Source organism: Limanda limanda, chromosome 18 (genome assembly GCF_963576545.1).
Source record: "Limanda limanda chromosome 18, fLimLim1.1, whole genome shotgun sequence".
NCBI lineage: Eukaryota > Metazoa > Chordata > Actinopteri > Pleuronectiformes > Pleuronectidae > Limanda > Limanda limanda.
This window is the reverse complement of record NC_083653.1, coordinates 6,169,114-6,238,708: the sequence shown is the minus strand read 5'-3', so window position 1 is coordinate 6,238,708 and position 69,595 is coordinate 6,169,114. Positions and strand designations below refer to the sequence as shown.

At 44.3% G+C, this 69,595-nt stretch overlaps 6 protein-coding genes across 7 annotated transcripts; 5 read left to right on the top strand and 1 right to left on the bottom strand.

Annotated features, from left to right (window-relative positions):
- Window positions 1-5,299: 5,299 nt before the first annotated feature.
- On the bottom strand, window positions 5,300-12,066 carry prep (prolyl endopeptidase). The gene is made up of 14 exons (XM_061091610.1): window positions 11,926-12,066; window positions 11,468-11,542; window positions 11,003-11,136; window positions 9,716-9,846; window positions 9,339-9,548; window positions 9,049-9,170; window positions 8,855-8,960; window positions 8,429-8,620; window positions 8,131-8,328; window positions 7,848-7,951; window positions 7,052-7,283; window positions 6,570-6,701; window positions 6,316-6,472; window positions 5,300-5,958 (listed from the first exon to the last, which is right to left on the bottom strand). The coding sequence occupies exons 1-14, from the start codon at window positions 12,061-12,063 to the stop codon at window positions 5,664-5,666; spliced, it is 2,226 nt and encodes a 741-aa protein (XP_060947593.1). The 5' UTR covers window positions 12,064-12,066; the 3' UTR covers window positions 5,300-5,663.
- A 13,806-nt stretch (window positions 12,067-25,872) lies between these two features.
- Window positions 25,873-34,274, top strand: LOC133024605 (PR domain zinc finger protein 1-like). The gene is made up of 7 exons (XM_061091757.1): window positions 25,873-25,899; window positions 27,354-27,620; window positions 28,902-29,021; window positions 30,024-30,276; window positions 31,999-32,960; window positions 33,066-33,194; window positions 33,471-34,274. The coding sequence occupies exons 1-7, from the start codon at window positions 25,873-25,875 to the stop codon at window positions 34,026-34,028; spliced, it is 2,316 nt and encodes a 771-aa protein (XP_060947740.1). The 3' UTR covers window positions 34,029-34,274.
- A 1,783-nt stretch (window positions 34,275-36,057) lies between these two features.
- xkr5a (XK related 5a) lies at window positions 36,058-42,604 on the top strand. Its single transcript, XM_061091684.1, has 7 exons — window positions 36,058-36,244; window positions 37,237-37,420; window positions 37,675-37,859; window positions 38,225-38,437; window positions 39,254-39,423; window positions 39,578-39,689; window positions 40,483-42,604. Exons 1-7 carry the CDS (start codon window positions 36,112-36,114, stop codon window positions 41,427-41,429), a joined length of 1,944 nt encoding a protein of 647 aa, XP_060947667.1. The 5' UTR covers window positions 36,058-36,111; the 3' UTR covers window positions 41,430-42,604.
- Window positions 42,605-47,213: 4,609 nt separating this feature from the next.
- On the top strand, window positions 47,214-51,197 carry paplnb (papilin b, proteoglycan-like sulfated glycoprotein). Its single transcript, XM_061092013.1, has 12 exons — window positions 47,214-47,270; window positions 47,641-47,750; window positions 47,916-47,976; window positions 48,087-48,189; window positions 48,310-48,440; window positions 48,635-48,952; window positions 49,092-49,268; window positions 49,362-49,512; window positions 49,588-49,671; window positions 50,178-50,334; window positions 50,422-50,500; window positions 50,712-51,197. The coding sequence occupies exons 1-12, from the start codon at window positions 47,214-47,216 to the stop codon at window positions 51,000-51,002; spliced, it is 1,719 nt and encodes a 572-aa protein (XP_060947996.1). The 3' UTR covers window positions 51,003-51,197.
- Window positions 51,198-51,697: 500 nt separating this feature from the next.
- Window positions 51,698-54,507, top strand: erh (ERH mRNA splicing and mitosis factor). The gene is made up of 4 exons (XM_061091256.1): window positions 51,698-51,805; window positions 52,231-52,318; window positions 53,134-53,254; window positions 53,360-54,507. The coding sequence occupies exons 1-4, from the start codon at window positions 51,803-51,805 to the stop codon at window positions 53,460-53,462; spliced, it is 315 nt and encodes a 104-aa protein (XP_060947239.1). The 5' UTR covers window positions 51,698-51,802; the 3' UTR covers window positions 53,463-54,507.
- A 302-nt stretch (window positions 54,508-54,809) lies between these two features.
- On the top strand, window positions 54,810-65,300 carry smek1 (SMEK homolog 1, suppressor of mek1 (Dictyostelium)). Of its 2 annotated transcripts, none has more exons than XM_061091182.1 (15): window positions 54,810-55,901; window positions 56,084-56,139; window positions 56,235-56,333; window positions 56,473-57,090; window positions 58,621-58,698; window positions 58,791-58,907; window positions 60,652-60,768; window positions 60,920-61,051; window positions 61,318-61,420; window positions 61,516-61,674; window positions 61,773-61,942; window positions 62,634-62,773; window positions 63,405-63,595; window positions 63,809-64,023; window positions 64,116-65,300. In XM_061091182.1, exons 1-15 carry the CDS (start codon window positions 55,760-55,762, stop codon window positions 64,242-64,244), a joined length of 2,466 nt encoding a protein of 821 aa, XP_060947165.1. In that variant the 5' UTR covers window positions 54,810-55,759; the 3' UTR covers window positions 64,245-65,300. The 2 variants fall into 2 exon arrangements, with proteins under 2 accessions (XP_060947165.1, XP_060947164.1); XM_061091181.1 differs by having other exon boundaries at window positions 62,631-62,773.
- Window positions 65,301-69,595: the final 4,295 nt, after the last annotated feature.

Here is a 69,595-nt window from a genome sequence, read left to right as displayed (position 1 = left end):
TCAACACTTCTTCATCTCAATCTCTCAGATTCACTCACTCCCACTTCAGCTTCACTCGGACAACAACAACAACCACGACGACGATCACTGAAGTGAGTGAATGTTCTACTAAACCACGTGTTCCTCTCTCTGTCCTTAAATTCCTCTGTGTGCTCCGACGGGAGTAAACAGCCTGCAAATATGTGAATGAACGTATCGGTGACGTCACAGAGAGGGAGCGAGGGGAGGGAGGATGGAGAAGAAGAAGCGCCTGCAGCCGGTGCGCACAAACAAATGCGCACAAATATCTGTATTTCAGCGCTTTATTAGATTTGTTTCGTTTTCCTGGGATTCCTCAGGTCAGTGTGTTTCCTGGTGTTTCCCCCCCCAAGCTTCATCGGACCTGTTCGAAGTTGAAACGACGCCTGAACGAAGCTTCGGACCCGATGAGGGATCCGGTTCTCTAACGAAAGATCTCATCAATAATCCTGTAATATCCGTGCAACAGCTCTGGCATCGATCCTGGAGGAGCTCGGTCACATTTGATTAACAGGTGGTTTTCATTCCGGTGCCTTTATTATAAGGTCTTGAAGTTTGCACATGATAAAACCCACCCCTGTTAAATAATAGGTTTATTAAAGGCGCATTAATGGATCCATAACTTCAGTGAGTGTCTGTGGCACCAGAACCGAATCAATCACTTTGTCCACATCTGCATTCGGATCAATGGAAGCAAGATTGTGCAGATGCGCTTCATCCTGCAGCTAAATCACCACAAAGTGAAAAAGTAAAGACGAATAAACCACGACAGGAGCGTTTCTGCTGAGAGTTAAACAAGCAAGAGACTCACCTGTAGGATCGGACATCCTCCCTGGTTCCCCCCGTGGATGATGCGATGGTCCCGGTGGAGCAGCTCGCTCTCTCTCTCTCTCTCCCCTCTCTCTCTCTCTCTGCGTCCCGCTGCTGGAGTGAATGAGGAGAGGAGGTGTCGCCTCGCAGGAGCCGGAGCCTTCACACCGACCTGGGGCTCGAGTTACATGTTCAGGCTGCGAGACTTGTGAACCTGCGTGGACCGCGCTGGAATCAAAGAGAGACTTTCCATCGATGAATATTTTATGGTGAAGCTGCAACAGAAGCTGCAGCCGAAGTGGAGGAGGAAGAGGAGGTGGAGGAGGAGGAGGAAGAGGAGGAGGAGGCAGATTCAAAGCGTCTGCACAGAAGTGAGCCTGCAGAGATGAGGAGCATTTTAAGAGCCGCTCCTGCAGCTCTGAGGTCAGTCCACTGGTCCTGAGGTCGACCCACTGGTCCTGAGGTCAGCCCACTGGTCCTGATGTCAGCCCACTGGTCCTGAGCTCGACCCACTGGTCCTGAGGTCAGTCCACTGGTCCTGAGGTCAGCCCACTGGTCCTGATGTCAGCCCACTGGTCCTGAGCTCGACCCACTGGTCCTGAGGTCAGCCCACTGGTCCTGAGGTCAGCCCATTGGTCCTGAGGTCAGCCCACTGGTCCTGAGCTCAACCCACTGGTCCTGATCTCAGCCCACTGGTCCTGATCTCAGCCCACTGGTCCTGATTGCAGTCCACTGGTCCTGAGCTCAGCCCACTGGTCCTGAGCTCGACCCACTGGTCCTGAGGTCAGTCCACTGGTCCTGAGCTCGACCCACTGGTCCTGATCTCAGCCCACTGGTCCTGAGCTCGGCCCACTGGTCCTGAGCTCCACCCACTGGTCCTGATCTCAGCCCACTGGTCCTGAGCTCGACCCACTGGTCCTGGGGTGAGGAGATGGTTAAAGCTGTGGTTTCAGTTTCCCTCTGCTTGTGCCTGAGCTTATCACTGCTCTTCAAACTCTCGGCCCACTGGTCCTGAGGTCAGCCCACTGGTCCTGAGGTCAGCCCACTGGTCCTGAGCTCGACCCACTGGTCCTGAGGTGGCCCACTGGTCCTGAGCTCGACCCACTAGTCCTGATCTCAGCCCACTGGTCCTGATCTCAGCCCACTGGTCCTGAGCTCAGTCCACTGGTCCTGAGCTCCACCCACTGGTCCTGAGCTCGACCCACTGGTCCTGATTTCAGTCCACTGGTCCTGAGCTCAGCCCACTGGTCCTGAGCTCGACCCACTGGTCCTGAGGTCAGTCCACTGGTCCTGAGCTCGACCCACTGGTCCTGATCTCAGCCCACTGGTCCTGAGCTCGACCCACTGGGGTGAGGAGATGGTTAAAGCTGTGGTTTCAGTTTCCCTCTGCTTGTGCCTGAGCTTATCACTGCTCTTCAAACCATGTGGCACCCCCCCCACACCCCCTGCAGGCTCCCAGCCATCCCCCCACCTCTGTCCCTTGTTGATAAAGATCAATACTCCACATCCCCCCCACCCAGCACCCTGTGAACCTCCATTCAAAACCACAGTTACTACACTTTCCCTTTCATTTCCAAAACAAGTATGAAACCTTCTTTCCTTTCTTCAATCTTAATGTTGGTAGTTATCCTCTTCGTCAAACCTTCCTCACTGATCTGGCATCTGCTCCTCATGCACTCACTTCTCCTGCAGTGACCACAACTGACCCTGGATCAGCTGATATAGGAGCTCAGGGTATAGAATTTAAAACGCTGCAGTCATGAAGTCCCTTCAGCTCGGAGCAGAGCCAACATGGCGGCACCGGGGCCCAGGTCACGCCTCTGCTTCCGGGAAAGACAAGCGATCCCACACAGAGGCGGCAAAGTCCTGGTTTGTGTGGTTCAGTGTAAACGTGAGTGATTATTGGACAATATTACAGGGTCTTTGTCTTAAAGGGACCAATCACATGCAGAGACCCTGCAGCCCTGGATGGGTTTTAGGCCTCAAGCAGAAACAGAAAAGTTTAAGAAAGACTTTTATAAAGAATCTGAAACTGACGCAGTAGATCTGTTCTCTAAATGCAATTCACAACACAAATGAATAACCTTTGTACTCAAGAGGAGAATAAAACTAGCTGTAATAATAATAATGTTAACCAGAAGAAGAACAACAATAATATTAATAATAATAAAGATAACAAATTTGTCATAGGGATTGAAATATTTCATTTATTTAGGAGTAAGTAATAAGAGTAAATATTCTGGCCTCATGTGAGTGGTTTTACATGTTGCTTCTTTAAAACAGAATTTTATTACTTTAAAGAAAAGTTGGATATATAATTGAATATTTACTCTTCTCATCTCATCTGGTTAAAAACTTCCTCCACAGAAAACTAATCAATTAACTAAAAATTATTAAAACTGCGACGTGTTGTTGTGAAATATTTATTCGTTGCTCATCCGCTGAGGAATATAGTCCCTCATATAGTCCCTCCGCAGTTTCCGGTCGGCGCATTAATATTTCAGCACGGCCACAGGTGGGTGCTCATTGGATATTTTTGAGCGTCTTCAAACGTGTCAGCCAATCAGAAGCCAGGAGCATTAAAACTTAGTAACGTGTAGAAAACAGAAGATGAAGATGTCTGAATCCAAATCTCACGTCTAAACAAATATAAATAATATTAAATATTATAATTTAGAATCTCTAACGGTAAGTAATTGAAACAGTCTATAATCTAAAATATAAAACAATTAATAGATATATAACAACATATCAAATCTAATTTATAACAAAACAGTCATTTATAATCGATCATTTATAATCTATAACACATAACAGATAATCTATAATAAACAAGAGGACGTCAGGGCCAGATAAGATGAAATGTTTTAATATAAATATATATTTGGTTTATAATTTGGAGGAGATCATCAGGCTCAGACTCATCAGGCTCTCTGGGCCTGCTGCAGTGTCACAGGGCTGCACAGCGCCGCCTGGTGGTTCACTAGACTATCATGCACGCTTGAACTAAGGCCTATGTTTGATAAATTATTTATGTTTGTACCAAATGAGTAAATTTGCCCTTTTCTGGTCAAAATTAAACTGTGCAAGGGATTTAATTGATATAATTTATGTGTTTTATGTGTGTGTTTCTGACCATCTCCTGCTCTATGTTCATTTTGTGTAGGACTGAATTGAGAGAGATCTAGTTTCCTCGTTTAAATGATAAATTCATTACTGTCATGATTCGTATCTTGTTTTACAATGTTTTATTTATTATTTGAATGAATGGGAAGTTTGTTTTATATCATCACAAAGTTCATATTCAAACTAATGAAGTGAGGCTTTGACCACAACAATAATTCTAAAGTTCTTTTGCTCAGAGCTTTTGTTTCGTTAAATCATAAAAAAGCCTCTAAAACAAAATCAAATAATTTCCTTCATTTAACTCAGATTGATTTATCCTACTAAACGTTTAAAGCTTGTCTGTTGAGCTGTGATGTAAAGGCCGAACTGTTATTCGTTATATTGCAAATTTTTTCCATGCAGAAATTGTTTCCTTTTTCAAATACTCATTCATGCAGGAAGATAAAACAGGAAGTTGTTTAAAAAAAAACTAAAGCACTTTTCATTTATTCCTTTGTGAATTTATATCATAAGTTAAATATAATTTGTCACAGAAGTGGTTAAATAGAGGAAATAATTTTTTAAAAGGAATTTCTCTTAAGTCCCTGAAGTATTTCCTCTATGAACAGGAGAGTGGAGCATCAGTGAGGTTCTTCAGTACAAAACATGTATGTTGAGTAACCCACATGGGGCCCATTGTCAGACCACCCTCACTTTCTGCTCCTGCTGCACGTGTTGCTGTGTCACAGCGACTGCCCCCTGGTGGACGACTGGACACCTACACGCTCACAAAACCCCCAGCAGCTACACATGATCCTGCTGTCACCTCCTTTTCTCAAAACACAACTCGGGGCAGATTAGAAAATAAGTAAAACTCTTATTTCTCAATTTGCTACTAAACAAAAAAAAATAGTAGTTTATCTCTAGATAAATATTGATGACCATGACTTTATAGGTCAGCTCTTCGTAATGTATGTAAATGACAAAAAACTACAACTACTGTCTCGATCAGTGTAGTTTTTCTAAAAAATAATAAACGGACAGGAACAAATTCACTGTTTAAAAAGATGATTTATTGTAGTTGTGGCATTGTGTCCTGTTCCCTTTCGAAGGTAAACAATCAGCACATGTCAAGAGGTAGAAATCAACATCAGTCTGAAAGAAATGTAGGGACTGACATTTGAACGTCATCTCACGCTCACACACACACACACACACACACACACACACACACACACACACACACACACACACACACACACACACACACACACACACACACACACACACACACACACACACACACACACACACACACACACACACACACACACACACACACACACACACACACACACACACACACACACACACACACACACAAATACTGTCAGCTACGGCAGTTTTCTCATTTTCTCACATCCCCCATCCTTTCCAAAAATAAATAATACGCATAATGTTGGAGCGGAAACGATCAAAGTCAAATAAACTTTTGCCACTTAAACCTCAGGACTGTAACGGCTGATTGGCTGATTGCTGTAACTGTGAAGGTGAGCCTCCGTTTAAACACTGACAATGTAGACGCTTGGTTTAAAAAGGACTACACTCATGGCCCGGACTACAGATATGGTGAATAGTGATGGCTGGGTAAACATAAGCAAGTGCTGCTGTAAAGTTGTAAAGAATGTGAACAGTATTCCAAAAGATGATTTTGAGTACCAAAGAACTCGTTATTTGACCCAGGAGATCTTGAGACAGCGAGCGATGAAGGCGTAGGTGTCCGCCACCTCCTGGATGACCTTGCTGGTGGGTTTGCCGGCGCCGTGGCCCGACTTTGTGTCCACGAGGATGAACAGGGGGTTCGTCTGCTTGGAGCTGCGGCCGACGATGTGCTGCAGGGTGGCGATGTATTTCAGAGAGTGGAGGGGCACCACGCGGTCGTCGTGGTCACCGGTGAGCAGGAGCACTGCTGGGTACTGGACCCCGTTGCCTTCTGGGATGCGGATGTTATGGAGCGGGGAGTATCTGCGGAAGAGAAGGAGTGGAATGTAAGAGAAGATGAACACTGGCTATGTTTAAAAAATAATGTAAATGTAAGTTTTATTCTGTAAAAAGAAGACTTTTCAGATCAGCACCTATCGGCCAATTCTCAACTTTCTCAAGGGAATAATTTAAAATGAAAAAAAATCGGGCATGTTAAGAGGACGGATAGTTATGAGGGTGCAGTTTCAATTCAGTACAGATCCAAAATAAAAATCTGGATCTAGTGAATTTACATATGGTTTCATAAGAGGACTGTTCTGGTAAAAACTTTAAATTAGACATTAAAAGATGAAATGCTTATTCCAGTATTTGACTTCACCTCGTTCTGGGAGCACTTACTTCATGAGGCAATCAAACTGCTTTTTGTCTTCTGAGCAGCCGAAGTCTGTGGTCCAGGCGTGACCGATGGTGAACTTGTGGAACTTCAGCATGTCCATGACGCCGACCTGAGCCACGGCGCAGCCGAACAGCTCCGGCCGCTGGTTCACGCAGGCGGCTGAGAGAGAGGAAGCAGTCAGACACGTCATCGACTGATCACTGTGCAGCTCAAACTCGTGTTAACGTTGATCTTCAGCCGGCGGCAGCATACGTACCAACGAGCAGACCTCCATTGGAGCCTCCGTTTATAGTGAGTTTGGACGAGGAGGTGTATCCCTCCTTCACGAGATACTCCGCTGCACACTGGAAATCTGTGAAGCAGTTCTGCTTGTTGGCCAGCATGCCAGCTACAAGAGAAGAACATAGGGTGGAAGCATGTAAATGAGGTTTGTGCTGCAAGGATGGATGAGCCTGACCTGACAAATAACACTGCTGGACATTTTTTATTTTGAAAACTCTGGGAGTATTATCATCCTCGACTATCAGGGGAGAAGTGGCGGCAAAACGTTTTTAACACTTCCCTGTCGTCTGTGGCCCAGGAAAAGAAATCTATTGTCGTACTGTTCATTGTTGTTTCTCTATTTTACAGAACCTGCTGCAGAGAAGACAATCTACTTCCTTTTAACTCAAGGGCACAAACCTGGACATGAATGGTCACAGGATCCGTAATATCAGCGTGTCACATGTTCAGCCTCACCTTTGTGCCAGGTCTCCCCGTACTCTCCTCCTCCTCTGATGTTGGCGACGGCGAGGACTCCCCCAAGATGTCTGACGAAGATGAGGCGGGAGACGCTGAAGCTCGGTGTGATGGAGATGTTGAATCCCCCGTAGCCGTACAGGAAGCCTGGATGGGAGCCGTCCAGCTTGATGCCCTTCTTGTGCACGATGAACATGGGGATTTGAGTGCCGTCCTTGGAGGGATAGAAGATCTGGAAGAAAAACATGGACAAAGACAGGCTGTCAGGAACCGTTCAAGGACAACAAAGCTTTATCTTGGATCTTCTTCTGTCCTTGAGTCAGACGAGAGGAGTAGAAAGGAGGCACAATAACAGCCTGTCCTCAGTGCCTCTCTTTATTCACATTTACAATGTTATTCACTGTCCTCAGCAGGGATCAAACAACGATTCGGATTCTGAGAAACTGTATTATAGGCTAAACTGCTTTCATTAGAATAATAAAAAATATTAAAGATCTGTTTGGAAGTTGAGAAATATGACATTAGGCAGTTTGAAAACGTCTCCTGTCCAGACTGAGAGGGATTTGTTCTGGTCCAGCACACGTGTCAGCTGCGGGTTTTTCTCCTGACAACTCAATTAATACATCGAGTCAATACTTCATAAAAACCGGGTCGAGGTCGGCTGTCGTGAAACAACTCGATGAAAACACGTTTCCTTTTAATGTCTCAGGGACCACTTTAGTTATTAGGAACACAAAAAGAAAAAAGAATTGCCTGCCAGAAATAAAATGTTGAATTAAGACAATTCTCCAGTCACCTGGGTGGTCTGGTAGTCGGAGGTGTTGAAGCCTTTGACGGTGACCTCTCTGAAGACGTGGGGCTGCAGCGGCTCCTGGGTCAGGTCGCAGTGGTAAATGATGGCTGGGTGGAAAAAAGGGAAAAGCATCACTTACTTTGTTCAAGACAATATGTGACCCAGAAATCAAACCACACGATCGCTACTGCAAAATCAAATAAGTCCCACTCAATCGGTACAATCCAGTTTACATTTTATCGGCTTTATCATCACTCTGTCTCTGAAAACGTGTGGATAGCGTTACCTGGAGAGAGGAAGGACGTGAAGTAGTAGAAGATCTCAGAGTCTCTCTTCCGTCCGGTGAAGCCCACCACAGAGCCCACGTCCAGGGGGAAGGTCCTAAGCTCCTCCCCCGAGCTCAGCTGGTACATTTTCAACACGTTCTTCACGTCGTGGAGGAAACACACAAACAGGAAGCTCGAGTACGTGCAGGTGGCGAACACTGTGGGAGACACGTGGCAAAGGGAAGACGATGAGTAAGAAGTTAAGAAATCAGATGATGTTTTAGTGATACAGTTAATGTGAGTATGGCAGCTACTGACCGATAACGTCCTTGTCGTGCTGAGGGATGAGCTCCTTCCAGCTGCTCTGGGCAGGCAAGGCAAAGTCGATGTTGATGAGGCGATAGCGTGGAGCTTCCAGGTTCGTCTTGAATGTGAACAGCGTGCCCTCGTTGGTCACATACTCGTACTCGGCGTCAAAGTTGTCGATCAGCTTCACCCACGGCAAAAGTCCTGGAACATAAGGAGTGTTTTAATCCTATGAAGAAGGCAAATCAATACTGAAGCAACCCTGGTTCAGATTCTAAATGAGTCAAATCAAGGCTGAAAATGTGATATTTGAATAAATAAGAAGGTGCTGAACAGGCACAATAAACACAAACCAAAGCTATATTTGTGGTTTAGTTGTCACTGTTTCAATTCAGGGTAAAATAAAATTATATTGATAAACATTTGGGCATAACATACCTGTAATACCCTGAGGAGTGGTCTTCAGATCACAGTACCACAGTCTGTTGACTGGATCACAACCTTCCCTGATGGACAGCAGCAAATATCGCCCGTCATCTGATACCTGCAGTGCACAGTGTCGTACATCAATGAACAACACAACCTCTTTGGTCTTTTATTTTCTCAGAAGCGAGATAACCTTCCGGTCGTACCTCAGCTCCACTCATCCACTTGGGGTTGTCGGGGAACTCTGCACACAGCACGTCCTCGGACTGCGGGGTCCCCAGCACGTGGAAGTACAGCTTCTGGTGCAGGTTGGTGGAGGTTTCAGTGCCTAACAGAGACAACAGGGTTTAGATTCATCACTGCCCCCCAGTGGTGACAGGAAAATACATGATGAGAGTAGAGAGGAGAAGCAAAGAGAGAGGGTGTGCACTGCAGAAAGATCAGTGATAAAACACAGCTGTGTGAGGGCAGAGGGAAAGTTATATCTTGATCTCACCATCACTCTTGCCCTTTTGTTCGGGGTAGGAGTTGTAGAAAAGACCCTTCCCATCATGGGTCCAGGACATGCAGCTGAACTTGACTCGCTCCAGGCGGTCCTCCAGAGGCTTGGCACCTTCAACCCCTAGGAACTGGATCTCCACCCAGTCGGACCCGCTGGCACTGGTGCCGTACGCCAAGTACTCCCCATCCTCGGAGAATGCATAGCCTCAAAGGAGGAGAGACATAGATAGAATATCAGATAACAGCAACGTTAAATTATGTATTTGGTCAGTGTGGACACTATAAATAGCAACGTATTTTTGGACATCACAGAATCTATTTTTATACCAGATCAATAACATCATCACACAAAAGTTAATTTTCTTCTCTTACCTCGCAGGGCAACTGTCCCATCATCAGAAAAAGTGTTTGGATCCAGGAAGACTGTGGGCTCGGCTTCCAGACTCTCCTGCAAGTACATCACACTCTGGTTCTGGAGGCCGGTGTTGTAGAAGTGAAAGTACCTGAGCAGAGGAGGAGGAATCCATCCAGGTGAAAAAGGAGGTTTCACTATTATACAATATAGAGGCTTATTGTGTTAATAGTGGTGGGGGAAAATCGATTCTGTTCAGTATCGTGATATTTTGCGCCCGCGATACTATCAATACTGTAGCACAAAGTATTGCAATTTTTTTTTTTTAAATTTTTTTAATACTTTATTTACAATTAAAATATGTAACAGCCCCTGGCTGGCAAAGCATGACGAGGAGAGTTTCAGAGTTAAAAGATACCTAGTGTGTATGCGGAAAGGATGTTTTCCACTGCAGGAGATATAGTAACGGCCCAGAGGAGCACTTTAACATCTGAGCATGTTGACCAACTCCTTTTTCTGAACAAAATGCCAATATTCCCAAATGAATTTAACATTTTAGGTCATGACCTTGCAGCCAACTGGACTGGACTCTAGTAGTACAAATTTGTTTATTTTTCTCAATTTGATTGAAGCTCTAGGTTACTCTTATTTATGTGATTATTCTCAGGTTTATGTTACTCTATTATGTCTGCTTTATGTTACTGTATTGTATTTAAATAATTGTAAGTTACGTGCTGGGAGCTCAGTGTTCATGTGAGAGGTCTCCTATTCAGAAAATAATTACAAAGGTCCTGTTTCCTGAATGTTCAAGGACAAAGTTTTTGCACTTCAGTTAATATGTAGAAGACAATGTTGTTCACAGAATTAAATGTGACATTTGAAGTGAGTTGAGCAGTCTTATTTTCCTAATTTTGTGTAATGCCATTGAATAATATGGGGGACATGAATCGCAATATATCGCAGAATCGAATCGAATACTTGCAGTATCGCAATATATCGCAGAATCGCAATACTATTGATTCGTGGCCCAAATATCGCAATACTATTGAATCGTCACATTTTTGCCAATTCCCACCCCTATGTGTTAAGTGAGTTGTTTTGTGATTATGTTGAGCTTCTCCATCGTAGTGGCTGATATTGTCTATCATTATTGCCTTAAAGGGATTTGTGTGTCTGACATATGTTCCTATGGCACATGATGAAAATCTGAAAGCACCAAATAACAAATATGGTTCTTGTGACATGCCATCACTGCCAAGTTCATGAAAGCAACCCTAAGTAAACCTGCAGTTCTTCCATCAGCTCACCTGCTCCCCCTCTTGAAGGGACAGCTGTACTTTGGGTAGTCGTACAGCTCCGTCATGCGCTCCTTGAACAGGTCCCGGACCTCGCTCTGCTCCAGGAACGGCAACGTCAACTGGTTCTGAGAACCGACAAAGGCCTGGAGGAGGAAGAGGAAACCAGTACGTAGATGTTTTACATCTCTGTGATCAAATCTACTGATATATGACATTTTCAGGGGACCAACCAGGGGGTTTAAACAGGTTTTTAGTAAACCAGCTTCTCGGAAACAGGCTGATCAACAAAACATAAAACGTACAGAGCCTCATGCTCTATGAATGACAGCATAATCTGGAAACATGGCAACACATGGTATAGACAGTACAACACCAACAAAACAAGGCTATAATCACACAGCTGTCTTTTGAGGACGTAATGTGCCAATCTGGCTTCATGTCATTATGACCTGTGTGACTTCTCTGCTCATCTACCTGCGTCTTCTCGCTGTCCGGGTCCTCCAGCCAGCTGTATGGATCTGGCATCTTGCTGCCATGGTAGTCATCCACCTGAGGAGGATGACAGATGTTAGAAGCATGCAGCAGCTGGGTGTGGCATCCAAAACAGCCCAGACAGCCTGGAGCTCCCGAGCTAGCACGTCCAGGACAGCTGTTAGCCTGGACGTAGCACCGACCATGCTAGCTAATGTGTGTCATGTTGGTTTAGAATTTAAAACAAAAAAAACTAGCATAAAAAGGCGTCACATTCATTTGTCAACACAGTCATGGCTGTGCTGCAGGAGCCGGCTAAGCTAACTAGCATGCTAACAAAGCAGACGGCTCGCTCCAGCTGAATGAATGAGCGTGATGATTAAGCATCCCCGGCTGGTTAGCTAGCACGCTAGGCTAACCGGCTAGCACGCTAGGCTAACCGGCTAACCAGGTGTACTTACCACTGCCTGGTCGCGGTACGCCTGCGGGTACTGGAAGGACATGCTGGGAACCAGTGTGCGGGGAGTGCGGGACAAGAAGCGTGGCCTCAGGGAACGAGAGAGAGATTTGACAAGAACTCTGTTGATCCAACAAAACATCAACTCAGGGCACCGAGCAGGAAGTGACGTCAGCACGCACAGTCAACGAGGGAAGACAAGGAGAGCGACGCCGGGAAAAGTGGGCACAGCGCCACCTGCTGTGGACAAGCCAGAATAGGAGAGTTCATTAATCAGAATCAAAATCAGAATCAGAAGTAGGTCTACTACACCCACCTGGAATTTGTTCTGGTTGTTGGTGCATACAATGTACAATAAAACATAAAAACACATTAAATACAACACACATGAGAAAAAAATAAAAATATATAAAAGTTAAAGATATAAAAAGTAAAGTAAAGTGAAATGCAAAAAAGGAGAGCAATGCCAATTTGCAATTAAGCTGTAATGAATTCAGATTTAGTTTAATCATCGTGTTCAATGTTTAAATTAAATGACACAAAAATGAATCATCCCATTTTTATGTGAAACTGTTATAAAGCAAATTAAGACAATAAATTTGATCACATGCAGCTGATCTATCTTTAACAGGTTTTAATTCTACTGAGCAATATTAATTTTCTATTTGTGCAATTTTAATTTATGTGATTTGTGCATTTTTGTCCATAATGAGATTTTACATCACACTTTTTTGAACATGTGCATTTGTAAAGTTTGGTAATTTCCTTTTTTGTTTTTCTTAAATACAAAAAACATAAATATATTGCTTGTGTGGAAGGATATTACCCTTTTAGTGTGTGTGTGTGTTTGTGTGTGTGTGTGTGTGTGTGTGTGTGTGTGTGTGTGTGTGTTTGTGTGTGTGCAAGTTGAGCAACAGTAAGACAGCAATTTCTCTTCAGGGATTTCAACTTTTTTTCTGATTCCACCGAATCTAAAACAAAACTCAAGAAGGAAATACCAAAGCGGAAAATAACTTGTTTTTGTTCTACAGTCCAAAGTTCCTTTGTATCTAATGTCACTATTGAGGTTGAGCCTAGAAGATAAAGAACATAAAGTATATGACACTATGGCCCTATTATTTCAAAAACCAAAAGTCTAGACTTGGTGTAGACAGTGAAGTTGTAAAAGGTGACGTGTGCCCCTCCAGGTAAAGGTTATCTGAGTCCACTGGAAATCTCCATCAGCGTTCTTATCTGCGTGGCAGCAAAGGAGAGAGGTCAACCCTTCACTCCTCTTTCTTTCTGCTCATCATCCTCCTCTTCTTCCGTCCTCTGTTTACTTCAATCAATCAAACCTGACTCCACCGTCATTACCGCCGGCACCTCCTCTTACACAATGAGTGATAGTCGAGGATAAAGGGCGCGGAGGTAGCACGTATATCTGAGGGATCAACCGAAGTGAATGATTTATATTTTTTGCATAGATTTTGGATTAATCTCTATTTTGATTAAATTTTCTCTCAGTCTGCCGATAGAGAAACCTGTAACCTGCTCAAATCAATTGCAGGGTTATGAACAGAGTCGGTCCTGTTGCATGTGTTGAGTTTTTTCTCCAGTGACGCGACACTGTGGCTGCGTGTCATCCTGCAGCTATGCAGATAAGAGCCTTGGGACAGGTTTAATTACACAGCAGCGTTTGTTCCATTCGAAAAGGAAACGCATTGTTTGGATACCACGGCTGATCAGACAGTCAGATGTCTCGGAAGAGTTGTAACTTTCATATTCGCCTCTCCGAAGCGTGTCAGAGCTGTCATGCAAATCAGCCCTCGGATTTTTAAGAGAGGAGACGGCTCTTCGTGTGGTGGCGTCCTGGTGTGGACGCAGGTGTAGTAAAAGCAAGAAATGCTTCACCTATGTTGAAATCAGTGTAATCGTGGGTGGGTTGCTGATCTCAGGCCTCCTCTGATAGACCCTTGGTATCGGAAATGTTTGTAGGTGGATGTTTTGGGTCAAAGGATAATCCCGGCCTCCTCCTCCTCCCCCTCACTCCATTCTTCTTCTCTTCCTCACGTTGGAGTCAAGAATACCCCTCATACGCTGAGGGGATCTCTTCCTGTTTGCCTATGTCAGGCTCAGATGTGGGTCACACAACTATTGTCCTATGGGATGGAAAAACACTGACAGTCTGTAGGAACGTGTTTGCGCTTGTGTTGAAATATGGACTTTAATGCTCGGAGTGAGTGGGTGGGTTCAATGCATTTGTAGAGAATGGCCGAGTGTCCATAGACCACCTCCTCCTCCTGTTTTCCCCCATTGTCCGCAGTCAGCAGTGATCCGTCCCCCCCCACAGTCGGAAGCACCTGTCGCTGCGGACAAAGACGGATGACCACCTGCTGTGTTTCACTACGCAGGGTTAGCACGAGGTTAACTCGTTCATAAATCTCCACGCCCTTCACTCCCAGTCGCTCCTTCAGTGAGAGAGAGGTGTTCATTTTGTTTTCCTCCACCTCCTTGTGAAATAATAAAACTGAAAGGAAGCAGTGATCATATCAATCAACAGAGATCATTAAACACAACTTAAAAATTCACAGGACTGGATGAACCAGTTTAACATAACAGGATGTGACAATAAGCGCTGTGGGCCAACCAAGGACTTATTTAAAACACTGCTTAAGTGTAATCCCTCTTTAAAAACTGACGCACTTTCACGTGTGTTGTGTAATAGAATTCAGAAACAATAAGAAACAGTAAGTTGACACCTTGTTCAAATATTTATTAAGAGTTTTCAACAGTTTTGAGGTTTTGAAATACCTTCTCGACTTGTTTTATTATACAGATTTCCAATAACCTGTGAGTTGTGAGTTGACGGTTCAAGCCTTTTTCAAAATGTAGATTCTACAATAATATGTTATTTATTTAATATCGTACGCTATGGCCACTTCTGTCAGCTCTGTTCACGTCCATGTCTCTTGATGAGCCAAAATGTCGCCTGGACCTAAAACAACTGTTGTGTTGCTCTTTGTGTTTTGTGTTGACAAATGTTTGACTCATGTGATAAGAGTCTTGACCCCCATGTCTGCACCAGAAGCCCCCAGAATATTTGCCGTTGCTCCCAGAGGCTAATTCTTTGAAGATGCTCTTAGGGGAATTTACTTCTCCTGAAGTCGGGCATCACCGTGAGGTTCTGTGTTCCAACTCCAGTTTGATCTTTGTGTCTGGAGTTTGCATGTTGTCCCTGTGTCTGCGTGGGTTTCCTCCAGGTACTCTGGCCCCACAGTCCACACACATGCAGTTCAGGATTCATTGAAGAGCTTGAGCATGAATCATTGTTTGTCTTTTGCCGCTGTGATAGGCTGGCGACCAGTCCAGGGTGTAGCCCGCCTCCATGGCCCATTGTAAACTGAGATTAGATCCAGCCGAGATACAGAGAGGATAATGAATGGATAGATGTTCCTAAGAGCCACCGTGAGGTTGATTGTTATTTAAAACTGTTGGATTCCCATAAAAGAAACATTTGTTCATGAGTAATACTATCATTGGACAGGAACACACAGTTTTTTTCCGAGTTACATTCAGCAGAATGGATTATATGGCATTTATTTCATCACTAAGGGAAGCCCATTGTCATTTTGTGATATCCTCAGCAAAAAAAATCCACTGCAACAGTCGTGTCACAGGCCTTCAACTTAATAATAGTTCTCTTAAGGGATCCCTGCGCACCGATACAATACAAAAGCAATAATAAGGACGCTTTTAAATACAGAGATCACAGGGGACAGCTTCCTGCCTCTTTCTCTCATTCAGCTGTCATTAGCCAGGGCCGGAATAACAGTCCCTGCTCTGTCCCGTGTGTGATGTGGTGGAGGGTCAGTCCAACCTGTCCCCTCAGATGTCCTCAGACAGCAGGATGTTATTGAGGATCCAGTCAAAGGGAAATTACAGCTCACGCGGAAGACGGACGTGATTGAAAGCGCAAATTATAGGAAATGCTAAATGCGTTTGTCATCGTCCACGTACAGTGTGTTGGCTGAAGGTGAAGCTGGTTCTTTTGTTCGAGGCCGGGGCCATTTCCACAGAGTTTCTCTGGATTAAGGAAAGACATGGTGACTAATATCGTGTGTTGATAATCGACGAAAGAGCGATCATTACTTTTTATCCGAGCAGTGGAAACAAGTCGGGCTTCGTCCACCGGTGACCTCACCGCTGTCTGTTTTTAGGATGATGCCACGTCCCAAAAACCAGATTCTGTCAGTATCTATTCAGACCGTCGTGATCTCTTTCAGCAGAAAACTAAACGGATAATGAAACCCACAATGAGACCGAGTCAACCAGCCTGACGAGAAGCAAAGTTTCTCATTGTTTGTACTGATCATGTTGAAAAGGGAAAGAGAGCACTCACGTTACCCATGAGCCAACTTGGTGAAAGAGAAGATTGCTTGTGCATGCATTGTGTCATATTTACACTGACAGTAAACCACTGGTGTAAGTCATTTCAGTGAAAACACAAAGCTGACAGCGTTGTCGGAACACAGATCTTCGTCTCTCCGTCTCCTTGTCAGACTTGTCACATTTCTAGACAGAGACACTTTCCTCGCAGACATCTGGACGAACTTTCTTGTCTTCATCAGCCGGGAGAACAAAGCTGGGATCTAAGGGACACTTTGGCTCCAGGAGAGGGTTTGTAATCAACGAGGTAAAGTCCGCACTGACGGACTGAGACACAGGCTCCAAACAACACAAAGTCCCCCCCCTTGTCATTACACAAACACACAGCACCAGTGTGCGTCCGTCATCTCTGCTACATCTCATCCTTCTCCGGGCTTTGTCTTTGAACCTCACCTGCTTTGTTTTCTGGGTTTGTCGAAAAAGAAAAGAAGAAAGAAGGAGGGAGGGTGGGGGGGAGAGAGAGAGAAAATGAACGTATCGCTTGCGTGCAGACGGATATTACCCTTTTAAAAGCAAAACAAATATGTGTGTGTGCGTGCCCTGTAATTTTGCTGTTGACATGTGCACTTACAGTGGGGATCTGGGACCCTTGTAATGACTGGGGCAGGTAACACTGGAGACAGGTGGAGGATAGTGCTGTCTGACTGCTCCTAAAAGACAGTATGTGTGTGTGTGTGTGTGTGTGTGTGTGTGTCCGTGTGTGTGTTTACGTGAGTGTCAGCACAGACACAGAGATGTGCAGACAGACACAGTGGCACCTGGTGATGTCACCGGCGTTGTCACCGAGCGGCAATAAACTTCCCCTTTTATAATGGACACCATTCCTGTGCAGATAACTCACAGCCTTTAAACGGTACCAGTCTTTTTTTTGTGCGACTAACGCTGTCATCAACACACAATGCACGACATGACGTACGTAACTGGAAAATAGTTTGACATTTCATTTGAAACATGACATCTGTAAGAGCACCACAGGAACTTGCAGAAAGTTGGTATGACTCTTTATCTGATCTGTAAATAGGCAGCTACAGACAGGAGGACACTAGAATAAGTTAGAAAGGCTCTGTCCAAAGGTTAAAACACAGCAGAGTAATGTCCAGAAAATGCCCAAAGCGAGCCCATGAGAGAATACAGCAGGAAAATATCTAATAATATCTCAGGATGACAAAGAGGAGCCGGACACGTAAGACGCAGACCGAGATGTCAACGTGGAAAGACAAAGTGATTCCAGAGCTTTAGACGATAAGGACCAACGCTTGTGTTGATGTGCTAGTGTCTGACCCAGAAAATATCCTGCTCTGTTCTTCACATGTCAAAGGAAACTATCTTCCTTTACATGCTCCGTTAAACAGGTTTCACTTGATTTCTTTGTATGATAAAAGGTTTATTTAAATGAGGAAAAAAGGCTATTTTTACCCACTTGGCTGTAAATAATTAAACAACTGTCAAGGTGAGATCCGGGTCAATATCGATCTCTGCAGCGTCAAGAGATGAGCGACACTGACACAAGAGGAGGAGGAACACGATAATGTAAACGAATGAATACGCATGCAAAGGGATGAGAGTTAGTTCTTCCTGTTAGTCTTTATTTGGGATGATAGGAAGGATGTGTGTGTCTCTGTGTGTGTGTGTGTGTGTGTGTGTGTGTGTGTGTGTGTGTGTGTGTGTGTGTGTGAGAGTTGGAGTGTGACAACATGGATCAGGTTCACCTCTGTTTGTTCTTTGGCCGTCCAGAAATATGGCAGGAATCTGAGAGCAGCAAGATACCAGAGGCTCCTGACAGACACACACACACACACACACACACACACACACACACACACACACACACACACACACACACACACACACACACACACACATACACACGCACATACACACGCACAAAAAACATTAAGCTCAACAGGACCATTTTCTTCAGCTGGATAAAACCTCTATAAAACAGCAGGATGTTGAAAGTAGTCTGTGTTTGTGTGTGTGTGTGTGTGTGTGTGTGTGTGTGTGTGTGTGTGTGTTTGTGTGTGTGTGTGAGTGTGTGTGTGAGTGCATCCTTCCCGGATGACGTGTTGCCCTGTTGATCATCATCTCAGTCTGCCTTAGTAATCAGGGGGGGAGACAAAACAATGTGAGGAGCTGTTTGATACAGTCAGGTGGCTCCTGGGGGCCTATTACATTAACATGTCAGTAAACCCTGATGAACAGTTACACGTATTCATACATTTGATATAAATTATAAATAAAGTTAGCATTTTCAGCAGTGTGGGGTCTGTCCAGTAAAATAGAGAATAAAAAAAGGAATTAAAGTATTAATAATGTGTTGAGTCAGATAATCAGGGTTGAAAGGACTGTGGGAAAAGGGAAACACTTGAGAACTGCTTGAGATCAAATACCCGGAAAAGGATTTTTACTGTATCATGAAATCCGTGGTCAACCACAGTCAGCTGAGTTCCCGGAGCAGGACAGAGCGTTCACAGCTCTGCAGGTCGTGTAGTTCTCATGTTTGTGAGTCTGAGTTCAATTGTGTGTCTGCATAGATGTTGTATTTGCAAATATTTTAATAGCCAACCTGCATTCTGGGCATATCAGCTACAATCTGTAGTGACAGAAACCAAACAGACTTTGACAACAGGTTTTAAATCAGGGGTTGTGGTTGACACGTGGTTCACAAACATTACATTTGAATTCAGGATGTGTTTTGGATTCAGAGAAAACTTTGGAACTGATCCCAGCTCAACCAGTGGCAGCTCTTTGTGCCACACATGACTGAAACCAGTAGTGTACTGTCACTGTACTTCACATCCCTGTAAAAACAAGAACAAGTTGAGAGAATTGCCGTAACATTTTAGGTTTAGTGATTTAACCTCTAGTTTAAATTTTGAGTTAACCCAATATAGAAATGTTTCACTCCTCTTAGCATTAATAACGATGTTGTTAAGTCTAAATCTTCATATTGGGAAAGGTCAAAATCGTTGACCAGGAGTCAGGGGACAGGCGACAGAAGATCAAACACACACACACACACACACACACACACACACACACACACACACACACACACACACACACACACACACACACACACACACACTGTGGGTCAGCTGAGTACAGTGGGAGTATTTGATCATCATCTCTGTGGGTGGTTTTTCCTGGATTGGAGCAGACATCTGTTGTGAAGCGCAGCAGCATTCCTCTCAGCCCTGAAACCATGATAATTGCCCTCGGCCTGTCAACGGGGGATCATCCATGAGCGGGGGGGGGGGGGTAGATGGTTGGTGGACAAGGTGGGTGGTGACATTTATTCACATTCACACCTGAAATGGAAAAGAGGAGGGAGAGGGCCAGACGGAGAAAGGCACGTGTTTTTCTTCTGTCGGGTCGGTGAAGAACACGTGACCTTGGTCGAACTGTCAAAGTTCAGATTAAACACGTGTGTGTGTGTGTGTGTGTGTGTGTGTGTGTGTGTGTGTGTGTGTGTGTGTGTGTGTGTGTGTGTGTGTGTGTGTGTGTGTGTGTGTGTGTGTGTTTACTTGAGCGATTTCTCCGACCCGAGCCGAATAGAGTGCAGGGCAGAGGAAATCACTTTAAGTAACATGAAATGGACAGGGAGGCTGACATGGTTGACAAGGCGCATGGCGGCGCATGGCGGTGGCGGCGGGGGGGAAAGTGAGCGTGACATGGGTGGGACATAGGCGTCTGCGACAACAAGCTACCTGCGACAACAAGCTGCGAAATGTTCCTTCTCGAGTCGGCCATTAAACCTAAAGGACGGCAGAGGCGGAGGCTGAACCGGGGGTCATAAAATGAGCCGCTCTCTGCCGTAGACCAGCGTCCTGGCTCTCGGGGGGGTGACAGGGAAGGAGTGGTCACCTTCAGACCGACCGCGAGAAATGACCCCGGGCAGGTGGAGGCTCCAGCATGAAATTACAGAGGTAGAGCTGCTGTATGTCACTTACAGACGTCTCAAAGGGGCTTTTTGTACGAGCGGCTCTCGGCGCTACGGCCATTAACTGCTCTCTAGGAACCCTACTGTAAATAATAATATATCCTCGTCGTTCTTTCCCCTAAAAGTTACTGTGAAAAGGTCAGTCTCACTCTGCTGTGATTTTCTTTAGGGTTATCAATGTGTGAGAACGTATGATCGATGCCTGATCGATGCTATAAGTGCAATATTCATCAAGGTACTTTATAGCACTGTTTGTGGGAATGTGAGGAGATTCAAACATTTTGGAGCTCGGTGTTACAATTAGGGTTGCAAAATTCCGGGAATTTTCAAAGTTGGAAACTTTCCATGGGAATTAACGGGAATTAACGGGAATTAACGGGAATATACGGGAATTAACGGGAATTAACGGGAATTAACAGGAATTAACTGGAAATGTTGTGGGTAATTTATACTAACTGTATTTACCTTGTCATATACAGACATAAATATAAACATTTTGTTGTGTCATAGGCTGATTTGAGCCCTGAGGAAACTTTGGGCACTTGACTATATGCTTCTGCATCGTTGTGTCATTCTTAACATAGGTCTTTGCACAGTATTTGCAAATGTACACAGCCTTTCTTTCTACATTGGATGAGGTGAAATGTCTCCACACATGAGATAGTGCACGTGGCATTGTTCTGTAGAATAAGATGAGAAAAAAGTTTGTAAAAAAACACTAATGCAATGCCAGAGATATAAATAGTTAGCCAAACAATTGGAATCATCTGTAAACATATTTTACAATTGATGGATAAATGAATGGAAATAGGCTAGATGAACAGATGAACAATCCTCAATCAGCATGCTAATATATTTTCCCCAGTAATATCATCGAAACTTACCTGACTAGTCCTGCACACTACAGCAGGCCTCAATAGCCCTGCTGTAGAGTGAAGGATGCTGGGAGTTATCTGTGCATGTGATGGAAGAATGCACAGTGGAGGGTTGAAACTCAACGTGCAGCGTGTGATGCATTCCATACATCTTTAAAATAGAGTTTTGAATGATGTTTTTATTGCTCAGCCTTTAATTTGCATAGTTTTGTTTTTTTCAAAATTCCCGAGCTTAATATTCCCGTGGCAAGTTTCCGGAAAGTTTCCAGAAATTTACCGGAAACTTTCCGCCCCTTTGCAAGCCTAGTTACAATATATCTCTCAAATTACCTCCTCTCCAGTACCTCTAAATCCTAAGCTATGTATATTAAGCATCTATCCCGACAATTGCTCTCTGTCTAATAGAGAAAGAAAAATGGTTGATCTGTGTCTTCTACAGACCAGGCGCTCAATAGCTCTGACTTGGAGGAATGTTCGTTGCCCCTCTCTAGGCCACTGGTTAAAAAACTTAACGTCGAGTTTGGTTCTGGAGAAGTTAACATATGTAGTTAGGAAGAAAGCTTCTCAATTTTACAGTATCTGGGAGATGTTTTTGGACTTTGTTAAGAATGGTGACATTGAAGAGGCATTGGAAATGTGAAGTGACTAATCTGGTTTGAGGAATGTGTGCTGTGCTATGTTTCTTGTTAGTGACTGTAATCTAGTTTACATATTCAATTTTGTTTTAATTTAGTTTAAACAAATTAGTAGTTTCATTGTAATGTTTTGTATTTGAATTTATGTTGGAATCATATCTTAGCAATTTCTGTGACTTTTGTAATATTTATTTCCATTTATGCTGCCATATGTTCAGGTTGGGGAAGGGTCTTGTATGTATGTAAATTGATGTAAATGTATAAAACTATATAAAACCAATAAAGATATGTTTAAAAAAAAAAAAAAAATGTGTGAGAACGTTTTTTTCCTATAGAAGCTGTTCACTGTGAGGATTAAAGTCACCAGAGGATAGTGTGTCTGGACAGTCGTTCAGTGATGTGAGCTGCACAGGAAATTCAAATTCACCTCCTTTACTCTGTATCGGAGAAATATTAAAGGTAGATATCACAAAACCAGAACTAGAATCTGGATACCAGTGAGGAGGAAACCTGCAGTGAGACCAAGCAGCGTTTGACAAAATAAAATCTAAAGAATTCCACAGCAAATCAAGAAAACACATTTTGTTAATATGTTTGGTCCTTTGCCATGTTTGACATTGTGATTTTAGAATGTGTTGTTTTCTTGTTTACTGGTGTGGTTTTGATTGGTGGTGTTTTCTTATTTTGCACCGTTGATGACATTTGCAGCTCAAGTCTGCAGAGTCTCGCCGACACGCCTGCCCAGCCAATCGTGAGTCCGTCTCAGCCGTCAATCATGACACCTCACTTATATGATAACAACTACCTCAAATGTTTCAGAAGCACGACTTCAGAAGATCCAAGCCTGCCGCAGTCAGCCAGTGATCCTGTTTTTCTTGTCCAACATACAAACATGCAAATCACACTTCTTTTGGGCCTTTTCGTGTTTTCCATAAAACCTCCCTGCTCATCATCTGTCATCTTGAGAATGTTGTGCCAAATATCCTTCAGGCCAATTAACCACAGAGACACGAGAGAGATCATGTTGTCATTATGGGAATTACTCACAGTGCGTGTTGGATGTGGGGATAAGAAGGTTCTGATAGAGAGGCAGCGGAGAGGAAGAGCAGGAGGAGGAGGAGAAAGAGAATGAACGCTGAATGGAAGGTGATGAATGAAATGACTGAAGGCGAAGGGAGGGAGAGAGAGAGAGAGAGAGAGAGGTGGATTTTAAATTACACGGTGGCTCATGTCAGCAGCCGTAATGAGTAGCTTGGTCAGGTGTGGTGAGTGGGACAGGAAGCATGAGGGGAGGACAAAGCGGACGGAGAGCCTCCGAGGAACGGGTTGGACTCGACAGTGCAATATGAATTTCACCAAAGTGGAGAAAGTGAACGAGGACGCCGAGCGCACCTCTGAGCTGAAATCAGTTTGGCACGAGACGCTCACAAAGGGCTGTTGTTCCCAGTGTGTCGCGTGTCAAGCGTGTGGAAGGCAGGCCTGTGAATTCAGACGACTCTTAAGCCGGCTGGCAGCCTGTCAAGTCAAATATTCCCTTCAGCGAAAAGAACAAGAGGGAGCTGGGCTGCAGATAAACACACTGCATGACACGAGCATCCACACCAGCTGGATCTCATCCCCACTGTGTGGTACATACGTCTCCATGAGGAGAGAAACACAGGATGAAACCGTCCCGGCTGCTCCAGGAAACACATCTTCACGACGACTGCGTTCATTCCTCTGCTGACAGATCACTGTATACATCTGAGTTTGACTGAAACTTCAGGTTTTACATGGTGCAGCTTCACGTTTTAATGTAGAATCATTTCTGAAAAGGCAATTGAACCGAGTACACAGCAAAATCTGTGGTGTTGTTTTTTCAGTGTTAATATTTTTGAGTTGGTGGGTGTTGATTTTGGAGTTGTTTTAACACCACTAGTGTAAAAAAAGCTCTGCCATCGTTGTCAATCAAGCGAGTTAAATGTTAACTCCTGTGACTGAGTTAGATTCACTTCAGGTGGAGTTGATCATAAAATATGGGAGGAGCTTCACCACAAATCTCTGCACCCAATGAACCATAACAAAATCCCTCGGCTCTCTTTATCAAGGCAGGTGTGAGACTGACACTCAGTCTCATTTTAGTGTTAAAAATACACTTTAATGAGTCATAAAATAACACTATGTATGTTGAAAATTAACTCTCATAGTGAAATGAAATAACATGATTTTAGTGTTAAAAATACACTTTAATGTGTCATAAAATAACACTATGTATGTTACAAATTAACACTCACGGTGAAAGGGAATAACACAATTTAGAGTTAAAGGTGCACTTATGTGGTGTCATAAAATAACACCAATGGTGTCAAATATTTATCACTGTTAAAGAGTTAAAATATTAATATATAAAAAATATAATATTAAATAGACTCATAGGATTAAATAGACTCATAAAAAGTGTTAAATTTAACACTCTGCGAGTTGAATTAACACTCCCGATTTTGCTGTGTAGAAAAACTTGTCCGTAGATGAGGTTTTGTCCTTATTTTCTATAAAATTTTAAACTGTAATGCTATGAAAAGAACGCCTCGACCATGGCCCAACAGTCCCCATCAATCACATCGAGTATGTATCTCTGCATTGGTGGCACTTACTGGTTTCTAGACCTTTTTGTTACCACAGCTGCTGAAAAGCCTGCACCCATTTGAAACCACTAAATGAGCTGGATTCAGATTCTTAGCACGCGCACACTAATCGATAACAACCCTTATACATTTGTCTGAATTCTTTCAGCGAGATTCACACATATGTCTCTGGAAAGGGTTATTGCAAAATCCTTCAAACTGACAAACACAGGTGAAAACATAACATCCCCTGGTGGAGGTGATCAGAGCTTGTTTCCGTGTTCGAACGCTGCCACCACTGATCAATGAACCGTGAAAAATGAATTGGCCGCTGCTTTTATAATAGATAAATTGTATTTTTTACACAGAAGGACAAATATTTGAGAGTTCCAGTTCGAATACGTTGTTTTTCTGGACCTTTTATGGTAGTAAATTATTATTATAATTAAATTATTTTAGTGGGTATTTAGTCTAATGGTGTTTTTTTAATATTTAGTAATTACTTATGACACTTCTCCTCACCCTGATGGCCATACTTTAGTTGCAGTTCAATTTTCCACCAGAGAAGTCTGCACTGCTGAGATATTAAAGTTGGTTTTCTGCAGTTGTCTTTTCTTCTCTTTCCTTCCCAAAGCTCAGACCCGAGTGTCGACACTAATGAACAACGTGGAAATATCTCAGTCTGCATATGCTGCAGCGATGACAAGTCAGATATTAAGTTTCTTCATATTCAAGAGGTGTCTCTACTCCGGGCTGTAACCGTCACTTTTTAAGCTGCAGAACACACAGGACACGGCCGTTATATTAATGAATGAGCTTTTATTTAATCCCAAAAGCAAACACACAATTTAACATTTTTCCAACTCACACATGCACATGTGCAAAAACAACCCAAAAAATAAATAAATAAAAGTGATCTCATCTCCTCGGGGTCGTTTCCTTGATTTCCAAACACAACACAGGTATGCCCTCCTCTCACCTGAGCACGGCGACTGTCAGAAAATGAAGATGCATTTGTCTGATCCGGACATAGCTGTGTGACAGCCAGTGCACACCCCCCCCCATCCTCGAAGAAAGCCTCACACCCTGGGGCAAGACAGTGACACACACACACACACATAAAAAAAACACTCTCCAAGGAGGAGTCATGGGGCAAAGGGGAGGAGGGGAGGTGGGGGGGGAGGGAGCATGAGAGGAAAAGGGAGTGTATCTCTCTCTCTCTCTTTTCTCTGAAACACACTCACCTTCCCTCCTCCCCTGTGTTAGGGGCAAGAGCAAGAGTCACACGCTCACACACACTCACACAGGTACACAGGATACTGAGGTTGAGTGAGAGACTGAGAGATAGACAGGGACCAGAGAGAGAGAGAGAGAGAGAGAGAGAGAGAGAGAGAGAGAGAGAGAGAGCAGCAACTGGTGGCTCACACACAACCTCCAGGCTTCCAAGGAGGACACGCACATCCAACCCATATGTGTGGCTCCTCTCAAGGCTTCACAGTAAGTGTGCAACTTCTTTCTAAATTCATCTCGCTCACTCGGGCCAGAGATTGTTTTTTATTATTCTAGATTCTATGGATTCTTTCATTTATCTTCAATCACTCGAGCTTTTCTTAATCTGTCCTGGTGAAATGTAAAAGTCAAACCGAGTGATTTCTGGAGTCAACCTGTGACATGTTGCCCTCTCACCCGCAGCTGTGCAGCCGTTTGAGTCATGTCTTGATTTTCAGAACATATTTCTTGCTGTGTCACCGGTTCAGTAGTTTCGGAGTGAGTTGTCACACTTGTGAAAGTCACTGCTTGTCAGCTGTGGTGTAAAATTAAGGAGAAACCACGTCGTCCATGAATCTCATCTCTCTGCACTTTCACAAGAAGCTGCTTTAGCACATGAGACACCTCTTTCCGTATAGATATAATAATACTGCATTACCGTGTGACTTATAGATGTTTTTTTGATTTACTCAAATTCCAAAAGAATTCTAAACTGGGGTGAGAGTTTCACCAAATTGTGCTGGACTTCAGTTGTCGAGTTCTTTGGTCAATTTCCATGAGGTAATGTCAGTCAACGTGTGTGCTTGACAGATATTACCATACACAGGACTTATCTTCCACTATCTCAGAGGCAAACTGATGAGGCTTCTAAAGGAAGACGTTCTCCAAAAAAGAGCCATTTCTGAGCATTGTCTTTTAATCACACGCCATCTATCTTCCTCTCTTTTCTCGCTTCACTTTGTCATCGCGTCGTTCTATCAGCCGCGGGCCACTGATTTTATCAAGAGCGAGTTACAAGAACGACATCAGTCTTCCTGAGGAGGGGTGAGTCAATAAGCAACAGGCGTGAAGACAGAGAGAGAGAGAGAGAGAGAGAGAGAGAGAGAGAGAGAGAGAGAGAGAGAGAGAGAGAGAACAACACTTTGGACCTGGCTGCGGACCAAGTCACAGTCAGTCAGAGGAAGTCTGGTCGATTCACCGGCAGTGCTGGTTTCCTTGTGAAAGTGGTCCTGCTCCGGGGGGGCCTGACATGCACAGGAACCTCCCTCGTAGCCCAGGGGTTGTGATGTGGACGGTCACAGGATGTGTGGGACGGCCGAGGGGGGGCAAGGGGGCAGCGAGCACGAAGGTCCCACTTTGAAGTTTGTTTGTCTGCTCGGAGCGATTGATGGGAAAGTTACATTCTGCGCCAATTCTCCTCCTCAACATCTCAGACTGGCCTCTTCCTCCTCTGTGTCACACCTCACTCTCCGCCATCTAATTTTAGCTCCATTCAGAACTCCACTTCCCTTCGTCTGTTGTTTGTATTGTCTGTGTGTTTGTCCCTTGAATTGAGACATAAAAGCAAAAGGTATCAGGAATGGGTCGGTCTTTCTTGAGGCCGGAATCATGTGTTTTTCCAGACATATGGGATAACGGAGACTTATTTAATGTCATCTTTAACGTGTGAATCTTTCCTCTAGGCCTCCTCCTCCTCCTCCGCTCAGTGCACCACAGCCATGTTGACCCCAGAAAGGTCACTGCAAAGCGCCGGGGTCTCCGCCACCGCGATGCCAGAGACACAGGATGTGGACATGACCTCCTGGAGCGAGGCGGACTTTGAGGAGAAGTGCACTTACATGGTGAAGGACCAGCCTCTGGAGCAAGCGTCCTCCGACCACGGCAGGACGCGAGCCGAGCGATCCCTCCCCAGGAACCTGGCCCTGAAGCGCGGCCACAACTCAGCAGAGGTATGCAGCACAGCAGACGCCTCTATCAGTGCGGTTGTAGTGATTCAAATTGAGGAGGAGGGGGTTTTTGTTTTAAGCCACGGGAGAAAAAAACGATCAAACCAATTCCTTGTATGTCCGGGCGATGTGTAAGTATGCACTTTAGCTGCTTTATGTTTTGTTATTGCCGACTCCTTGCGTCACTCCGGCTTCCTTCCATGCTCTCATCCATCCTCCGGCAGGAAGTACTTGACATGTTGTTGTCTAATTTCAGCCTTTCCTCTCTGTTATGTATATGTTGAGGCGAAGACGGGGAGACAAAGCCCCTCCAGCACGATGCCTGAGGTGCCTGTATGATTAGTAGCTACCTTTTAAATTCTCAGCCCCTTTTGTCCCCGGCACACAATTACACCATAAAGCACAGCTCAGGTGCTGGAAACGCTCTCCCACATTAAGTGCGTGGCCGTTACAGTGGAGGACGGTTTATGTTTAACTGGATTGACGACGGATAAGAACACTGAGAGGAAACAGTCTCCCTATGTGTAATTAGGGCCGAGTCTCCGTGGACGACACACGGAAGTCAGCCCGGGCGTCTGCGGCGGAATACCTGTGCTACCACTTGACCTCTCAAAGAACAGGATACGCTACTGTAACCTCCGACACCGGGGCACCTCCAATGGAGCCGTCAGACAAGCGGCGTAAACTGGAGATAAAGTCAGCACGTAACAGTTGATCCTGCTCCACACACACTGCGGCAGCATTGTGACGAAAGACAGATGAAAGAGAGAATGCTTTCCCAATTGCTTGAGGGGGATTGGAGCACAGAGCTCAAGGTGCAGTCCACTGGTGGGGGGTGTGCCCGTGACACCTTATCCCCTCTTCCCCACCCTGGAGGCCTGAGACCGGGGGCGGGGGGGGGGGAGAGTTTCACACCTGAAGGTAGCAGAGCAGGAGTACTGGTGAAATTTTAATACGGTAGAGAAACCAAAGATAACTCGGGTGATTGGCTTATGAAATATTCAGCGTGTGAACGAAGGGACACGTTCTGTCACACCCCGGCAAACGTCTCCGTGGAAGTAGTGTCATGATGGTCACTATTCAATAATAAGAGCTAATTGCTTGATTGCTTAGTTCCTCAGGGGGTAATTCCCCAGGGGCAACAGGCTTGTGGATAGAGGATCGGATGAGGAGGAGTTTATCCCCGAGAATCTCATCCCTCTAATTTAGTTTCTCAACTCAGGCCCTCCAATTTGTGACCTGCTCTGTGGTATTGACGACTCCGTGTCCTTTTTTGTCCAGCAGGTGCTCGGGGTGAGCGGCAAGGAGCTGATTCCTAAGGGGACGCGTTTCGGCCCCTTGGTGGGGGAGAGCTACACCAGCGACATACTGCTGACGGGCGCCGACAGGAAGTACTTCTGGAGGGTGAGTGACTTGTGCACGAGAGTCTCCGGATTGCATGTGAAGTTCTTCGGTTCGTGTTTCAAAAACTGTTCACATCCTGTATCTCCGTCTGGAGGAGCTGCTGTGGCTGTGGTGTGGCTCTAGTTGAGCCGCTGTGGTCAATGTCTGACTAACCTGCGAAGGGATGGAGATGCTCGTGTGTCGTCAAATGTCACTCAAATCAAATGGGTCCCTACAAGTGCATGCAAGGAACTTGGTTAGCCGGCTGTGTGCATGGCTGCCTGAGGTCACACGCACACACACGCGCACAGCTGTTTGGTTTCAGTGACGCAGCGCTTCTCCTCCGTCTGCGCTTCACTCGGCAGCGGTGGCGCTGCCAGTAAACACGGCGTGCACACATGTCCTCACTCCGCCAGACTCGCAAAACTCTCACACTGACTAAGCAAGGAAGTGGCTTCGAGCCTGAGAAGTGTGTTGTTACAAATCGGCAGCATCAGGACGCCTTCCATTACACACAGGCGTCTGTGTAATTCTACAGTTCAGAGTCAGCAGACTAGACATCGTGCAACCCCCCCCCCCCGACCAATCAGCCATAACACAGACAATCTGGTAAGGAAGTCAGGCATGACTCAGGCGACGGCACAGCTTCAAAGATTAGAAAGTATGAGGAGTAGTTTTAAAGACATAAGAAGGAGGGGGGGAGGGGACACTATAAATTGACTTTTTAAAAGGTCAGCAATCACCCAGATGCAGTAATCGCTAGTGGGCGAGATAGTGAAGACATTACTGCCATCCAGTCATACAGCGAAACTCGTATTTACCGCTGCTTTCAGAACTCTGAATGACTTGTGTACCACAAAGTCAGACAACACCTGTTTCGGCTGAAAGGAGACACAGGGCTTCCCATCAAGGTCTCAGGAAACCCGTGACATCATGGTTTACTCAATGCACGCCACACCGCCGATTCCTCGTTGTCGACTGAATCATCTCTCACCTCGTTATCTCTGTTCCCTCGCTCCGCAGGTGTTCTCGGAGGGGCGCTTGCACCACATCCTGGACGGCCTGAACGAGGAGCGCAGCAACTGGATGCGCTACGTCAACCCGGCCTGCAGCGCACAGGAGCAGAACCTGGTGGCGTGCCAGAGCGGTTTGGACATCTACTTCTACACCATCAAACCTCTTCAGCAGGGCCAGGAGCTGCTGGTGTGGTACTGCCCGGAGTTTGCCCAGCGCTGCAACTACCCTCCCCTGGGCCAGCTGCCCATGGACAACAATGGTGAGTCTACTTCAAAAGCTAGGGTTGGTAATCCTGGGAAAAACTCGCAAGAGGAGGCTTTGAAGAAATGCAACTGATACGTCCCGTCCCCGCCCATCGGCTCCCTTGTCACAGCTTCTTCTGCAAGAACAGAGGCCGACTTTTCCATGGCTCGTTTGCTAACTTCTAGACGTTCACCTATAAGAGGAGAGCTGGTTTTACTCTGGTGCTTTATCAGTGGGAGCAGGATAGGAGCCAGAAGAAGCTAGCTGGGTCTCCTCGCTGCCAACTTACCCTGACCCCTTAAATCAAGAGCTGGTCCAGACCCCCCCTGTGCTGAGGCAACCCCGGGATCTAACAATGCAGCGGTAGTATCAGGGAAGGTGTCAGTCTCACAGAAACCATCCCCGTGCCCACGCTTTGAGTCATATCTGGCGCGTATTGTCACCGTGGAGTGAGGCACCCGATCAAAGCGCCGGCCGACTGACACTCTCTTTGTGTGGGGGGGTTTAAAAAGTTATTCAAGTCCCACCCACGGCCCCTTTTGTTGAAGCCGGACACAAAGGAGAAGAGTAGGGTCTCGAAAACAGAGAGGACCTGTCTCCAGGTGGAGCCTCAGTACCTGAGTAAGATGAGATCAATTTCAGGACAATGTTTCAGTTTCTCTTTTTCTTTGACGCCGCATGGAAACACAGCTGCCGGCCCATTCACAAAAAAAAAAAAGCATTTGGCTTTCATTCACAAAAAAAGTGCAGGAGTTAGCAGAGAGGCCACACGACGCAAAAATACACACTCACACACACACACACACTCACAAGAGGCTGCCTGAGGTGCTGACAGCATACTGGCACAAGACCCCTTATTTATTTGGCTCTTAAGGAGGAAGAGAGGTCGGAAGCGCTCCAGTGACTACTTGAACTTCCTGACAAGGCAACCCGCTGACAGATTGATATCTCACCGAGTTTGTGCTGTTTGTTTGCCGAGAGCCGGCCTCTCAGGAGAGGGTGGGTGGGTGGGGGGGAGGGTAAGGCAGGGGAGCACACGGGAGAGATAAGGGAGCCGCTCTGTGTGTTTGAATGGGCTGCTGTTAATTCCGTCCATGAGGAGGGGAAATGTACATGTCAGCTTGTCAGCTCGCGTCCTTTTGTCTGCTCCATTCTCTCCGTAAATCTCTCCGCGGGACTTCCTGGGTATAAAGTGGAAAGTTCTGCACGTTTGAAACTTTAGAGTTGGATCCTCAGGTTGTAAAAATGTGACCTGTGCTTACAATTAAGAGGAAAAAAAATCGTACTTTTAGTTTAGTTGATGTGTTGGGGCTGGAACACGAGACGTTGCTTCTCATCCTACATCTTTCCCCCACTTGAGATAGAATATACTCTTATAACCGACTGCCCTCCGTGCTATCTGCAGCCCGATCAAACACCCATTGTTCCCACTCCGGGGTCCAGTTTCATAGCTGCTTGGGAGATGTCTGGTAGACAGACACTGACACACACCTGATAAGAAACACACATGTTTATCTTCTCATCTTTATAGTATAAAGAAACTGGTCGGACTACATAAGGGACCTTTTGAAAGATAAAAAAACTCCGGGTGACTTCAAAAGTGGCACGTCCGCACGATGACGTTAGTGTCACGGACAAATGTGTCCCTCGGTTGAATGACGATACTGTTGTGTCTGATCTAAAAACAAGATGTCACCCGTGTCTAACTTCAATCCCGCATTGTTTGTTTGTCTCACAGAACAGAGACGGGCGCAGGAGAAGACGACGGCGAAACGAGGACACAGCGTTTCGGAAATCCTCCGAGACGAGCCCTCCAGGTCCCTGACTTCCTGTCCCAGACGTCTGGAGAGTGCTCTGTCTCCGCCAAACCGCTCGGCAGTTTTTCCCTTGTGTCCTCGAGTTGTCTACCCAATCCCGACCACCTCAGAATCCATCCACGGGCACCGATACGCGCCTCTGCCGCCCCTGCCGACCTGCAGCCCGGCCGCTGCCAAACGTCCAGCTCTGAGTCGCCCTGTCCCCTCCATGGTGCACTTGAGCTTTCAGCACAGTCAAGGCCACGCTGCAGCCAAACCTTACCACGAGCCCACCGTGCCGGACCCCGCTCTGAGGCACGCTCCCTATTATCTGCCTCACTATTCCCTCGGCCCGAACGGCATTCTACCTCATCCGTACTCTTTCTGCAGTGATCGACTGAAACCACACGCAACGCTCTCATCTCATCTACTACCTTTCGACAGCTATGCACACCTCCTGCGTCCTCTAGCCAACAGACACAAAGACTTGTCACTTGCACAATCCGCCAAACGAGACCTCATTCTTTCACAGACCAGTGAACACAACAACAACAAGGACCTTACATCCAGCTACCTCAGGACCCCCTCAGACGACCTCACTGTGCCCACCACATCCGGGGCCTCATCCATGGTCACCTCTCTCCGCGGAGCATTGCCCTCCCTTGCACCCGGAGGATGCTCACCGCTGGTGGGCATGGCGGCCTCCTCAGACTGCCTCCCTTCCAGACCCACCTCGGCTTCTCAGGGCAACGCAGAGGTCCCGATCGACCTCCGGAAGACCAGACGAGGAGGGCAGATCATCGGCTACAAGACTCTGTCGTACCCTCTCACCAGGCAGAACGGGAAGATCCGGTATGAGTGCAACGTTTGCGGAAAGATCTTTGGGCAGCTGTCCAACCTCAAGGTTTGTTTCTCCTCGTTATGTTAAAGTCGTCTTGTAAAAACACCTGAGTTTCTCTCGTTAACACAATAAATACGTGAATACTCACCTCTGACGTTGTGTCTTCAGGTTCATCTGCGAGTTCACAGCGGGGAGCGTCCCTTCGGGTGTCAGACCTGCAACAAGACTTTCACTCAGCTGGCCCACCTGCAGAAACACTACCTGGTTCACACAGGGGAGAAACCACATGAATGCAAGGTGTGGTTACGATTGTTAAAGACACGTTGTGCGACACATGCTTGTTTGCTTTCTAGATGAGTGGTTGATGTAGTTATTTAGTTATCTTCGCTAAGCAGAAACAGGGAGAAACAACAGGCCTGGCTCTGTACAAATATCTGAAGCATCTCTGATTAACATTCAAGGATTGAAGTGTAAAAATAAGTTATCAAGACAAGAAGCAGTAACTTTGACTAAGACAAGATAATCGAAAAGATTTTTGAAAATTCATCTTCTTCTTTTTATTTTTCCTTATAGGTGTGCCATAAAAGATTCAGTAGCACGAGTAACTTGAAGACCCACCAACGGCTGCACTCGGGTGAGAGGCCTTACCAGTGCAAACTCTGCCCGGCCCGCTTCACTCAGTACGTCCACCTCAAGCTCCACAAACGCCTTCACACCGGGGAGCGACCCCACCGCTGTCCCCACTGCCCCTGCGCCTATCTCCACTACTGCAGCCTCCAGGTGCACCTGCAGGGTTTCTGCTCCCTCTCTCCCTTGGCCTCCCACAGACACTCGCCGGAGGAGCTGCACCGCGTCAACGCCGAGATCCAGAGGTTCGACCTGAGCGAGGCGGCGGACCAGCTGGAGGCCATGGCCACAGAGGCCAAGATGGACAAGGGGAATGTTATTGATCTAATACAGAAGATGAAGACTTGCACCTCGGGCCACCAGGGGGACGTGAGAGGGGAGACTGAGCTGAGCCTCTGCCAATCAGCGGAGGAGTTTTCTGGAGTGCAGATGCATCATGGGAACCATTTACCTCTGCATCCATCCAGCATCAAGCTGGAGTCAAGCTGCATATCAGAGCCCTGAGACTGCCTTGCTAATCCAGCCATATAATCCTTACAGGTCAACTCAGCAGCTGTCTGTTACTGCCCTATTTGAAGTAAAGCCTTATCTCAATCATGGAGTCCCAGGCCGATACTCTACAGAAACTGTAGCACGTGAAGAATCAAAACTTTATGGCCTTTTACCCTGTGACTTTATAGATTTAATGTACACTCCTTCCCTAATTTATTCTGTTACTACTATGAATCTAAGATGTATAAAAAGACAGATTTGTGCCACTTTCTGTAATTTGTTTTTTGTATAACACATGATCATACATAAAGAAAACTTGTTTTTAATTTGTGGTTTCATTGTGTGAGTGTTTCCGTTTGCGTATGTGCGCCTATATACGTCTACCAATTAAAGCCACAATTACAGGAGAGGCATGACTATGCAGCATTGACGAGGTGAAACCTGAGATGTTTGTGTGTAGGGTATATGTGCTCTCCTTTGTGTAAGTGCTGGTGACGTAGGTAAACATCCTGTTATGAGCTTTGGAATACTCCACGCCAGTGTCAGACCCTTCACCCTGGAAAAAAACCCACTCAACAACCTGCATGACACAGTTACATTCACTGTCAATAAGATCAAGCTGCGAACTTTCTCACACTTATTCTGTATTTAGTTTCAGTATTAATCAGATGACTGAAAATAGAACAACGACGCATGACTCCACGGTTTATTCTGAGTTATAGAAGCACAGATGTTAGAAGACTTCCCATTAGCTCTTCTCAGAATGAGAGCACAAACCGTAAAGGAATGAATTTGACAATGACTTGATAATATACAAAAACTAACTGAATTAGACTGACTTTGTGTTGCACTGTATCATCGCTGTTGGGTCTCTGTGTAACATGCAGAACATGAATCTCCAGGTCGGGTCAGTGACCATCAGCTGCTCTGGACGTGACTCTTTCACTTCCTTACAAGAAGGAAAACAACGGAAGATAATGTCCCAAAGGATATCAAGAAAAATACCCTGACCTCTGACCTCTCTTCAGGAGGAAGTAGTATCCAGCATCACCTCCATCATTACCTCTGCCAATGAGTTTATGTATTTTACTGTTTGTTTGTTTGTGAGCAAGATTTTACCAGAACAACTCAACGGATTTACACGAAACTTAGTGTTAGGATGCAGCATGGGTCAGGAAGGACAAATTCAAATTTAAGATCCGGGTAAACAGGCAGATCCAATCATTTTCACTTTCTTTAATATTGCGAGACTGGGCTTTTTAAAATATTATCAATCAATGGATCTTGAATATTTATAGGACTGAATTGTGAGCCTAATTTAGAATTTTTTTTTTGAATTATTATTGATTATTATCATTGTTATTACTAATGTTGTTGTTATTATTTATTATTGTGTTTCTTATAATAAACAGTGAGTTGATGTCCAGGTGGAGTCATTATTATTATTATTATTATTATCATTGTTGTTATTACTAATGTTGTTGTTATCATTTATGATTGTATTTTTTATAATAAACTATGAGTTGATGTCCAGGTGGAGTCATTATTATTATTATTATTATTATTATTATTATTATTATTATTATTATTATTATTATTATTATTATTATTATTATTATTATTATTATTATTATTATTATCATTGTTGTTATTACTAATGTTGTTGTTGTTTTTTATAATAAATTATCAATCAATGGATCTTGAATATTTATAGGACTGAATTGTGAGCCTAATTTAGTATTTTTTTGAATTATTATTGATTATTATCATTGTTATTACTAATGTTGTTGTTGTTATCATTTATTATTGTATTTTTTATAATAAACTATGAGTGATGTCCAGGTGTAGTTATTATTATTATTATTACTATGAATAGTATAATAACCTTATTATGAATATCATTATGATGATCATTTCGCTCCAGGTGAGCCTCTCGTCACGGAAGCGATGCCCCTTTAACACGCCGCGCTGACGTCACGCGTGCTGGACGGAGGGCAGGCAGCGGGAGGAGACGGAGGGTGAGTCCGGGCTGAGAGGGGGAGAAGCCCGGGATCATGTCAGCGGCGGCGGCCTCTCCCTCCCGCGGGTCCGGATCATGATGCATGCGGTCGGGTCGCTGGCCCGCAGGATGCCGGCCTCGGCCCGGAGGAGCGGCTGCTGGGTTGCGTGGTGCCAGGCGGTGCTGCTCGGCGTGTCCGGGCTGGTGATCGTGGCCGAACGCAGCGCTCGTAAGTGGGCATAGATTTCCCCCCCCCTACCCCTACCCCCTGGGCACCGTGCTCTCTCTCTCTCTCTCTCTCTCTCTCTGAAAACGCTGTGTTTTTGTTCGCATGGTGTCTGATTGTCGCCGGGATGAATCGAACAATGCATGTTGCAGCTCAGCCATGATGCTTCGTGCTGGAGCTGATCCAGCAGCCTGGGAACACTGGTCTATTGTGATCCTGGAGCAAAGCATTAATCTACTGGACACATAAAGCTTTTTTAAATGCTTAACAATATACATATATGCACGTTGGCAGAGATGTTGTGGCCACAGGATCTCCAGGGGTCATCCCTCAGGGTCACACAATTGGAAATTAATTCAATTCCGACCATTAATCTTCATTAATTATTAACCATTCAAGGCCTGACCTTGCTACCTTCAGGTACAATGCTCAACTTTTAGATTCCTCTTGCAGCTACAAGACCATTAAATTGTTTATTAGTCTTATGAATATTAACGCTGTTCCAGTAAACCAGTGAATGCACATCTGGAGTGTGCGTTACAGCACCTTGCAGCACACAAGGTGATGAATCCCTGACTAAGCAGATCAATGGGGCAGGACACAAGAGGAGCAAGGTGACTGCACAATGTCTGACTTTGACTTTGACTTTGTCTATATAAATATTTAATATTCCTGACTGATAAAACAAGTACTAAATGCTGCAGGGACTCCACGTTGTCCCAGAAATACTACTTGTTAGCTAAAACGCCAAAAACGCTGTGGTCCTTGACAGGTTGGATGCATCATCTCATTAGAACAGCTTCCTCTTAAATTAAACAACGATTTACTAGATCAATGTGTGTAAAACTACATGATAAACCAGACTGCATGTGTCCTTATTTATTATTTACAGAAGACAAACGTGTCACACAAGCCATAAAAATTGCATCTGCATGTCTGTATCTGTTTCCATGTGTGTGTGTCTGTGTTTGTGTGTGTGTGTGTGTGTGTGTTAGTGATCTACTGTATAGGGTTTTACCTTTGGAATGAGGAGACCCAGTGGGCGGGCCTCACACTCGGCCTCTTCCTGCCGGGTACGGCCGTGCAGCTGCTCAGTATGAAGTGGTACTACGACGATGGAGATGACAGGCGGTGCCACCTCTCCGTCATACACATTCTGCACTTGGGAATCTTCAAGAGGTGAGATCTTCAGGAAAACACAACAATACAATACAACACCATTAACCCTGTTCAGAATATGTGTTGTGTTGATTCAATGCAAGGCACCTCAGCTGGAAACGGTTGTTCGGTGCCCTCTGCCACAAGAACATTTGCTGACGTCGCACATAATTCCCATCACAGTAAATATTCCTGGCTTCAGTCTGTCATTGAAACCTTCACCAGGAGGTTAGCCATCACTATCTGCTCCTGTCTCTGGCCCCCTCCTCTGGCAGGTTATGGGACTGCATGAGGTGTGTGTTGCACACGCAGGGCTCAGTGGCTGATCTGGGAGCTTCCGTCATGCACCAGGCGGACGTGGCTGCCCTGTGGCTGCTGGAGGCGTTCGTCCTCACGCTGCCTCAGACCCTGCTGCAGGCGTACGTCGTGGTGTCCACCGATGTGGGCTTCACTTCACCAGGTAAACTCTCCCGTGCTTTATTGGTGTTTGGGACAATTGTTCTGTTTGATGTCTCAATAGGGAATAATGTCTTTTGACTAGGGCTGGGCAAGTTAACTCGTTTTAATCGAGTTAACTCAAGTGATGAGTTAACTCGATTAATTATGTTATCTCGCATTAACTCAGGTTTGATTATTTATTGTTTTATTGTGAAAGTCAGGCTTTTATTTTGTGAAAGTCTGTTGCTGACTGCTGCAGAACAGGAAAATAATTGGCGGATAAACAATCGAGTTAACTCATCACTTGAGTTAACTCGATTAAAACGAGTTAACTTGCCCAGCCCTACTTTTGACCCCTTATTGTCTCCTTCTGTCTTTCCCCTCCAGTGGGTTACTGCTGTGGACTGTGCGTGCTGTCCATTTCCTGGGCCCTGGTGCTGTTCAGCAGAGCCTGCTGTCTGATCCGGCCGGGCCACCTGGCCATGCCTCCGGCGGCCATGCTGTGCCAGCTGGTGTGGAGGGCAGGCATGCTGGGTGCCAGGGTGACTTGCCTCATGTGCTTTGCCAGGGTCTTTAACTGGTGGGTCTGTGGAGTGGCAGGTGAGCATCAAGCCCCGGTGACACCAAGGTCTGACACCAATTAAAAGGAGGAGAGATGGTGCAATTAAATAGATAGATAGATAGATAGGTAGATAGATAGATAATAGTTAGATAGATAGATAGATAGATAGATAGGTAGGTAGGAAGGTAGGTAGGTAGGTAGGTAGGTAGGTAGGTAGGTAGGTAGGTAGGTAGGTAGGTAGGTAGGTAGGAAGGTAGGTAGGTAGGTAGGTAGGTAGGTAGGTAGGTAGGTAGGTAGGTAGGTAGGTAGGTAGGTAGGTAGGTAGGTAGATAGATAGATAGATAGATAGATAGATAGATAGATAGATAGATAGATAGATAGATAGATAGATAGATAGATAGATAGATAGATTACTTTATTCATCCCCGAATGGAAATTAAGTCGTCATAGCAGCCGGTATATTTGAATACAATAAAATACAATACAATAGAATAAAATAAAAAATATTGAGGTAGAAAGAATAAAAACAGAAACACAAGATAAATAGGTAGATAAGGTGCAGTGGCAAGATGATGGTAATAGTACTGATGATATGATGGTAATGTTATTGTAAGACATATAGTATATAAAAATAGTACAGTATATATAATTTTATAATACCAAAGAAAGGAGCAAGAGCCTGGATTTATATAGAATATAAAATATAATTTACATGTGGTTTCATTCTAGTTATCCTCTGAGTGATTCAGCATAGCTCCAATTTCTTAAGTGGCTCCTCTGCATCGTCTTGCTACAGTACATCTGGATCCTGTACTCCCGTGCATCTTCTCTTCTATTTTTACGCTGACCTCCAGGTTTCCACTGGCTCACGGCCTCCTTCTGGCTGGTCGCACAGCAGCCCGACATCTGCACCGGCCCGTGGTGCTGGCGCTCCTTCAACGCCGTCATGGGGCTCGTCCACGTCTTCCTCTTCCTCAACGTCAAGGACGGACCCTCGCGCTACCGCATGGCCAGCTTTTATACAGTGAGACATGACTTTTAATGACACACACGCACACACACTCACAGACATATAGGCAGATATTGTGCATTGTCATCCTCCTCTCTGCGTCCTTCGCTTACAGTGACGTAAAGCTGTCTGCAGAGGATTGATGCTGTGACCTTCTCTCCTCCCTCAGTTCATGCTCGTGGAGAACGCCACTCTGCTGCTGGCCGCCTCCGACTTCCTCAGCGAAGCCTCGTGGGACAGCGTGACCCTTCCCACCACGGTGCTGTGCAGCTTTCTCCTCGGTGAGTCACTCGCTCATAATTAGGCAAGCGTCACAACAGTTTGTGTAGTATGTGATTAGTGTGCTTCCAGTGGCGATTCAAAGAGTTAAAAAAACATCTGTGTTATTCTTTCACAAGTGATGACTGCCCTTTGAATGCTTCCCCATGAATATAAGTGGTGATGTCATGCATATTTACCATTATACGCAGGATATAGTCATATTGGAAGTAGTTGAACGTGAAAGTTAATGAACAGGGATCTTTAATGTCTTAAAACATGAATGTCTTAAAGGGGACATATTATGAAAATTCCACTTTTGTAGTGCTTCTACACGTTAATTTGGGTATCTGGCGTGTCTACCGTCCCAAAAACTTTTGAAAAAAAAAACAAAAACTCCCGCGATTTGTTGTGGTTCCTCTATGTCAGAAACTATAAGCTAGAGTGAGTCGAATGGGAAAACACCATCTGAGGAGGGCTGTTTTAGACAGGGTAAAAAGGCTGCTGTTTTAAAGGATCCTTGTGGTATTTTGACCAAAAAATGTTACAGACATTTCATTAAGACCCCAAGGAACCATATCAACTGTGGTGAAATGGGCATAATATGTCCCCTTTAAAATCGGCAGAGACCGAGTCTGAACTGCCAAACCATCACATATATGAAATAAATAAAAATACACTTTTGAAAAGTAGCAAAAACATTCGAATTGTACTGAGATCTTTAAATATTCAAAATATATTTAACCACAGAATTTCGTTTGCACCGAACCCAAACTGACCCAGTGTATTAGTAACATCAACCGTTTCCTGTCCCAGGTGCCGCCTCTCTCGTCCTCTACTACCGCTTCCTCCATCCCAAGTCCACAGAGATCTCCCAGGGTACCAACCACAACCACATGGGCAGCACGTGTATAGAACAGGGGGAGTCCTCCTTCTCTCTCGGGGACAAAAGCCTGCCAGCTGCCTCCATTCAAAACCACGGCAGCTTCTCCCTCTCAGGCGTGGCTGGTACTCTGCTGGAGCACCCGGGAACCTGTGGCAGCCAGCCGGACAGCTCCTGCCCGTGCTACCACCACCACTGGCTCCTGATCCGACTCGCCCTCAAGACAGGAGACATGGGGAAGATCAACCGGGCGTATGGGGCCGGCGGAGCGGCGACCATACTGGACCTGGAGGAGTACAACCAGGGGTTCAAGAGCAACGAGGGCATCACCATCACAGCAGGGGGCAGCTGCGAGGGCGTCTCCACCTCCGAGTCTCAGGGGAAAGGCCTGGCGCCGCTCTCGGACTGCAAGGACGAGTTCCAGAGCATGAGCGAGCCCTCGTCCATCGAACAACCCGAGGAAGAGTTCGACAGCCTGGAGATGGAGAGCCCGATGGAGTCGCCCTCCTCCGATTTTAAACGCAGCTCACCAGAGGGCAAATCTGTGTTTGGAGACAGCCCCGAGCCATATTTCTGCCCCACGGAGTCCAGCTCCACCCTGTACTTCAGTGCAGACCCTCAGTCCCCCAGCAGCTGCAGTAACCACCGCTTGGACCGGGACACGGGAGGTGTGGAACATGGCGTTCGCCTCAACTCCATCCCCAGCGACCCGGCCCTTCACAGAGACGTGCGCGGGCTCAAGGGCCGGGTCGGGCCGCGCTGCACTTCCACTCCCAAACTGGACTCGGGAGTGCTGGACTCTCCCTCCAGTGTTCCCCATCTCACGGGTCCGAGGAGGCAGCTGATCATGTCCAGGAGGGATGAGGACGAAACCTTCTAGGGGAGGAATCAGGGAACAGCAACTGGAGCACATCAGCTTTTTTTGGAAGGCTGCTTTTTCATCTTCCTGGTGTTGTAGAGTGAAAAGGCTGGCAACATTTCACCTCTGTTTGCCTATATCTTTAGTACACTGTGGGCTCGGTATATGCAATAACAACTTTTTGGGATAACGCTAAGCTAGCCCGCACTCGTGAACCGTAAAACTATTTTGTAAAAGCATTGCTTTGCCCAAATTGCCGGACGCACAGCGGTGAGACCATCGGCAGCGTTTTCCTCCAACATTAAGGAGACAACCCGAGAGGTGTGTAGAGCTCAGACACCTTCTATATCCCGTGAAGTAACGTTTTATTCATTCAGCCATAGCAGCAGTAAATGTAAAGCCTCACAAAAAGTGTTACCGTGCAGCAGAAGGAGCACTGGTTCTTCCAGGTTGTAATTATTAAGCCATGGGTTATATCAACGGCATTAGAAAGATGCAGCTGCTTTACGATCTCAGGCAGCTGATGGTCTTTACCTTACACACAGAAGTTGCTGTTTAATCCCAGATAATAACCAGCAGTTACCAGAGAAGTTATTCCTCCATCAAAAGGGGGCGAGGGGTATCTGACCTTTTGAATATTACCCATCTCAGCGTCAGCCAGAGTTCTGTCGGCTTATTAAAAGCACAAGTATCTTCAGTATCATATGTCTATTGATGTGAATTCCTTGTTATTCCCCCCGAAAAAGAAAATATACAGTCTTTTTTTGTATAGTCGTGTTGACTGGCATTGTTTTGAGCAGGGCTAGTACCTGACAGAACTGTGTCTTGATGTTTTAACTTCATTTACATGTTGACCATGTATTTGCTGAATTGTTTTGGGGGATTTTGCTTTATGTTGTGGGCTGGGGTGGGAGTAAAAATGTCTCAGGCATTAACTTTAAATTCAAACGTTTATTGAGTGATAACGTGTAAAAAATATGCTTATAAGGCACCTGTAGTGACTTTTTTTTTATGTGGACGCTATTTCCAGGGGATAAAAGCATTTGTGCTCATTACTGTTAAAAAGGGATGAAATCCACCGAGCAGTGAAATGATGCTGGTGTTTCTTCTTGTCCCCGTATGACTGCCGACATGACATTTTGAACTGTGAGGTGCAAAGGCCACTGGTGGCTTTAAATAAGCAATAAATAACCTATGTAGTGGGATGACTGGAATTCAAGTGTTTGTTATTATTAGTTTTTTCTCAGAAGACACTGCAGGATGTACTATATTCAGTATATTCATACAGGGGGCAGTGTGGCAGGTTAGGCACCATTAAATAATGTGGGGTGGCTTAAAATATTTAAAATTTAACTAAATATAATTCGGGTTAAATATAATAATAAATTAAATACAATATATAATGACAAAATGATTGAAACAAAACAATGGAACAAAAATATAATAAATACAAATATGAAATAATACTAAAAAACTCAGCTACTCACAATAAGTAACAGCAAAATAGATCTTGAAAGCAAAAACAGGACTGAAACATTAAAATAATAACACAAGGAATACACAGGTAGAGAAAGAGCAACTCAAATAATAATTCAGTAAAATAAAAAATAGATTTTCAGACAGAAGTATATAAATATTCTTAGTATATGGAGCTTTTGACTATTAAAACGCATAAACTATGCTGGATGATTGCTTGTGTCTCTCTCTCTTTTGTGGTTTTAAGTGAAATCACAGATTATTCAATGATACCTCGACCGTGCAGCGACCGTCAGTTGCACCAACTCATGTTCCATCGTGAGCATCTGATTATCAGCATTCACAGATGAGACTAAAATAGCAACATCATGACCGACGTCACGTTGAGTGAACGTGAGATGGGCAGAGCCTGTGTGGTCCAGACAGGATCCAGGCTTCTCATCTTATCTCCAGCCTGCACGTTCAAACATCCTGGAGACTCACAGAACAACCAAGTAACATGTAAGAGCTCTTTACTCATTTCTTTGAAGATCTTGGCAATTTTATCTTTATTTATTCTCCATTTAGCTCACTTGCTTTTTGCAGTTTTTCCTCTAACTTGCTCCTTTATATCTGTAGCCATTCACAAGTCAGGCAGCTTTTTGCTTTAGTGAACAAATGGATATTTAGCTTTATGTTAGGGTTACATATTACTTTTGCACATATTGAAAAAATATAGCCTCTCATTTTAACCATTCTTTAAATTTTTACTATAATCTCATTATTTGTGTTCTCTGTGTTTCAAATGAAAACATCCTTTCTGATGTCACGCTATGGGTAAATATTTACACCTCTGTATTTACTCCTCAGAAAAAGGACGGTTTCCTCTTAACGCCGGCCTCCTCCGAGCAACTTCTGTTTTGTTAAGATACTGGAGGGTGGTGAAGTCATCGTTCACACTTCTTATCTTCACAGACATTTAAAGGGTAAGTGCTCTTTAACATGCTCCTAACATTCTCTAACAGATATTTAACATGTTCCTTTACATGTTTTTAAATATTTGGATTACATCAAATTAAGATGTGACTGAAATATATTAGAGAATATTATATATTAGTGCTTTTATGAAGTGTTATGACTTCTAGATTTTATTTTAAAAGGATGTGGGCTGTTTATGTCATATTATTTATTGAACATCAATATTTTATTTTAGAAATGAGCCTCATTTAATTCCCATTGGCTTAACACAAATATATAAGAACACAAGTACATGCCTACAAAAGTTTATTTGCAACACCTTTCATTTTTTAAGATGTAATCATGGAATGATTTCTTCTTAACTTAACTTTTCTATTATTTATTCTTGACTAAAATCTAAATTTACACAAGTTTCAAACATTTCCAATGGCTACATCAGGGCCATATATCTTAAGAAAGTCGTTATTTCCCATCAAATATAACTTGTTATAGCAGAACATGTTTCTGACGGGCAGACGGACCTCTCACACACCCATAAATATAGAAATACAAGGTTAAGGTATAAGTAAAGGTATTATAAATGTGTATTTGCAACAAATGGTTTAAAAAATGGTTATTTTTGATGTTACAATAAAGATAGACCTGCTTCACTTTCCCTTTTCACACTCGGTGAAAATTAGCAGAAGAGGAAAAGGGAAGCTGAAAATCATGTAGATCAGAGAGAGAGAGAGAGAGAGAGAGAGAGAGAGAGAGAGAGAGAGAGAGAGAGAGAGAGAGAGAGAGAGAGAGAGAGAGCGAGAGAGAGAGAGAGACAGAGAGAGAGAGAGAGAAAGAGAGAGAGTCAAGGCCACCCACATCCGACTCCTCGTGGACGGGGTTAATCTCTCTGCTCAGACAGCGTCAGTAGGTATGGGAGGAGGGAAGCCTCACGTAATCTGATGTCCCGCCTGCCGATCACCCCCGGCCAGCAATGGTCTGGACTGGGAAGGGTGAGCTGCCCTAACTGGATTACAGGACAATACGTCAGTGAAAGGGCACCTGGACACAGATACACACATATAGATACCCATGTACACACAGGTGCACAAGTGAAAGAGATTAGTCAGAGATGCGTTTTCTCCCTGTGCAAGGAGGTTGAACTCTTTACTCTCTGAGAAAAGGCCTCAGAGCTGCTCTGCATCTTGTTAATTTCTCCAGATCTTTGAATTCTCTTTTCCCTTTAACCTTCTACAGTCATCGGCTGCAGCAAACTGATTCCAGATTTCTGTTTTGCTGAAGTCTGACTTGAGCACCAGGTGTCTGAGGGCCTGCTACAGAAGATTGATGGAGACAGACCCAAAGCCAGACCCGGAGGCCGAGGAGCAGGTCCCGGACAACACTGTGGTTGAAGTTGTGGACACGTCCGGGTTCGAGGTGACGGCTGAGCGCCTGGAGCAGCTAATGAAGAACATGGAGGTTCTAATGTCGGATGTGGAGCAGCTGCGTGGCCACTGCAGCCAGCAGGCCACCGAGCTGATCCGCTCGGCCGTGGACCTGAGGCAGCAGCAGGAGGAGCTGCAGGAGAGCTACTCACAGCTGTCCCGGGAAATGCAGGAGATCACGGACACAGTGGACGACCTGTTCAACACCAAGAGCGCCTTCGAAGCAGAGGAGAAGCAAACAGAGGAGCTGAACCAGCAGCTCTGAGGGACAGGGGCAGACAGACTGATTGATGGGGTGTGGTTTTGGATTGGGGTGTGTGAGTGAACATTTGGAAGGAGTGAGTTTTGGAGGAGGTGTGTTACACAGAAGTTTTCATGGATTTGAATGAGACTTTTTAATGGAATTATATCAACGTGTGAAATTTGAAATTGTCTGACAACCATGCTCAACCTGGTAGAAATGCACGAGTCTGTATTACTGTGCTTAGGCCAGGAATTGAATACAATAAAACACCTCAAAAACAAAAATATTACTCATGATATTAAGTCAAGTCATGATAAAATAAATAAATATATCAGGATATATATTTCAAGTTTAGTGTTTTTTAAGTTGATTGTATTTATTTTTTCAGTAGTTTAAAATTAATTAAAAAGATATATGTTGGGTTCAAAAACACATTAAAACCAGTTAAATAAACCAGATTGAAGCATGTTACAACTGGTCAGAATCCAACTTTTCATTGGATAAAGTTAAATCTTCCCCTTTTTGGCATTGGTTTAATAAAACTCAAAGTTTATGAGCTTAACAAAGGTGTGATTTGTTGCATTACTTTAATACTAGATGATTGTGCAGTTGTCTTTAACACAGGGTGATCATGAGACTGTATAAACTTCGTGTCAGCAAATCATTTACTTGCATTTATGCTGTCATCAGTTTTATTTCCTGCACCTCTCACAAACACACACGTAGTTATTTCCACCCGGGCATTCTGCATTCATAACGACTAAAGTATATATTATGCTCTCGTCTGCCTTCTGGCAGAAGGAATGTTTCTTTCCACTGATTCCCGCTGGTATATCTTCCATATTCCCTTCCCGTGCTCAATTTTGGTTTCTCACTTAAAATAAATCTAAATGCATTCTTGGGGCGATGTTTACCTCCCACCAGCACAGGGTCTGTGTTTAGTGGTTACGAGACGTGCAAAGGGAACAATCAGTGGACGGCAATGTGAGCAAAAAAAACAATCAATCTTTCATCCTTGATCACATTTCAATGGTTTTCTTATGTGATAACATTCTGAGAAATTATTGCTTTCACCGTTTAAATTCATGTATGAAACCATTAAATTATGTGTGCTCTTCTTCTTCTTTAATGTTTACACTAGGACTGAAAAATAAAGAGTCGAATCAAAACTTCTAAAACTAAATAAATTCACAGCCCGAGGGTCTTAGCTTGAGACATTTGGTTCCACTGAGGAAATAACAGCTCATATTCATCTTCAAAAAAAGAAGTCAAAACCTTTTTGGAAGGGGAAAAAAAACCCAGTTTCCCTTCTGTGGTTGAAACCTGACACGTTATGGGGCTGAAGCGTGTGTGAGCTGTGGAGGTGAAGATATAAAACTGGGTGTCATTCAGTTCCCTTCACTCCTGAGGTGCACATCCTTCTGGACGACTGGTCGACCAGTTGGGAATTCACTTTGAGACGGTAAGAAAGATTATAATTCAGTCAGATTTATTATCAGCAGATTTTAACAATGCAGGTGAGGTGAAACACATTTAATGCATGTCTTAAACATTAAGAAAGAAATCACCTTTGGTATCAAGTGTGACCTGATACACATGCATGGAGGAATTGCACAGGCTTGATTCATATATAATATTTCTTGCACTGAAAGTTGAGTTATTTAGTTGCCATACATCTCATCAGTTCTGCAGTGGATCCTGGTGAACATGAAGATGCTGTTAATCCTTGGTCTCGTGCAGCTGCTGGCAGAACCTGCCTTCACTGTGAGTCTTTCATTTCTTCTGCTGAAAGTATTAATAATATTATATCATTTGCAGGTACATGTCAGTGCTTAAGTATGAATGGAAATGGCGAAGAACGCAAAGTACAGTACGTCCGGAAATCTCAACCTAAAAATACCAAGTGTTTGAGTGAAAGTATTGATGTTGTTTGTGTGTCAGGGAGCGGGTTTACAGAAGATGTTATTCAAAGTGTAGGCGGTGGTTTGTGGCCGAATGTTCCAGCTTCTATTTCGGTGTCTCCAGCATGCTCTTAGTATGTGCTTGTGGTTCACGGTTGGCTGTGAAATGATGTGTGAGAGCTCAGTGTTGTCCAGCAGCCAAGCGAGTGGGAGTTTCACTGTGTGTTTTTCAGGTGGCGCAGCCGACCCATGACTACTGGGGAGAGTTTGGAGCCTACGGGCCCTGCAGCCGCACCTGCGGCACAGGAGTCACCATGAGAACCAGGACATGCATCACATCCAGGTAGGACATGGAGTTACAGAGTCAGAATGGGACGATGGTCTCATGATCTGATCTGAAATAGGCTGAAAGTAACACAAAGCTTTTTGTTTTATATATACGCAACATTGATTTTATTGACCAATCAAGCCAAATATTTTAAACAACTCTTTTCTTTCTCTCTTGCAGAACAGACGGAGGACATAACTGCCTGGGATCATCCAAATCCTTCCGAACCTGCAACACACAAGTACTTATCCCAAAACTCATTTTTCATTTATCTTATTCATAAATGACATCAACCAACAACCTACACAAATGTATCATGCACCAGTAATCCAACATGTTGTGTGATTGTAGGCATGTCCGGCTGGGTCCAGGAACTTCAGGGAGGAGCAGTGCTCCCACTTCGACCGAGGGGACTTCCAGGGCAAACCCCGCACATGGGTCCCTTACTATGGAGGTTAAAGACCTGTTATTACACTGTACAATCACATTATCTAAATCTATGTGACATTAACATTTGGTTCTGAGCAGACAAACTACTTACAGAAAATAACTGATGGATGTTTTTATGTTCTAGCATCCAATGCATGTGAGCTGAACTGTGTCCCGAGAGGAGAGAACTTCTTCTATCGACACAGACCTGCAGTGGTGGATGGGACACCTTGTTACGTGGGCCGCACGGACATCTGTGTGGATGGCTCCTGCAGGGTGAGAGCAAAACGGAGATTCAAAGGTCGAATGTCAAGGTCATGAAACACAATATGTACCGAGATGAACTGGTTAGATTTCAATAACCTCAAGACTGTCACCTCTATGAATGTTTTCTTCCTCTGATCATTCACTTCATTTATCATTGAGTTGGTTTTCTGCAGACACAATCACAACCATGCATCTTCTGTCAGGTACTGAACCATGGAGAGTTCATGGGCTTGGATGAGGACATTAATTCTGTGCACTCGGCTGCTCCTGTCGCTGTCGCTCCTCATCCAAGTGAGACGCTCACGTACATCTACAAAACCGGCGTCTACGGCGAGTGCTCGGCCTCCTGCAGCGGAGGCATGCAGTGTCGCAGCGTGGAGTGCTGGGTTCAGGACCCGGTGAACCCCCGTGTGGTGGAGGCGACCCACTGCATCACCCAGCGCCTGCAGAGGCCTCAGAGTCAGCAGGCCTGCAACATGCAATCATGTTCTGCTGAGTACAGTGTCTCCAGCTTCAGTGTGGTTTGTACAATTCTACATTTTGTTGATCATACAGGCAGGAATATAAATTTGTATTCTGAAATCAAGCCCATAAGTCATCTTGATGCCCTTGATTTATGATGATACAAGATTCTAATATGTTGTTGCATATGATGGTCAGTGTTCAGTCACCTGTGGGGAAGGCCAGCAGACAAGGGAGGTGAACTGTGTGGGACCAAGCGGTGAACATCTGGGCGATCACTCCTGTAGTGGACTGGCACGACCTGCCACTACCCAGGCGTGCCGCAGACCTGCCTGCCACACTCGCATCACCTGGCACGTGACTGACTACGGGCTGGTACGTAAAGAGAAAAAAGTGTTTTCTACCACAAAGAAAAAAGCTTTTAAAGATCCTCATGCTTCCTCTGCCTCTCTTGTCTTGTGTCTGCAGTGCACTCGAAGCTGTGGTGGGGGTGTGAGGGACAGGAGGGTCGCCTGTTCGGATACAGATTTGAACCCGTACCCCGAAGCCCGGTGCGGATCAGTGAGCAGGCCTGTCTCTGTGGAGGCGTGCAACTCGCAGTCGTGCCCTGGAACACAAAGTAAGTCACATCCGAACTGTGTTAGTTTGATTACTTGTGTTTGTTTGTTGTTATTTAATGCAGTTTTGTCTTTAGGGGTCCCAAGTGTGCAGGATCCCAGGAGACATGAGAGCACCATGAGAGGATTTGTTCCCCTTGTTCCATCAGGAGACCCCTCAGGTATGAAGCCAAGGATGAAGCTTCATTCTCTGTCTTTACGTGTTTGAACATGCATTTAATCTACATGTGTATAAACGTATGTGTATGATCTGCCAAGAATTTTCAGAGTGAATGTGCAACCGCCTATTTAAGATGAGTCATCACTTTAAAACAGGTGATTTTGGAATGAATGCCTCCTTGGGCTAATAAAAAATAAAACTGTCTTCACACCATTGTACCTGCTGAGACAATGAATGCTCTGTTTTCTCTTATTCACAAACACAAAGCCCAAACTGTTTCTGTACTACCTCATTATTGAAGACCATATTTAGATGATTAAATGCATGATACAGCAATAACCTTAACTGTTGCTACATATTTTAAGAGTTAGTAAAGCCATGACACCATAGAAAATAACTGAAACCACTAAATCATGTCCCAGATGGATCAGAAAGAACATATAAAACATGCCATGGACAGGTTCTGATCAGTAGCAGTATGTTTTACCACGTCTTTGTGTTCTTTAGCTACTGGATCTCAAACAATCACTACCTACGAACTCAACCCGTCCGTGGTCAGCCCTCACTGTGCTCAGTCTTCTTATGGCTGCTGTCCTGATGGCCACACCTCTGCTACCGGACCCAGGAACCAGGGCTGCACCCAGGATGACTGTGTTCGCACCAGGTAATAAAAACCAACATGTGACAAAAATGTAATTGATAAATGGATGGAATAAAGAATTCTGATAAAGAATACAAATATCTTCTTTAGGTATGGCTGTTGTTTGGATGGAGTGACTCAAGCTCAAGGATTTGGAAGAGCTGGATGTCCTGAGTACCAGACAACTGTGGTATGAATCACATCTGTTCCTCAACTTGTTTGAATAAACTTATTAAAGCTGTTGAATAATGCAAATTTATTGGTTTACTGATTTTGCAGAACAAAACTAAATCACTTGAGCAGAACGGAGCATCTACAGTCTCTTTACCTGTTATCAGTTTGCTTGTGTTAATTCTTAAACAGCTACAGTTTCCTTAAAGATTTCTTTCCACCTTGTTCAGGATCGCTCACTATCACCCCCTGCCGCTCCGTCCCCTGGGACGGTGTGCTCCCTGCCTCGAGATGAGGGCATATGTGACACCTGGAAGGTTCGGTTCTACTATGACTCAGGCAGCGGTAGATGCACTGAGTTCTGGTACGGAAGCTGTCAGGGTAATGCCAACAACTTTGTGTCCCTGGAGGCGTGCCAGAGAGAGTGTGGGCATGTGGTGAGGGGGCCCCCCCCTCCACCTCGAGCAGAGTACGCCCCGAGGAGAGCCTTACTCATGGTTGCACTTACAGCCAGGGCATAACCATGTACACATCTGATACCTGCAGCACGTTTAGGATGACTAGATTGTCCTCGTTATGATGCAATTTGTATACGTATATACTATATATTTACTAAGACACACATTAATATGTACTGTGAAACTTCAACCACATCCCACATTTAATTTAAACATCAGAAATAAATTTAAAAATGATCTAGATACACTCAGATTATAACAGATACAATCCCAGCTCCTGAGCTTGAATTAATTTTATTATTTTATTAATGGCATTTTGTTTGTAACACTCATTTGTGTTTTCCCTGAATTGTTCAGAGTAAAATAGAATTGTGTCATGATGAAAGTTAAATCATGAACCTAATAAAATTTCCAGATGTAAAAAATAAGTTGGTGTGTTTATCTGTCTTTCTAATTTGTCTTGCAATGTTTCTGAAAGTGCACTTTACTTTACTTTGACACCCGTTGAATTTCAAAACAAAACTCAACTATAAAATGTTGTGATGTAACTAACTACACACAATTTACGAGATCACTACTTTCAAGGTACTGACTTAAATACTTTTTCCACAAAAGACAAAATGATTTCTAGAAACAAAGAATAAGATTCATCCAGCAGCGTTCGTGCTGGACGCTTTATTTTGAAACCAGTACTTTATTTTGAAGGCTCTTCACTCTACAACCGGAAGCAGACGTATTTCATTTCCTGTGAATATTTCTGCACAAACAGCTGCATCGCACAGGGGATTGTGAAGCAACAAACTGCGATTTTCGTGCAGTTTTCCATCTCGATTACGTAGAAACAGTCTCCGGTCAATACAAACATGGTGAGTCTGTTCTGTTTAACGATTAAATAGCAGGAAAAGCTCCGTAGTAGCCACGTTAGCTGCTTTTTTAATTCAGCGCAGCTAAGCTAACAAGGTCCGATGCTAATGTCTACTCCTCCGTCAAACAGGGGTTTTCTCCCATTTGCTCTGTTGCTATAGTCACCAGGTTTCAACATTAGGTCCCAATGAACGTCTATGTGTCTGTCGAGTCTGAAAATTATTTAAGATTGTGGGATATTTGTTCATTTTCATTCACTTAGGTTACGTTTCAGTGTTGCTATATAACCAGCGTTTACCTCCTGGTTCGAAATCTGTGTGTTAGAGACACAGAAACTCAGCATCCACTGCACATCTCTTTGAGTTTGGACTGACAAAGATTTGTTTCCTGATTGTGTGAATTAAACATTGTTAATTATTTTTTACAGTCGCACACAATTTTGCTCGTCCAGCCCACCAAGAGACCAGAGGGCCGCACATACGCTGACTACGAGTCCGTGAATGAATGTATGGAAGGTGAGTCTGCAGATGCTTTAAAGTGCCTTTCAGTCCTACATCTCTTTGCTTTTGTGTCATTACATTTGGTTTAATCTGTTATTTAATAGTCCCCATTTAGCTTAAAGCGTGGTATTGGCCTAATGTCACAACTGAGGTTCTAGTCATAATAACCTCTATGTATATGGCACCTTTCAAAACAGTTACTTGCTTTGCAGGTTAAAAAGGGAAATTGAAAGCAAACAGTTGAAAAGCAAACGATAAACTGTTTAAAAGAAATGACAACAGATGCAGAAATGATAAAATGTTACACGTGAGCAAACAGCAGGAACAAGATTAAATAAAACATTATAAAATGTTTTGAATAGATGAGAAGTTCAAAACTAGAAGAAAGCCGGTAAATACAAATTTGTCTTTAAGAGAGATCTGAAAGATAAGGAGTTTTTCAGATGGATCTCCTCGGCCAAAGGATGTGAGTCCTGACAGAAAAGGCCCCTGCTTCTTTGGGCCTCAGGCTCGTTTAGTATCATACAAATACTTAAAACATAACATTTTACTTTATATTTCTCATTTGGGATGTGTAGCAACGTAGATGCGTTCTAATACTTCTAATAATAGATGACAAGGGTAAACCTTATATTTAGTGTGTGTGACGAGTCAAAATGCCTGATGGGGATTGTTTCATATTAAAACATGGTTTTGAATTAAAATTGTATCTTTGTGAACCTAGTGTGAATTCACTCTCCTTACTCCCTGCTGTTCGCCATTTTGTTTTGATGCACACTGTTGGGAACGTTTTTTGAATCTGTTCCCTTTGTTCCGCATCCCTCATCCAGGTGTGTGCAAAATGTATGAAGAGCATCTGAAGAGGATGAATCCAAACAGTCCATCGATCACTTACGACATCAGTCAGCTGTTTGACTTCATCGACGACTTGGCCGATCTTAGCTGTCTTGTGTAAGTTTTGCTCTTTTCGGCGCACCGCCAGTATTTGGATCAGCATATTTGCATTGGGTGTGTTGATCACTTCCAGTAAACAAATCGTTTTCAATTTCCATACAGGTACAGAGCTGACACCCAGACATACCAACCATACAACAAAGACTGGATCAAGGAGAAGATTTATGTCCTGCTGCGACGTCAGGCTCAGCAGGCGGCAAAGTAAAAGCGTCAGTGACAGGTTGTCCTGCTTCACACACCTGGAAGGAGTTTACACTGCACTACATTTCCACAGCATCTTATAGATCTGTGTATATGGACAACATCGTCAGTTTGATAAGGGGTGGGTTTTCACGTTATACTATACATTGGAAAAGGATCTGGTTTCAAAAATTGAGTAATTTGGGCTTTATATGAAATGGAGTGGTGCCCGGCAGCATACCGATGTCTGTTACATCAAGAGGAGAGAGGTGTTGATGGCTGCAGGTTGGAGTGGGCGATCTAACGATTTATATCATGATCCATCTTAAGATGTCCTCTTGCTCTACCCTAACAACATTGATCCATGCAATGTTTACAAACCAACGGCTACGAGATGGCTCTACTATTATATCACGTATGGTCCCATTCATGAACTGTTTTAACGTATGCTAGCAAATGGACATTTGTAGTGTAGCGGTAACAGCTGGGTCTTCTGGAGGTTATACAACAAATTGATTCAACCAACTTTAAAGGAATCAAAGGAACATGTCAATAGTTTACAACCCCGCTTAACAAGTTCCTGAAAGAGACGGTTATCACAGAACAAACCATCATGCATTGTGATCGTGTGTCAAAAATGAAATTCATGATATGATTATTTGGAAGATCGCCCACAACTATCTGCAAGGACTAACTTATTGATGGAGAGGGATCCCTGACTGGAGAAGTGCTCCACAGGCTAGATGGGGCGAAAAAACTTTGTGATCATCAAATGTTAGGAGTGTGATTTCAGTTTTACTTATTACTTATATGACTTGTTTTTTTAAATATACACCCTTTCTGGGCAGTTGGATTTTGAACATGCAGTGGATTTTTTAATGCAGGTGATGTATTTTTTTTTTTTTACCAGTAACTTTCCACATACTCTACTATTAATTTAACTGATCACAGACTGTTTTTTTTTCTTCCATATTTCTTGTTATTGTTACCATAGCCTACGATCATTTTGTAAAATGCTTACGTTTTGTTTTGCATAGATCTCAACTACCCCTGTTGTTGTTGTTTAAGTTTGATTCAAATAAAATAAACTATTGTTTTTCTGACCAGTGTCTCCCACCACTTTCCTGATTAAAACCCAGGTTTTATTTGCTTGTGCATGAGATGTGAATGCACGCATATGTCAAACAGTTTGTTGAGATCATGCACACACGAGGACATGATGGTTATTTATATTAAATTGATAGTTTTTGAACAATATTGGATGTTGCAGGAGCCAGAAATCGAGATTCTCGGTGTGTTACTGTCTCTTTAAATGTGGCTGGCTGCCCTGTTGTTGCTGTGCGGGAAACCCCGTACCGACTGTGAAGGGACCCAAGATGGCTGACTACTCACAGGGGGGGGAACAGCTAGCAATTATCTGAGCCGTCGGGGAATGAATGGCAAATAGCGCTGCACCGTCGGGCGTAACCTCGGAGTAACCGCACGGCAGCACGTTTCCTGGCTCGCACGGTAGTTCGGGATGCACGGAACCCGGTGCGGGGAGGGTGGGCTCTCCGCGGCCCCGAGCCAGAACATGGCGGAACACTTGGGGCAGGAATAGCGGCTAACGGCTAGCTAGCTTAGCTTGGACGTATTATTCAGACAGGGGGGGAGGTGGGAACAGCGGCGCGGGAAGTGAAACACGGTGTCCGCGGTTGTGTGAAGTAGTGTTCCCGGTGCACAGCGTTGTGTTGTTGTTGTGAAACGTCGGGACATGTGGAAGCGTAGCGAAGGCAGCTAGCGCGACAGCTAACTCGGTAGGAGTGCTAGCTAGCATACCCTAGCTAACGTTGCCCTCCAGCGTACACACTGTACTAACGGGCAGGGCTGGGAGCTGTGGGAACCAGCGGTGGTTTATTGTGAATACTGCTCCCTCGGCGCTGTGTTGTGTCTTTTGTATTGTACTGGTTGCCAGTCGTTGTTTGGACTATTAACACGTAGCAACCGTCAGTGCCCCGAGTCCGTCGTTAGCTCGCTGCAACAGTCCGTGGGTCTCCCGGGCGAGAGACAAGTTTACAACGGCCCCAGGGACGTTGTGACCCGGGGGGACGCTTCCTGGTTCCTCGTCCCGGACTTTGGAATACACCCAACACGGGCTGGGTGAACCTTCGAGCGGAGAGCCAAGCGCTGCGTTGTAGAGGTGAAAGGAGGGGAGGGTGGAGGTGGAAGTGAAGTTGTGGTGTTACTAGGCGAGGCGGCGGACACCCCTGTGAGACAAAGCCGAGAAGGAAGGTCCGGGAGGGGGACACCCGGCCACCACCACCACCACCACCACCTGCCAGGATGACGGACACCCGGCGAAGAGTCAAAGTCTACACCCTCAACGAGGACCGACAGTGGGACGACCGCGGGACCGGACACGTCTCCTCGGCCTATGTGGAGCGATTGAAAGGGACGTCCCTGCTGGTGCGAGCAGAGAGCGATGGTACGTGTGTAGTTGTGGGTTATTATGTCAACAATAACTTCCACATGTATTCCCTCAGTTGTAACCACTGATGCAACCCTCATTTGTATGCAACACACACACACACAGACACACTACAACCCGTCCTCCTCGTTTCAGCCCTGTTCATAATAACCCTTATAATCTCTTTTTCCACCTGACAGGTTCCCTACTGCTGGAGTCCAAAATCAACCCGAACACAGCTTACCAGAAACAGCAGGTCAGTGTTGTGTGTTGTCAATGGCGCGTTGTGTGTAAGATTTGGATTTCCCTTCTGTGATTGTAAAGTGTCTTTTTGTTTTCCCGCTTCCAAAGGACACGTTGATAGTGTGGTCGGAGGCAGAGAATTACGATCTGGCGCTCAGCTTCCAAGAGAAGGCTGGCTGTGATGAAATCTGGGAGAAAATATGCCAGGTAAGTGCCCCAGTCTGTGCGTGGGTGTGTGTTTGTCTGCTCCATCTGCGTGTGCGTTTAATATTACACGTGGTGGGTGGTTGTGTTGCTAGTGTCTGCAACTGCAGTGCTTACGTTCTCTGTTTGTCTCGCCGCTCAGGTGCAGGGGAAAGACCCGTCCGTGGACATCACCCAGGATGTAGTGGACGAGTCGGAGGAGGAGCGCTTCGATGACATGTCGTCGCCGGGTCTGGAGTTGCCCCCGTGTGAACTGAACCGCTTGGAGGACCTCGCCGAGATGGTGGCCTCCTCGCTCCCGTCGCCGCTGCGGCGCGAGAAGCTGGCACTCGCCGTGGAGAACGAGGGCTACATCCGCAAAATCCTGGAACTGTTCCGCGTGTGTGAGGACGAAGAGAATCGAGAGGGACTGCACCACCTCTACGAGATCATCAAAGGCATCTTCCTGCTCAATCGCACGGCGCTCTTCGAGGTTATGTTCTCCGAGGAGTGCATCATGGACGTCATTGGCTGTCTGGAGTTTGACCCGGCGCTCCCGCAGCCACGGCGGCATCGAGAGTTTCTCACTAAGACCGCTCGCTTTAAGGAGGTGATCCCCATCTCCGATCCCGAACTGCGTCAGAAAATACACCAGACATATCGGGTGCAGTATATTCAGGACATGGTGCTGCCCACGCCCTCTGTATTTGAGGAAAACATGCTGTCCACCCTGCACTCCTTCATCTTCTTCAACAAGGTGGAGATTGTGGGCATGCTACAGGTGAGAGAGGCAGACACATGTGTTGCCAGTTACATGTTTGTGTCACCAGTGTTTTCACTTAGTTGTGTGTATGCACCACATTTTAACTCTTACATCTTTACTCAAAGCAAAGGCTTGTGATACACATTTATATTACCTCGATACTAAGAACCTTTCCAGACAATCCTGTCATAACATCAGAATGCACACATAATAGAATATCATTTGAAAACAGTGGTTATGCAGTGATAACTGTAAATTACAGTAATTGTAGGATTGTACAAAGGTTTTTTTATTTTTGGCTGATTGTGCTTTACCCAGTCTGAGTTTGTCTGCTAGTCTTTTATGGTCATGTGACCTTTGTGTTTTTGTACTGTGTCAACTCAGCAGTGTTTATGTATGGCCGTCTCCATAGAGATGGAGAAGTGTTGTGTAAATCAGTTATGCTGTGGTAGAGGAAACTGGCACGCTGTTGACTCTGGTACACTGTGTAGTTGTAAAGTCAAACACAAACTGGTGCCGACCTTCCTCACCAAGAAGCTGCAGTTTTATTAAGCCAAAATTAACTATTTAAAATAACACTTGATATTCTGGATTATAGATATCCCTGAATGCTACTCAGTTATCAGTTCAAAGCATTTTTTTGGTACATGATCTATCATCTATATACAGCACATTTTTCTGCTTTTCGTTTAGACATAACGGTAAATAAATGTGTGTTTAATTAGGGCCCGAGCACTGACCTGACAGGTGAGGCCCTATTGAAATTGTAAGGATTATTATTATTATTATTATTCAGGCAAATGAATTGGCTTTTTGAGGGCTTTACCATGCTCAAATTCTTACCAGAATTTTCAATGGGTGTCGCATAATGGCTCAATGGTGCCCCCCGAGACCCCCGGAACGTGTTCACATTGACCGGTCTTCACAAAAATCGATATACAGGTGATTCATAACCAGATAAGCAAAAAAGTCGTAGGTGCAATTGGAAAAACACCACAGGAAGCCTGCTATTCTGCATTAAGGGGCCATTTTGGCCATATTCCACATTTTTACTTTGATGTACTTGTACCAGGGCTTTCATCGGCTCAACTTCAAATTGAGATGAGTGTCATCAGAACAAGACGGAGATTAAACGTTATTACCAGATCAATTTTTCGTCACACGTGTGACGTCAAAGTTTGATTACATGCCAAGGAAACACGATGTTCTCTAACACGGACATACATGGACCATGAATCCTTTTATGCTGAGCCGTAAACAAACAAACTCCACTCCTGCAGTGTCAGTGGTCAAAGATCAAAGGAATCTTTATGTCTTGTTTCTGGATGTATATTGAATGTGAAATGTGTTTATAACAAATAATGTCGCACTATAATTGGCTTTTAAATCCGTTTTGTGTAAATATGGTGACTGCTTCTTTTGTTTCCTGATTATTACTTTGCTGTAGTGAGTTTGGTTGAGTGTACCACTAGCCGTAGAACACTAACCTCTTTATTTAAAAGATGCATTCCGACTTGATACTCAACTCCTCTTTTATTTTGCTGCCAGGACGATGAGAAGTTTCTGACAGACCTCTTTGCACAGCTAACAGATGAGGCTACTGATGACGACAAAAGACACGAGCTGGTATGCCACGTCGAGACAGATTACCTGTCAAGTTATAATGATGTTTCTCCTTGTCCTTTTAATTCATGGAGCCGTGTTTGTTTGTCTTACAGGTGAACTTCCTTAAAGAGTTCTGTGCATTCTCACAAACGTTACAACCTCAAAACAGAGACGCCTTCTTCAAGACATTGTCGAACATGGGCATTTTACCTGCACTAGAGGTCATACTGGTGAGTGCTGCACTCTCAAATTTGGAATTGTGTTTGTTGTGCAGTGCTTAGACATACAAGGAATTTGGTGTTAGCTTTTGATCCTTTTATGCATTCATGAAAGTTAAAGCTAAAAGGTGAGAGGTGTTGGCAGCATGTATTTAAAACTATGCCTCTGTTCCATACAAGCTATTTTGTTGCCAGGGGTTGTGCACAGAAAAAAAACACCCTGCGGGGGAAGCAAAATCAGACTCTCTGTGGTATTTATTCGCCTGTGTTGTGACTAAGGAGCCAGTTATGTGATTTGCATATTTTTGTGTGCAGCTCTTGTTTTGCTTTAAAAGCCATTCCTGTTTCAGCTTTAGACATGACATGGCATTTTTTCTATAGCAAGTCGAGCAAACTCATAAAACAAACCAAATATTAGTTTTTTCTTTATAGGATTAAACCTTAAAGCTTGCCATACATCAGGCATCTATAAGTTCAAGTAGCTGCGGGCTGACATGGCATTTGAAGACACATTTGCCATACACATGCTATTATTCGTCTTTGAGCTGTTAGTGCGTGAGGTTATAACCTGAAAATAATGTTTTTTTAGTATTCACCACGTTTCATTCAAGGATCTTTCATATTACTGATCACAGATCAGCAGAATTCACTCTCAAATTCTAATGTGGACAGATTGTGTCACATGCTGAACACCACAATGGTCGACTTTATTTACAGCTTATTCAGTTTTGATTTATAGTTTCAACAACACAACAGTGACACCCAAAACACATTAAGTGCATAACAAGGGTTAGGGCCTGAGCACTGACCTGACAGGTGAGGCCCTATTGAAATTGTAAGGATTATTATTATTGTTATTCAGGCAAATGAATTGGCTTTTTGAGGGCTTTAACATGCTCAAATTCTTACAAAAATTTGCAGAAAGTGGTGAAAATGTATGTATTCTGGAGGAATTTTCAATGGGTGTCACAAAATGTCTCAATGGTGCCGCCCGAGACCCCCGGAACGTGTTCACATTGACCGATCTTCACAAAAATCGATACGCAGGTGTATCATGACCAGACAAACAAAAACGTCTTTAGGTGCAATTGGAAAAACCCAACAGGAAGCCTGCTATTTTGCATTTAGTGGCCATTTTGGCCATATTCCACATTTTTACTTGGAGGTACTTGTACCAGGGCTTTCATCAGACCGACTTCAAATTGAGATGAGTGTCATCGCAACAAGACGGAGATTAAAAGTTATTCACAGATCACACGGTGTGACGTCAAAGTTTGATTACATGCCAATAAAACACAATGTTCTGTAACGCGGGCATACATGGACCATGAATCCTTTGATGCTGAGCCTCCAGAACTCCACTCCTGCAGTGTCAGTCATCATAGATCAAAGGAAATTTATGTCTTGCAAAGGTCACGTCTCTTTCTCTCTCAGAACTGGTTTTGTTTTTATTTGGACATTTTCAGTCCCAGTTTTACTTTTAAGCTGAAATCTTTGCAGGGTAAAACATCTAATCAAACTAAGCACCTAATAGTAAGTAGATGATTGACGCATATTTAGTTGAAGTGTGTACTTGCTACTTCGAACACGTGTACAGGATTTACACGCATTTGTGAGAATAACACCTATTTCTCACTGGTTTTGACTCACTCGTAGACATCAACAAAGAAGAAAGAGAAAATAATCTGAAGGTGATAAACTGATCCAGCGTCCCTTTCTGACAATAGTGTCTGTTCCCATGTTGTTTTCAAAACAGGGAATGGATGATGTTCAGGTGCGTGGGGCGGCCACAGATATCTTCTCTTATCTGGTGGAGTACAACCCCTCCATGGTACGAGAGTTCGTCATGCAGGAATCTCAGCAGAATGATGATGTAAGTACATGAACAAAATTAAATGGGTGTTCTCCAGCCTTTCAGCAGAGTGTTAACATGCATCCAGTGTTTTGATATTGACCAATGAGCATGATATGCATTCAGGATAAAGAGGTGTTCTGTCACTCATTGTGATTCGTTGCCCCATCAGGACATCCTGTTGATCAACCTGATCATTGAACACATGATCTGTGACACAGACCCAGAACTAGGGGGGGCAGTGCAGCTGATGGGCCTACTGAGGACTCTGGTGGACCCCGACAATATGCTGGCTACGGCAAATGTGAGTTCGCATTCTGACTCTATTGGTCCTGTAATTTCAAAATTGAAGACACAGAGAATCCAAGAGTCCCACAGTCACGTCTGTTCATACAGAGTAGAAGAATGAGATCCGGGTCAATATTGGGTGAATTGACCAAAGTTCAGATACAGTGGTCAAATCAGAATAAAAATAAATAAATCCAAACCGGATCATCTTCAGTTTTCTGCAAATCAAGTTTCTCTCTAGTAAATGAAAATGTTTATATCTATCTTTTCGTCTTTTCCCAGAAAACTGAGAAGACCGAGTTCCTGAGCTTCTTCTACAAGCACTGTATGCACGTCCTCTCGGCTCCACTACTGGCCAACACCACGGAGGAAAAACCCAGCAAAGGTATTGAACATCTTTTTGGATACATGTGTGATTTTTATTGTTCAAACTTTGTCAACAAGTATTTTACTTAGTCACCATCTTTCTTTTACGTTCAGACGACTTTCAAACATCCCAGTTGCTGGCGTTGATTCTGGAGCTGTTGACGTTCTGTGTGGAGCATCACACCTATCACATCAAGAACTATATCATCAACAAGGACGTTCTCAGGAGGGTTCTGGTGCTCACTGGGTCTCAGCATGCGTTCCTGGCCCTATGTGAGTCCACAGCTTTAACTCTTGGTTCCCAACTCAGACAGACCCACCACTTTAAAAAGTTAGGCGCTCAATATTGATCTCTATTCCCGTATAACCAGGTGCCCTGCGCTTCATGCGGAGGATCATTGGTCTGAAGGATGAATTCTACAATCGCTACATCATGAGGAACTTTCTTTTTGAGCCCGTCATCAAGGCCTTCCTCAACAATGGATCCCGCTACAATCTCATGAACTCTGCGATCATTGAGATGTTTGAGTATGTCCGTGTGGTGAGTATTACCTGAACCTGGCTGTTTCATTTCAGTCTTTGTTGAATAATTTTTTTCTGCGATGATTGCAGTGACCTTTCTGCCAATTTTAACTTTTTAATATATCAGAAAAAGCTTCAAAAGTCAAAGGAAAATCTTTCACACAAATACCTGACAGCAAATCTGAGATGGGAACATAAGTTCTTGTTATTGACAGTGAAACCTCAGAGCCACAGAAGTTTGCTGTTCACAATCAAACCTTAGCATCGTTGCAGCTGCTCCATCAATTCTACCTTAGTTGTCCTTCCTGTAGCGGATTTTCTTTCCTGTTCTGTTGCTAGTTGAGCTTCTTGTCAAACCTGTGTAACATAGAACCTTTTAACTTCAGTCCTGTATTTGTTTCTACGCGTTTCCATTTTAGCAAATGATCAGTTATTCTGAATATCCAGCAAGAAGCAGTACATACAATTTTATTCTAAATATAAACTGACAACATCCTGAAAAGTTATTGATCGTGTTTAACTTGTTTGGTTTGGTCTCCCCCTCTTGTGCTCATTTCCTCCATCCTTCATTCCTCCTCTGCTCTATACTCTCAACTACCATCATCTTTTTCGTCACTTTCACACTTTTACCCGCATTTCCCTCTCTGCTCTATCATTACACTCGTTCCTCTCTCTCTGTCCCTCACTCTCTCTCCCATTGCTCCTAGGAGGATGTGAAGTCTCTCACCGCTCATATAGTTGAGAACTACTGGAAAGCTCTGGAAGACGTCGACTATGTCCAGACGTTCAAGGGCCTGAAGCTGCGGTATGAACAGCAGCGAGAGAGACAAGACAACCCCAAACTGGATAGGTGAGAAAACCAAGGCTGCAACACGACTACTATTACAGCTACTATTACACTGTCACTGATGATTTAAAGAGGGAGACAATCCTCTGTCTGATGGTGTGTCTCCATATAAAAGGAAGTAGTAAAGTTAAGTGTCTTCTTTCACAGATTTTTTTCTTTTTAAATATTGCATGTGCACTGCACTGACTGTATAAAAGCAAATGTTGTGTTACCGGTTTCTCATCTTAACACAACGAGCCCTCTGTTAATAACTGCTTAGATTGAGCAATATACCACTTACATGTCAATGTGTATTTTTTAGCTTTACACTGCTTCTGATTGTTGTTAATCATTTGCAGTTCTCAGGAATAGTTGAAGTTCATCTTAATCTTGTAGCAGCTCTTCACTGACCTTTAGTTCACAGTTAAAATATCCTCAGCTGTATTACATCATACGTCTGTAGGGCAACAGTGACATCAGAATGAATGAATGAATTGGCTTTACAGTACATGTGTGTAGATAATATACTACGCCTATGCACTAAAGTCACAAATAATAACTCTTATAACCAGGGTCATAAGAGTACATTTCAGGATATTTGACACTTAAGTGTATTTTCTGTTTTAACCACTGAGCCGTGCCTTGTCCTCTGCAGCATGCGCTCCATCCTGCGGAACCATCGCTTCCGTCGTGATGCACGGACGCTGGAGGATGAAGAGGAGATGTGGTTCAACACAGATGAGGACGACCTGGAGGACAATGAGGCGGTGGTTCCTCCCTCTGACAAGATGAAGAGCGAGGAAGACCTCATGGAACCTATAAGCAAATTCATGGAGAGAAAGAAATGTACGTTTTGGAAAGCAGTGGTTTCCACTGTAGATTTTTATTTTACTCAAAAAGAAGTTACATGAAAGATCAGGGAAGAATTGATGTCTGTGCCATTTACGTGTTTGCATCGGGATTCCATTAGAACAGAGACAAGGCAAGATTAGAGGATAAAGAAAAGCTTATAGCAAACTAAAATCTATTTTGTCTCTTGTCTTTTCCCTCTGACCACAGTGAAAGACCCAGACGACAAAGACGTTCTGGGGAAGTCGAGCTTGTCAGGTCGACAGAGTCCCAGCTTCAAACTCTCCTTCTCTGGCTCAACTAAAACCAGCCTATCCAGCCCCCCCTCATCTGCCTCGCTGAACCCAGGTTCTCCGGGATCACCGGGGTCACCGGGCTCAGGAGTGCGCACCTCACCACCCCCCACCACAGCAGTAACCACAAAGGTACAAATAAGCTAGATTGCATAATTTCAGATTAGTTTAATGAGCGCTGAATGAAAGATGAATGGACTTATTCTGTGTCTTGTCTTCCTCAGGGAGGTTTAGTGGGACTGGTTGATTATCCTGATGATGACGACGACGAGGAAGAAGAGGAGGAGGAGGAAGATGCGGACAGTAAAGGGGAACCCCTGCCCCCTTCGAAGAAGCCCAAACTGAGCTCCTAAAAGAAGCATCGCCGTCTCAGCTTGTTCTCTGCTCAGACAGTTCCAGTGCATAGACTTTACACAAGAATGATCAAACTTGTAAACAAATTGAATGAATGAATGCAAAGCGCCCCTCTCCGTCAGCGGGCGGCCACAGAGGAGCAGACTGTGAAGGGATTCGGAGCCTCCTCAGTTCAGCCCCAAGACTCGTTCATACAAGTGCCAATCGGGAGACCAGGAGTGGGTAAAAAAAAAACAAAGTCTGAAAAGTGGAACAGGCCAGTGAAAGTTGGGGGGGAAAGTTCGGACTCGGACAGTACGGAACATGTTGGACTTTGACAACTCAGCAACTGGAGGAAAAGACCACACACGGAACAAGTACAAGCAGAATGAAGCCCCAGAGAGCTCACAGGCTCGGACCATAACCCACTGCTCCCCCCCCCCCCGCCCCCCACTCAGGGAAGGACATCACAGTGGCCCAGACGGGTCGGCCAATTCAGACCCAGAACCACAACTAACACCCCACCCCCCCTCCCCAGAATCCTTTCTACTTCTTTTCTCCTCTGCTCTCTTCTTCGTCTGTTTGCTTTCGGTCCCCGCCCCCTTTTTTTAAGTTAGTATATAGGACCAGACGGGAGGCGGCATGTGGCAAAGAGCTGTCCTTGTTGTCGTTTGATGATGTCATCAGTGTCGTTGTTCCTCAGCGGACGTTCTTTCTGACTAGAAAAAAGCCAGCAGTTTCAGTTTTCCTGTTTTTTTTTCTTCTCTATTTGTCTCTGTCTTTCTCCTGTTTTTTGTAAATGATAACAAAAAAGACCTGCCTTTAAATGTTCAGGACGTTTTCAGTCACACTTGAACAGGTTTTTAAAGACCTCAGTAGGTGAGCTAGTTTTACCCTTTTTGCCCTTTGAAACTGCAGATTTTTTGGAGAATTTGTAATCCCGTCTTGATTAAAGATTGAGTGGAATTCTAGATGTGATGAATTTTGTCATATCTTCTCATTTTTTTTTCCTTTTCCATGAGTGTACACTTAGTTGTTCAGAATATTTGGGACCATTAAAATGATCTTTGCTGTAAGTCGTCCTACTGCCCTTTGTCCTAATAACTCAAGTGTTTGTCTGCTGCCTTTTACTTTAACCAGTGGTTTCCTTTGTCGGGTTGACACTGCATCAGTCATACAATGACCAGGTTTAACATGGTTCCACTAAACATCACATTGTTAAAACTGAAGCCTGTGATTCTTCTGTCTAAACAGGAAACATTTGAGCAGTGACTTGGAAAGTGCTCTTTTATTTTTTTGAACATTTGATTCTACAGGATGGAGCAATGTCGGTATTTTCTATGACCAAGTAGTTTTGTGAAACCAAGCAGTTGGCTGGATATAAAGTCAACTATCTATTTGATATTCTGAGTTTTTTATTCGATGCGTTTAAAGTTCTTTTGAGAGTAGAAAAATCCCATTAATTTCAAAAAATCTTATGAAACCCGTCCATCTTTACAGTCCACCAGGTGGCGCCCTTACACCATACAATACGTTTTAAGAGACAAGCAAGTGTTATGTTAAATCTGTATAATATTAAAATGGTTTTATACTGAAGATATTCAAGGCTTTCTCTTGAACCATCAGTTACTTTTATTATTACTAGTTTGGTTCTATTCCTACAGTGCCATTATATGACAGTTCTTTATTTTGGTGTCACAAAGTCTGAAGGGTATCTCTTGATCAGTGGACAGTTTTATGGCAGACTGATCCTCTTGGTTTAACAGTTAGTTGGACATAAAATGTTAAAATATGTGCCACATATTTCAAAATCACATAAAACAACTATATGTTCAGATTGTTCATTTGATCCAAATAAGCTGTTTCAAAGTGACCTCAGCTGTGAGATGCTCTTTACCAGATAATTTGTGATTATGTATTGTTTTTTTCTTGTGGCATTATTTAGTATGAGAATGTTATAGTTAACATACTTTTACCAGGCCATACTCCCAGTATCAAAACAGCCACAGCACTCTGGTCAGACTTTGTTTTTTTCAAAGAGGGAAAATATGATGAATGTCAGCACCTCCCAGCTTATGTGGTCACCTCAGTGGGTGTTTGAGTTCGACTCAAAAACAAACAGCGCCGAGGCCACCAAGGAGTCACTGTGTTGTCCCTCCAAGTGCATTGTGGCCTTCAAACATTGTTTATTAATTAAAAGCCGACAGAAGAGGATCACTCGGTGCTCAGCGTGCGGCGAGAGCCGTCACACAACGCCTATTAAGGCTCCTATTCACATGAAAGCCATCTCCAGACAACAGCAGCTTTTCAAGAGCAGCCCTCCCTGCCAGCCTCTGTTTGCTCCTCAGCAAGTGTGTGTGTGTGTGTGTGTGTGTTGTGTGATCTGCCTCTTGCTGCTGGTGCCAGCCACTGCTCCACCAGAATGCCGGCTCCACTTCCAGTGCCAAGGCGCTCACCCGGCTCTGCCCGCCTGTATGTCTGCCAGGCTGAAGAGTCTCCGCCGGGGGACACTTGTGTCCAGCTTCCCGCAGGGCCCCATGAAAAGCCTCTTTGACAGCTCTCTTGATTGGCTCCCCTCCATGGGCCTCCAGTCTGCCAGATATCATCTGTCTCTGGATTGATCAGTAGATCCATACACATCCAGACATCTTAAATAAAAGCATGATGCACCAATCTGTGATTACACTGTGTTGTATGAATATTTCCATTAGAAACAACCATGATCGGACATGGCAAGCATCAATGACACAAGTATCTATATCTGTCTCTCTCTCCATCTCTGTCTATCTTTCTTTCTCTATCTATCTATCTATCTATCTATCTATCTATCTATCTATCTATCTATCTATCTATCTATCTATCTATCTATCTATCTATCTATCTATCTATCTATCTATCTATCTATCTATCTATCTTAAGCCAGGTTTATGTTTTCATTTCTGTTTATTTGCGTGTTGGCAAGATTATGCAAAAGCTACATTCTACATTTTCCCTGATTTCCTGGGAAATAATTCATCGAACCCTGATAATAAAAATAAGCATATTCAGAGAACTGATATTTATGAGTGTGTGCAGTTTGGCCTGAGCCAACTCTGCTGAGCCTTTCTTGCCCCAATATGCTATTTGCTTCTCATTCTACCGGTCGAGGCAGATGTCGCCCAAACTGAGTCTGGTTCTGGAGGTTTCATCCAGTGAATGAGGGAGTTTCTTGTCTCCACAGTCGCCAAAGTGCTGCTCATTGTGGGACCTGTTGAGTTTCTCTATCATTATTAAGGTCTTGACCTTCTATGCAAAGTGCCTTGAGATATTGTTTATTAAGATTTGGCGCTACACAAATAAAATTTAATTGAGTTATTATTTCTTTACATGTAAAATTCACCCATCACACCAGGATACATAGATTTGTTTCTTACTCTTGAAAACTTTGCCTCCGCACAAAGAACACAAGGTTTTTTATTTAATTTTTAAGAGAACCCTGAATACGTGTTTTTATATAAGAGGACAATAATATGATTGTATTTAAAATGGTTTACAGTGTTGTGTTAATGTGTTTTTCTATTCTAATTAAAATAATACCATTAACTCCTGCAGCTGTTTTAGGAAAACGTTTTCAAATCAGGACACATGTTTGCATAACACACTGCCAATATTATCTCTCCATCAGTTATATTGATCTTTTATTCCCTTTATAATAAACTGAAAAGGTGAGAAAAGAAGCTTTATTACAACCATATTGACTTTTATGATTTTTTAAAAGAGGAAAAATACGTATAAATACCTTCAGGATAAATATTGATCTTTGTAGTTTCTCATGAGTGATTTTCTTTTGTGTGAAAATCCCATGCATTCGCTATGTCTACACTACACTGAGACCACCTATAGGGGGCGGTAGAGACCATGTGTGGAGATCAGAAAACTCATCAGAGGCCTGTTGGGTTCTAATCCACTGAAAATATTTGTTAACACTTAAAGTTTGATTTTCAGTTTTCTTTTTCCTTTTTAATGTGATCTGTTATTCTAATGCCATGTAACCCTGGTAACCAGACCAGGAAATGAAACCGGAAGTGTGGAAGCCCAGCTGAGTTTGTCAAAACACCCGCACATGGTCCACGCACCCCCCCCTGCCGGGCCTGGGCGTCGTGGCGGACAATGACCTGTGTTTCCCCGGGACAAAGTGCTCTCTGTGTCCGCAGGAGCCCCCCCCACGTCCCCCTGGTGTGTTAATGGAGGTGATCCGCCGCCGTGTGATTAATCACCTCGTTCAAACCCTGCAGCTCCCCGAGGTGAGGGACCTCAGGGCCACGGGCCGGCCGACGACAAGAGACCCCCGGGTCCGGGTCCTGGGCCCGGGGCGCCCCTGGGTGGGTCCGCGGGCCAGGGTCGCCCCCAGGCCCGGGTCAGCGTCCGTCAGAGGAGAAAGAGGGAGAAAGTCTGTCACATGTGGTTTTCATTAAGGCGGAGGTGAGATACAGTCACGAACAGAAGTCCGACATAGTTTTCATGAGCTCCCCTTTTATGTGGCTCCCTGGATTGATGGCTGGCAGATGAATTAAGTCCAGAGGTTAAACCTGCAGCCTCCACACTGACATCATGATATCCACTGGATCCTAAATCCACCAGACCTACAGAGACTGGCCCCAACCATCTAGTTCGACTTATTTTGGGGTTTAAAAGTCATAACTTCCAGAAACCAACTTCTTACGAGCAGGACCTGTCGACACAGAAATGCCTCAGCCACTAGTTTCCAATCATAATGGCTCCAGACCCGGGTTTCCAGGCCTTGATATCCACTGGATCCTCACAGTGTTTGTGTAAGATCAGTCCTATAGAGATTGGCCCCAACCATCAAGTCAGACTATTCCTAGGTTTAAAAGTCATAACTACTGGAAACCAACCTCATCTGACCAGGACCTGTTTATACAGAGCTGCTGTCTGATGTGTTTTGAGTGTTTTCCTCAAAACATGTTCCTTCTCGAAAGTAAACCCACTTTAAATTCAGGCCTCACCCAGTGGTTCCAGAGCTTTATGGCTCCACACCAGGGTTTCCAGGCCTTGATATCCAATGGATCCTAAATATGTGTGTGAGTAAGACCAGTCCTATAGAGAATGGCCTCAACCCTTTTTTTGTGTTTGAAAGTTATAATTGCTTCTTCCCAACTTCTTATGACCAAGATTGGTCAATACAGAACTGCTGTTTAATGTGTTTTGAGTATTTTCCTCAAACGATGTCCCCTCTGCAAACTGGTTTCCAGACAAAACCAGTCCCTAAAACAGCCAAGAACTCAAAATATACCACTACCATGTCCCAAATTTCCCATAATGTCTACAAAGACTTCATCAAAAGCATAAATGTTGAGTGTGCCAGCATTAA

Coding starts and splice junctions, on each gene's coding strand:
- LOC133024605 (XM_061091757.1), top strand. CDS start 25,873: ATGTGTGGCTCCTCTCAAGGCTTCACA. Junction 30,277..31,998: donor GCTGCCCATGGACAACAATG/GTGAGTCTACTT, acceptor TTTGTCTCACAG/AACAGAGACGGGCGCAGGAG. Junction 33,195..33,470: donor AGAAACCACATGAATGCAAG/GTGTGGTTACGA, acceptor TTTTCCTTATAG/GTGTGCCATAAAAGATTCAG.
- xkr5a (XM_061091684.1), top strand. CDS start 36,112: ATGATGCATGCGGTCGGGTCGCTGGCCCGCAGGATGCCGGCCTCGGCC. Junction 36,245..37,236: donor CGTGGCCGAACGCAGCGCTC/GTAAGTGGGCAT, acceptor TGTGTGTGTTAG/TGATCTACTGTATAGGGTTT. Junction 37,860..38,224: donor TGTGGGCTTCACTTCACCAG/GTAAACTCTCCC, acceptor TTTCCCCTCCAG/TGGGTTACTGCTGTGGACTG.
- smek1 (XM_061091181.1), top strand. CDS start 55,760: ATGACGGACACCCGGCGAAGAGTCAAAGTCTACACCCTCAACGAGGAC. Junction 55,902..56,083: donor GGTGCGAGCAGAGAGCGATG/GTACGTGTGTAG, acceptor TCCACCTGACAG/GTTCCCTACTGCTGGAGTCC. Junction 61,421..61,515: donor GGAGGAAAAACCCAGCAAAG/GTATTGAACATC, acceptor TTTTACGTTCAG/ACGACTTTCAAACATCCCAG.
- paplnb (XM_061092013.1), top strand. CDS start 47,214: ATGAAGATGCTGTTAATCCTTGGTCTCGTGCAGCTGCTGGCAGAACCT. Junction 48,953..49,091: donor GTGTCTCCAGCTTCAGTGTG/GTTTGTACAATT, acceptor TATGATGGTCAG/TGTTCAGTCACCTGTGGGGA. Junction 49,672..50,177: donor TCCATCAGGAGACCCCTCAG/GTATGAAGCCAA, acceptor TGTGTTCTTTAG/CTACTGGATCTCAAACAATC.
- erh (XM_061091256.1), top strand. Junction 52,319..53,133: donor CGTGAATGAATGTATGGAAG/GTGAGTCTGCAG, acceptor TCCCTCATCCAG/GTGTGTGCAAAATGTATGAA. Junction 53,255..53,359: donor GCCGATCTTAGCTGTCTTGT/GTAAGTTTTGCT, acceptor ATTTCCATACAG/GTACAGAGCTGACACCCAGA.
- prep (XM_061091610.1), bottom strand. CDS start 12,063: ATGTTTTGTTGGATCAACAGAGTTCTTGTCAAATCTCTCTCTCGTTCC. Junction 8,329..8,428: donor GCACGACAAGGACGTTATCG/GTCAGTAGCTGC, acceptor TGTCTCCCACAG/TGTTCGCCACCTGCACGTAC. Junction 6,702..7,051: donor CGGGGAGACCTGGCACAAAG/GTGAGGCTGAAC, acceptor CTTCTCTTGTAG/CTGGCATGCTGGCCAACAAG.